General features: G+C 38.8%; 1 protein-coding gene and 1 long non-coding RNA gene across 2 annotated transcripts; one reads left to right on the forward strand and one right to left on the reverse strand.

The window, feature by feature from the left end:
- Positions 1 to 25,362: 25,362 nt before the first annotated feature.
- On the reverse strand, positions 25,363 to 34,165 carry LOC128542808 (uncharacterized). The gene is made up of 4 exons (XR_008365679.1): positions 34,124 to 34,165; positions 32,044 to 32,106; positions 31,088 to 31,161; positions 25,363 to 26,481 (listed from the first exon to the last, which is right to left on the reverse strand). It is a non-coding gene; the product is annotated as an uncharacterized LOC128542808 (long non-coding RNA).
- hnf4b (hepatic nuclear factor 4, beta) lies at positions 32,976 to 50,640 on the forward strand. The gene is made up of 10 exons (XM_053512852.1): positions 32,976 to 33,318; positions 37,336 to 37,513; positions 37,951 to 38,045; positions 43,724 to 43,827; positions 44,309 to 44,461; positions 45,898 to 45,985; positions 46,073 to 46,225; positions 47,052 to 47,288; positions 48,176 to 48,295; positions 49,523 to 50,640. The coding sequence occupies exons 1-10, from the start codon at positions 33,204 to 33,206 to the stop codon at positions 49,648 to 49,650; spliced, it is 1,371 nt and encodes a 456-aa protein (XP_053368827.1). The 5' UTR covers positions 32,976 to 33,203; the 3' UTR covers positions 49,651 to 50,640.
- The last annotated feature ends 21,449 nt before the right edge of the window (positions 50,641 to 72,089 follow it).

Genomic DNA, 72,089 nt, shown 5'->3' on the forward strand with positions numbered 1-72,089 from the left:
TAATGTAAACACAACAATGGGGAGTGGTGGCTCAGTCCGCTAAGGCTCTCGGTTGTTGGTTTGAGAATCTGATGATAAAGGTTCGAGCCCCACTGTTGGTAGGTTGCCAAACCCTGTACTATCCACCCACAGGGTCCCAAGCCTAGATAAAATAGGAGGTTTTAGACTTAAGTGTCAAAATTTATGTTGTGTTTAAGGGGCTTTTGCTTGGTTGGAATAAACACCTGCATCGCATCATGCCTTGACACCCAATTTGAGGCCATCACAGATATTCATCACTACAGATGGCGTAACATGAATATCCAGGGTTACTGATATGGCTTCTCATTTCAAGCTGACCCGAGCTTGAGAAGTAGTAAAAGATCTTTCCAAGCCTCACTCTGTTACACGGAGCTCTTAAAGGTGAGACACCATCAGGAGTGAGTGTGTGTGGTAATGGCTCTGAAGTTAATAAAAAGGGGGCCAGGTAATAGAGTTTTAAATCACTGGCCAAGTTCGTCTCCTCAGACTGGAAGACAAGTTCAGCTAATGAAGCCTGACAGCCCCATTCCGGAGCGAGTGCACGCTTAGAGCAGCTTCGAGCCCGGTCTGCGCCGCCGGCTCGTCCCCTCCACCGCAGCGGGCCGCGGCAAACAGGGAAAGTTTAGAGAGACTAACTACCGCCCATTTCCTGCTTATTTAACACCCAATCTCACTTCAAAGCCTGTAATGGCAACAGGATTCGCTCAACATCAAACGTGCCAGCTCTGCTGTTCTGCTCTCTCTCTCTCTGACATGCACACTTCCTTGCACTTTCTCTCTTCCCATCTCATTCTCTGGTGGCACAATTAACTCCTACCAGCTTCATCCATGTGCTAAAAAGTTCACAGCTTAAAAAGAAACTTTCAGTGGTGACTTTGTAGCCGAGGTAAAGCTGTAAGTTTTCTGACATCTTCAATACAGAGAAGTTACCGTGAAGATGGAGAGGAACAGAGGAACAGAGACACTGGTGATGAAACAACAGATTGCAGTTGCTAAAGTGAGAACAGGAACTCATTTGTTTCAGAATATTAAATTGATGAAATAGCATAATTTGCTAAATAAATAAATAAATAAAAACAGGATGAACAACTCAGGTTGCATCAAACCATCCCGTTGTTGATTATTTTTTCATCAGAAGCACACCCTAATAAAAAGCACCCACTAGCATCATCTCCTAGTCCTTACGTAACACTTATCCATCCTAATGATCCATATCATTTATCTCCTGTCGGGTCAGAGGGGCTTGGATCCTGTCCCAGAGTACTCAGGGCAGAAGACAGGGTAGATAGACTAGATAGGGTGCCAACTCTTCAAAGAACACAAGCACACACACACACACACACAGTCATACACTCATACATTACAGGCAATTTGGAAACGCCAGTCAGCCTACACCAAGCATGAGGAGAATATGCACACACACACACACACACAGATACACACATCAGAAGCAAGATGTGAACCTTCTCTGGAGGTGCGAGAAGAAAGTGCTAACATCTAAACCACTATACCACCTACAAAAACAAATAATTTAACTATTTATAAATACATTGTGCACGGAGGAAATTTTGCTTAAGCTTCCTTCATAATAAACTTTTTTTTTTTTTTTCTACCTGAACAAGAATGCCACATTAATAAGGGAAAGAAAGAGTTAAGTCTTAAATCCATGAGTGGCTTTGATTCTAATAAGTGATTTATTGCACACACTTGAGTTGCTTCACATCATCCCAAATGTTTTTCATGTAGCGAAGGCAAAATATTTGTGCGAACCTGGCTCTTCGACATATTTCACTTTAAAATGAAGAGAGAAAGTTTTGGGCTGGGGGTTTAGAACATGAGGTGCTGTTAATTTGCAACACATGGCCAAAGCCGAGGAGCTAAGATGGATGAAGAGAGAAAGAGAGTGAGAGAACGGATAGAGAATGATGAGTCCCTGCTCTCTAATATTCCTCAGGCTTCCTCCACCGAGACTGGATTTTCCCCGAAACCTCTCCGCTGGTCTCGTCCGCTTTATACGCTTCCAAGATGACCTGGAACTAATTCGCTGCTTATTTCCCCCCGAAGATCGCACATGGGCCGCACAGCTCACGCAACCTGTCTTCATCCACACACAGGTGGAGAAGCGATGGCGTGGGGGGGGGGAGTGAGCGGTGAAGGATGGAGGGATAATTCCTTTTTTCTTTTTTCCATTTTCTTTTAATGGCTCACTCAAGGTCGTTTGAAGCCACATTGTACAAAATGTTTTGTTAACAGATTTGTATTAAAATAATTTAATCTTGTATAGCGCAGTGCTGTTAAATCCTTAAATCAGTTAGAAGAAGAATCAAAAGAATTAATCTTCAATTCTAGCAGTTTTGACAACAGCATAGCTACAAAGTTACCAATGTCAACTATTTTAATTTCTATTAAAGTCAGTAATGCAATGTTGTGATATTTGGTTATTTAAGGGATATCACCCCTTCTTCTGGTAAACTAAAATTTGCCATCAATTGGACCTGATCACATCAATTCCTGCCTTCCAGCACTTTACATTGTTAGTGAGACTCATCCGGGGAAAAAAACGTCCTCACTTGACTATAGGGGGCATATTGGGGACAGTGGTAGCACAGGGGGGTTAAGGCACTGAGTTACTGATCGGAAGGTTTGCAGTTCGGGGCCCCATGTCCACCAGGATGCCATTGTTGGGCCCTTGAGCAAGGCCCTAAAACCTGTCTGCTCCAGAAGCGTTGTATCATGGCTGACCCAGCGCTATGCCCCCAGCATGGGATATGCGGAGAAAGAAATTAATGTAATGTATATGTGGGAAATAAAGGCTTAACTTAGAGCCTAGCCTGATGAGTCCAGATTGAGCCTATTCCAGACCATCAGGGTAAGAAGGGGAAGCGAATGAAGCGATGCATAGTGTCGACTGTACAAGCCTCTGGAGACTGCTTCAGTTGCTCAGGTCTAGGCTCTGCAACGTTATATGGCAATAAAATGAAGTCAGCTAACCGCTTTTATGTACTGAATGACCAAGTTATCATATCTAAGAAGTTCCTCCTGATTGTATGACCATAGTACAGGACTCAAATTGTGAAAGTTGTTCTGGGATCATGAGGAATCCTTTTCACACCTGCCCTGGCCACCACAACATGCGCTGTAATCAAAGCTAAAGGCTGTTGAATGAGTGTGTGACTTTGTTGTTGTTGTTGTTGGTCAGGTAGTGTGATACTGTAGCATGCATTAATTTGAGTTTTCTCTCCTCACTTATTGTTGGTGGAAAGCAAAGACAAGGCAAGATGATTTCCAACAGACTGGCCGAGCCAGTTCCAATAAAGACTGACAGCATCTGTCAAACTGTCTTACTCATGCTCTTTCAACAGTCCACCAGCGATCACCTCGGATTGTGTTCTATGATAAAAGTTCCCGCTGCACACTCTGTAGGAACACAGGGGGACCTTTGATGTGGAGACACCAAGGCTGCAGCCTTTCCTACTACCATGGGTGTCTGCGAAGGAAGAAAAAAAGAAACCTGGTCCTGTCTTACTCTCCTCCTGAAGATCTGTAAATAAAATATCAAGGCTTCGAGACAATCCTGAGACGATCCCTTCCTCGAAGTGTAGCCCGAGAGAGAGAGAGAGAGAGAGAGAGAGCGAAAGTAGGGTGCCGTACCTGTTTTAACACCAGTGCTTCTTGGGCAAGGGCATTAATGAGATTGTGCAAAAGCTTTTTTTTTTTTTTTCATCATTCAAACTTGCCCCTCATCAGACCCCCCTCATGTCCCTTCAAAAGGTGCTCAGTGTAATCTGACTTCATTTTCTGCCTCTTTAACCGGGACCAATGTATTTAAACGCTTGTGCCTTTGACAGATGCTCGGTTCAAATTATTCCTAACTGGAAATTTGCTGAAGCGATATTAAATATCCTTGAGGCCCATGGTGCCCAAAGAGAACGGGCAACATCAAAAGACCTAACACTTCAAAAAAAAAACTAAAAATAATGACCTCTGTGTACCTCCAGGGGGGAAAGAAGAGGAGAAGCGGTAACACAGTTCTTCTGTCTTCAGATCCTGGTGCACCAACATTCCTGTCCTTTAAATGTAGATTACAAGCGCTCCCTCGACTCTGGTCTTTAGCGCAGAATTCAGAATGAGATGTGCTTCGCAATCAAGTGTCTGAGCCCTAATGTATTCACGAGTCATTTTCACCTTGTCAGTCTCTACATTATCTCTTCCCTGTGTGCCACAGTGTCCGCGGTGTGTAGCTGTATTCCCGAGGTATTGACCCGAGAGTGCCCTGTGGGTTTCTGCTCTCACCCATCACCCCCTTTCCTATTCAACACTTGCTAACCATCTGAGCACTCAGGAAACTCTTCGGGCGTTTAAAAATGAGGCTCCATCCCCACCACGAGGCCACTTCAAGAGTCGCACCCTGGCTTCGCATACGAAGAAGTAAACTCACAGCTGGCAACATTCAGTCCGACTCCCTGATCAGAGCCGACAGGAGTCATTAAGTCATAAAACCGCACACACTCCCACACTCCAGATGAGCGAGGGTTGGCGTGGCAGCACAGCCGCTCAGGAAGAAAAGGGTTACCTTCTGGCCTCGGGAGAGTGACGGATTGCTTAAAGCTGGACAACGCAGCGCTGGCTTTAAACTGAGTAAATGAGGACCATATACATCAGGATTGTTCTTAGATCCACACACATAAAACATCACAAGTACTATTTGTATCTGTCCATTACAGAGAAATCAAAGTTCCTTATCAGGTATCATATGGAAAACATGTGACGTGGGTCAGAAATTACAGTTCATGTTCTCACAACTCTATTATGTGCAGAGACCATCTCAAAACATGCCTTGTGGAAAACGCTTATGTGGCTTAGAACAAACAGATATAAAGCAGCGGTCGAGCATTCCTTCTAGCCTCACTTTAAAAAGTATATAAACCTGCCGTAAAAATCCAAACCAGAAACATCAGGCTGTACTTTAAAGGACAGCCTCCACACATTAGTGACACTTTTGAAATATTAAGAGTGAAATTAATGGGCACTGTACGGTACGACGTGCCATATTCCCCTGTTCTCTTTTCTCGGCGAGGCGGCTCGGGCTCCGCTGCGTTGTTTTTTTAAGCCAGAGGGGTTAAACAAAAAGCAAATGTCAAGCCTGGTTCCTCTGAACTTGTGCCGGCCTTTGAAAACCAAAACCTGAGTTTTCTCGCTCAGGCTCATTTCCACCATTTTGCAAGTCAAATTTAAATGTCTTTTCATATCAAAGCGTGCAAGTCATGACTGGAGTTTTTGATCCAGAAGTTGGTGCACGTTTGGTTTTCGAGACAACACAAAAGTACTAGAAAGACTAGGAAAAACTAGAAAGCAGTATTCTGGAGTATCTGCAAATGTCCAGCCGTTTATCTGGAAGGATTTTGCAAAAGAGTCTGAGCCCTACTGTAGACAAATAATGGCTCTAATGCTCTGGGTTTTAACACACATGGGCAAACATAAGCACTGACAATAAGGTGGAACCACTTATCATATACTATGAGTACAAATCCAAAATCTGCAGTTTGTAGAGAGATTTATGGAATTTCGAGAAGTATCACATCTTTGCAATTCCTTGTAATTTTTTACATATTTTATAATTTATTTTTCGTGGATGGGGCTCCAAAGAAAAAAATCCTCTTATAATCCATACAGTGTGGAACACATTTCATACCAGGCTGTACACCATACCCAGCTTGACCCAGACTGTACAATGATAAAGGATAAGGTGTTAATTACGGGAGGAGGCTGAGCAGCTGAGCACCCTGCAGTACATCTCTCTCTGCCGCTCTATTTTTAAGGAAGCTGAAAAACGATGGGTTCTGGGCTGAAATATTACAACGCCACTAATTACAGGGAACAAGTTAGACTCGGAAATTAATGTTCTTTCTACTTGATATATTTCTCTTAAACACCATCACTAGAGCTTCCTTGGTCCCAAACTCCATTTTGCATTGTACATATACGTAGAGAACACTCGAACAGGCTCACCAGGGAGCAGGGACGATATAAAGTTGTTCAGTTATAAAATTAATAAATTAATTAACAATCCTTTAAAATAGATGGATAATTATTTTTTTTACTTTCTGTTCCTGCCTATAGTCTATAATGTTTTCCTTAAAGTTTTAAACTTCTAAAAACAGTTGGTCATGGCTTGGTGCATGCCAGGCGCATACTGTGTAAATGTAAAACCAACCAACCAAAGAAAAAAAGATTTCTACATTATAAGGACACAAAAATTTGCACTTTGTTTTTGTTGTTGTTGTTGATTTGTTTGTTTGTTTGTTTGTGTTAGTAACATGACAATTGTCGTACTGTATAAAGGCACATTTTTGATATTCCTTGTTCAATAAACTATATTTTTGTACCTAGTTTATGTGTAAATGTAAAGGAAAAAAAACATTTGGATTCTATTTTAGAATATTTACAGTAAATGATGATTTTGTGACGTAGTAAGAAATAGCATGGTTTTTGTAGTAAGAAAAATACATTTTTTTTTTTTTTTTTTTTCACAACTTGTGTAACCAGCTTGGATTGTCTTCATTATAGCAAAACTTTCTTAATTGTGGTGAAGGATTAGGAAGATACAGTATTTATCAACCAATTTTTGCAGAAATGTAAGATTTTATACATTTTATCTGCTGCACTCTGTTACAAAACTAACATCAATACCTGCCTTGATATAATAAGTTACAATTACTGTACTGTAAGTGACATTAAGACCTAACTTGTTAACTCAATGTAATAACTAAAAATTTTTTAAAAAAGGCATCAGGATGTGCTGTTACTGGAAAATATTCAACTTTGATTTGATGTGTAAATAATAATAATAATAATAATATGATAATAATGTCTAAACAAGCCTTAAGAATAAACAGAATAATTCTGAAATGACTAAAGTCATCAAAATCCCAGTGGCGACTGGAGGGTAAACCTGGTCGTAATGTCCAGCACCTAATTATGAACAAGATTAAACACCTAATTCAAGATTCAAAGTACTTTATTAATCTCAGGGTAAACTTAATTGCTTAACTCTCGCGGGTGGTCTGGAGAAGAAAAAGCTAATGTTAATGTCACACATTATTGGGTCAGTTCATGAAACAAAAAGAAGACTTTAGAATATATTTGACCGTTTTGTGTTGTTAAAATTCAAATGAACAAAATAGAAAACTTTAAATAATCGTGAAACGTGGATGTGTATTTGAAAGTTTTTAAATGTGATTAAAATAATTTGATAATATGATTGAAATAATTAAAAAGCTGAAATAAAAAAAAGATAAAAAGAAGTGCACGAAAATGCTGCGACTTTAACGACTGAGGGCTTTAACATGGTTTCTATTATACCGCCATGTCTTAAGAAATTAAATCTAGCTTTTAAAACGTACACTTGCCTTGAAGGCTTGGGGAATATGACAGCAGTGCACTGGATAGAAGCATAGACGTAAACCTGTGAGCGCTGACCCTGAACGCTTTTCCCTGTGGCCAGAGCGAACAAACCGACGGTCTCGTTCGCCGCATTTCTGCGACGTCTTTTATTTCCTCCATCTGCTGCCTTCATGCTTGCACGCTTTCCATCCCTTCTGCACATTCTTCACAAATTCAGTAGCTTCCTTCTTCTACATTTGTAAATGCTGTTGACTGTGGAAAGGCTCCATGTTTACTTTGAATCCCTGGCCATCCCGAGGCCTCCTCTAATCACCTACAGCTGTTCGTTCCTCTCGTGCTTTCCTTGGCCCGACTCTTTCGGAACATGCAGGCCTTATTTTCAATGTAAATTATAGATTTGTAACAGACTAAATAGAAAGTCAGATTGTTATTGCAAGCAACATGGCTCGCTGTAATAATGATATTTCAAAGTTTATACTTCGTGATAATTATCTCTCCATCGTTTTTTTTTTTTTTTTGGTTTCAGGATGAGATGCCAGCCCTTTAGAGGATTTCTCCCCCCTCTTTGTCAGTTTGGTGAACTCTGAGGATAAACTGTGCTGCGGCGCTTTAAACGCTTTAAACAGAGTCTAATAAAAGGTTATAAGCTAACACACATAAGCTCGACATGTCAGTGGATTTCTCAACGTTCTTTCTTATCTCCTGCCAGCACGACAGGCCTCGGATTGCACACACCCACTGCACCTGCGATACAAACCACTTCAGGATCATCACCAATGTGGAAATACAAGAACGGGGGGAAAGAAAAGAGAGAAAATATTTATTTTATTGCATTTCTCAAATCTTTTTGGCATTTTCTTTGGAAAATGCTTCGCATCAGTGTCATTATCATTGGGTGTTTCTTGGCCTAAAAAATAGTTTTTATTCCCAAAAGCAACATTTTGGAGGCATTTAAAAAGATTTAGCAGCCAAACCAACCAATAATAGACTAGCACACAAACTTATAACTTTTGTTATTTGTTTTTATTATGTATGCAGTTATCATTTCATCATCAATTCTACTTGTGTTTGAACCTGGAACCTTCTAATCACTAGTCCAACACCTTAACCCCTGATCGAAGAAGAGAAATTAATGACATTATGTTGTGATGAAGTGACATTACTGTAAAATAAGCATAATATTTTTTAATAACAGCACATCCTGAAGAATTTGATTTCTCTTCTATGACAGTGAATTGTTAAAAATTGCACTGCTTTTTTTTTTATTAAAGGGTACACTATAATACTTTTTATACAGTAACATAGATATCACGGCCATGCTGATATTCAGTACAACAGCACGACCTTGAGTGTGATGTTGCTTTTATACAACAATTATACGAATGGATTTTTTAAATTTTATTTATGATTTATTTGTTTATTTAAGCAGGTACTTTAGCGACCAACAGTTAGTAATTAACGGGGTAAAAGTAGTCCTGAGAAACTGATACAAGAAACAAGATTCGCTTTATATTTCCACTTATTCCACTTTAGAATATCAGCTAACTTTCTGGTTCAGGATTTCAATCCCAAATAGCGTTAAATGGGAAACTAGTGCATTATGTAGGGTGCTTAGTCCCTTGTTCCACACAGCACGTACAGTAGTGCCCTTGATCAGGGGTTAGAGAGGGACTCAGCCTTGCGTTAGAAGCTGGTTAGCTGTAAAACGGTTCCGAGGCAATGTGGAATGATTTACTGTACAGTAGAAGTGATTACTGCATAACGTTATCAGATGTGTTGATGTTCTAACTGAAAGTGCTTCTGTGTCTGGTTGTGAATGTGGGTTTTGTTAGGCAGCTGCTCTCTCCTCAGTCTCCTCTCTCGTCTCTCCTCTCCTCGCTGCGACCCACAGTTAGTGTCATTAACCACATAAACACATGCTTAAACATCCCAGTGCTGTTATTATCTGTTGTATACTGTAGTTAATAATGATAATAGTTGTAGATGGTTGGCAGTAACAATACAGATGTTTAAACAATACAGCTGTGATAAAGGGAAGAACAGTTTGTTGTTTTTGGCCCGAGGAGTGTGTCCTCTCACCTGCTCTGTTTGGCAGCCAGCGGAACGACAGATTTTACACGGTCTGCTTCTTGAATTGGCATTCCGACCCACGGTTACTAGCTGAGTGTAATCGAATTGAAGTACACTGCCAGTGGCATGAACGGCGAGAGGAAATCAGTGCCTTTAAAAAGTTCAACACAAGGAGAAGCATGAAAGTGTCTGGAACTCTTTTGAGGCAGTTCAGTCACTAAGATAGAAACCCTTACCAAGAATTACAAACAGTGCTGCTTTTAAAGCACAATCAGGGATAAGTAGAGCAACAGCAAAAAAAAAAAGAATCAGGAGTGTGAATTCAGGCATTGATAAAAAATTCTATACAGCATACAAAGCATTTTTGGCAAACAAGCGAGCGAGCTGAGCCAAACCGACCAAGTTGTCCGGGAGCCTGTTTTTTTTTTTTTTTTCCATTTTGTGCAAGATTTAGCTAAGACACAGCACCATGGGTACCAAGAATGTTATCAAGGACGGCAACAGGAGTAGCAAGAGGTAAAGGGAGCCGCTTTCAGGTTGTTTTTTAAGAGGAATCGTAAATTAAGCTTAAGTGAGGTTTAATGTCCATTTATTTCATATTTTAATTTATTTACAAGTCTACTTTATTTAAACGTTGTAATAGTTGTTTTATGCAAAAATATGAATATAGTTCTGAATATTGATAATATATTTTGGGTGGCTGGAACGGATTATCTGTATTTTCATTGTTTTCAATGGGAAAATGTATTTTGCAATATAAACTTTACTCATCTTTTGAGGCAGTTGAGTCACTAAGATAGAAACGCTTACCAAGAAGTACAAACAGTGCTCTGGATTAAAGCACAATGGGGGGAAAAAGATCAACACCAAAGTCAGAATCAGGAGTATGAATTAGTAAGAATTCCATAAATACTCCAGAGATGACACGATTTCATGTCATGCCCATTATTCCTTTGGGATCATTTAAAGTAAAGACAGGAGACATGTCTGTGACGTACTCTGTGCATGTCTGATTTTGGTTCCTAGCTAATGTTACAGTATGTACGTGATTATTAACATTGAAATAACATTCTGATAACACTTACGACTGTAGCTTAGGTCTATCATCGGCAAGACATTCAACAAATCGTAATCTTCCAAGCTAGACGACGCTAATTAACATCAGCAGCACTGGATCTGGCACATCCTGTCTCTCTGGCCCGAATTAAATCGAGGTTTTAATTGCGGTTCTGCAATAATGCATTTATTTTCGGCAGCACGAAGTCAAGCTTCAGACAGGCTCCATGAAACACGCATCGTACCACCAGCTCTAGCAACCAGGGTGATTAATTACTGGTCTGGAAGATATAAATACACCTTTCAGCCAGAGATGGTCTGAGTAAGCCCTTCAGGGCAGGCTCTTCACGTCACAGCGGGGCGCTTTTCATTTCCACCGCCTGTAAAGTAAATCAAACAAGACCTCACTACGGCGGGCCTGAACTGGAGAGATCCTGAGACATATTGAGAGAAACAGAGAAATGGAAAGAGACAATATTTACTCTACGTTAACCCGTCTGCCCATTTTTAGAACAAGGAGTGACATTTAATTAAGATTTTAGCTAATTCTGTGCAAATTCTTTATTGTACAGGAAAGCTAAGTCGTAAGGCTAAGTCGCTAAGTAAGGCTCAGTCGCACATACGTCCAGGAGCGTTTCCTATAGGAAACACATAGTCTCGTCTTTATTCCGTCAACCGTATTGCATGCTGATTTCATAATTGTTTATTGATATCCGTGATGTCTCGTCATCGTCTCGTCTTAGTCACAGGAAAAAAAGATGGAAAATTAACACAATAAAAAATAAACTACGAGCGTACGACTTTTCATTTGTTTTTTTGAACATATAGTCGCAGACACGGGTACTCAAGCAGGATGTAAATAGTCATGAGTCAGTAACCACACAGTATATTAACGCAGGGTGCAGTGGAAAAGCATTACACCAGTACTGGTACTATACATACCAAGCTTAAAGCCAGAACCTTAGGCTGTCTGTGTGTGGGGGAGGGGGGGTGGTGTTTGGTTATGCCGGGGGGTGCGTGGGTGTGTGAGACATGCTGATTCCATCACTTCTCCTGCCTTTCACCTAAAGTATATGGCATGAAGAGCCTGCAGTGTTCTTCTCCGGAGAGAGCATTTGTGGTCAGGACATAAGTGCTTCACGTCCACTCTGAAAACCGCAGGGCCTCACGGATTGTATGTAATGCCTTTACACACGTATCGGTTTCATCTCTGGGCACGGAGTTAACTATAAATGGCAAGCGTCCAGCTCCGTATGGGAATGGGGAGGGTTTAAAAGGAATGCCCCTGTAACCATGTGGTCCACTAGAGACTTCCTTAAGGTCTTAGAATAACACAAAGTGTCTCCACAAACCAGCACAATCACAGCATGTCAGTGTTCCAGTGACGGGGCTCAACAAAAACTAAAACATCAGGCCAATAAAAAGTGACTGCTGAAAGAAAACCCCTATCATGAGTCTGGATGTGCTGGCATTTATGGAGAAGAAAACGTGTCAAGGAATAAAAAAATAAAAAAAGAACAGACAGCAGATCTGACAGGGGTGTAGCTACAAGTCTCTGGATTATTTCAACGCACTTGTTCTGATGTCCTTCCGTGTGTATCGCTGATGTGGGGAAGTTTTCTGTAAGGAGATGTTTATGTAATACAGTATGTTTGGAAGGAGTCTCCAGTGTCAGCACTTTGTAACAGTTAGAGGGAAAGATCTGACTTTCAAGCGTTGAAAAGTGAAAGTGAATTTTAGTCAATTGCAGTTAATCATTATTTTAACTATCATTGATATAACTTTCATAAGTTGTTTGTTTGTTTGAGATGTCAGTGTAGTAATAACTGTTTCTAGCTGCTATGACTTAAATAAACTCAGGAACTAATGTGTTGTGCTTTAATCCCACAGCATTATGTAACTATAAACAGACAAGAAGCAAATTTACAATTCGAATTGCCGGTGAATTTCTGAATCTACTGCACAGGGTTATGATGTTAACAGAACTGAAAAAATAATCAACTTTAAGGATGTGACAGCAACTGTCATTCATATCACAACCCTGTTAAAGATTCTTTTATTTTATAATTGTATAGTCGGTCCATGGTGGTTAGCACTGTGGGCTCGCATCTCCAGGGTCAGGGTTCGATTCGATTCCCACCTCGGGTCTACAGGTGTGTGTTCACGTATTCTCACCGTGCTTGGTGGTTTTCCTCCAGGTACCCCGGTTTCCTCCCAGAGTCCAGTGACATGCAGATCAGGCTAAGTGTTGTTTCCACTATACTGTGTATAGGTTTATATAATTTTTCAAACAAATAATATATAGAAAGCAAAGACAATAAATTATGAAAAAATTTTACTCTTACAAAACCAAAAAAAAAACATGTGATGGTTGAACGATATATGTTAAAAGAACAAGCAATGTCTGCCATTTACCACTTGTCTCTATCATTGTTGCTCGGCGCTTCTTAGCAGTACCAGCTTGAGCTTCACCGGCGCTGCTTTTACGCTTGCTTCCGGACCTCGTGGGCTTGTAATGTTCTACTGTACTGTACACTATCCAACAAGCATTTTCAAAAGATGCACGCTGCATGAACGTGGCAATGTACACCGGCCATGTGATCTACTGTAACTTCCACAACTGAGCATGTTCAAATGCATGTTCGTATCTTTGAAAATTCGCAACTCGAACGTTCATATGTAGAGGACTTACTGTATTATACATTACATAATGTTATGAATAATATAATAGTGGCATCAAAGCGAGAAGAAATTGACATAAAATGCTACATGCTTGTTAACATCCGGATCATCTTCTGATCCAAATCCATCCCAAACAATGCAACACTCACCCAACTTCTAATGCATCTCCTTCCTGTTTTCTTTTCAATCACACTGTCTGTCTTTAAGCTCCTCGTTCACACCCACACACGTTTTTTTTTCTTTCTTTGTGTAACATTGTGCAGTATTTTCACTTATAGTATATTTCCTTTTGCTCCGAGTTTTAGATCCTGTGTTTTCCTACACTGTTTTATTCATCTGATTATTTCATATTCTAGTGTTGTTTAAGCCTCAATTTTGCCTGATTTGGATTTTTAATAAAGATCGAACTCGCACTTACATCGCCCTGCCTCCAATTTATGACAGTATTTTTTCTCCGCCAACACAAATTCCATGAATAATGGATAATGCATTTTTTTTTTTTCAATTCTCTTTTATAAATTTAAGACCTTCACAGTTTCAGGCCTTTCCACCTCCTGCAAAGTTGTGATTTCAACTTTAATATAATCATCCGAAAGTATATTCCGCCTTCATTACTTCACGTCGCACTTTTGATCATAAAAGATCTTCCGTAAGTGACAGAGAAGTCCCTCACTTCATTTAATCCTTCATCCCTCCTTACTTCACCGCAGCATTCCCAAGGAACCAGATGAGCTGGAATCTGGGCAGAGACATGGCCGCCGGCTTCCCCTCCTGCCCATTCTTCTCACTCTGCGACGGCTTTTTATTAATTTTATTTAATTATCCTGAGAAGCTCTTTTCACACCGTGCCACCGCTGCCGGTGCCCGACTCCCTAAGTGTGCGCTGTGTAATTTAATAAAACCCAATTTAAGAGGGAATTTGATTAAAAAATTAAGCTTCCATGATTACCCCCTACTCCTCAGGACGAGATCTAATATTTCACATTATGAACATGTCGGGCAGAAATTATCACCGCAGGACAAATTAATACCTCCTATAGAAATGCTGGGATGACAGGAGTCATGTGACGGCGAGGAGCGAGAATGTGATGTTCAACCCGCTCTTTCTTCACGGAAGCTGTTTTTACACACGTGTATGTTAGTGCCTATTTTTTATTAAATTTAAGCCGTTTTAAACAGTTGTATTGACTGTGATTGTAAATAATCGTACCTTTAAACGTAGTATTTACATGAGCGCACAAACGTATCATGTTGTAACACATAAGATATAATAGCGAAGGATCAATAATGCTAATCTGAACTATTTTAATATTCTTATTTTTATTTCTGACTTTATCTAATTTACACTTAAATAAATTGACTATTTGTTAAGAGTAGTTGGGATCGCATTCAGATAAAATAAAAAAAATTAAAAAAATCTAAGTGGCATGATGTAGCTTTGAACAGGACTCAGTTCAAATGGAAAAGGAAACATTAAAATAAAGTTATAGAAATAAGAAAATGGAAATAATTGAAACAAACACTTAATATATGCATCTGTACTACAGTGTATTACAGTACCAATATATCGCTGCACAAATAGTCCTAGCTGTAACGATCACATTAACCGCTGGTGTAATTTAGCAGCATGGCTTCCACACTAGTTATTCAGGAGCACATACTGTACATTACAAGTTGTGCAGAATATCCGAACACAGTTCTGAGCATAAAAACTCCCTTTGTTTCTCTATATAAACCCCTCCTACACTAATGCACGTATCAAAGAATTTCACTAGTGCTTGAACACCATCAAGGTAGAAAGTTTTCCCATAATCAGACTGCCTGCTTCACATCTAAAACACTGGCCTCCCAGGAACTCCTTTAATGTTTGCCCAAACATGTGGAAATGGCTTGGAGCAAGGTCAACTCCTAGCCACCTTGTCCGGGAGTCTCATCACCGTACTGTGTACCAAGTCTCTGTAAATGTAAAATGGCTTTTACACCTTTATTTACCAGAAATTTCATCACAAGTCCCGGTTTGACTTAATGACCTTCATAGGATAGCACTTGATCCAGAACTTTCACACTGCAAAAAATTACCTACAGTACAGTATTAGCCAAGCGTAATGTTTTGGATCCAGAACATTTTTTTGTAGAACCATACATTTTTTTAGAACCATACATTTAAAAATACTGGATAGGTTTAATTTTGCTATTATGTCTTTTTTATTGTTTATTTATCATCATGCTCGGGCATTTAATGATGTGAAATGTTTCATTAAGCCCAACTTAATGATGCTGTGGAATACTAAACTGGTGTTATAAAACTGAAAGGTATGTGTTTTATCACATTTGGGGTAAAAAAAAAAAAAAATAGACAAAGTTAATCAAATTATAAATTTTTTTCATTAATTTGATGCACTCTCTTGTAATGGAAACATCCCACTGGTTTAAAGGGTAAGCTCATTAAACTTTTGTTTATGATTTTATTTATTAGGAAACAAATTATTGAGAACAGCAATGTCTCTGATTGGTTCCCTCAGACATCCTTGGCGTGAAAAAGACTTAGACATGATGGACAATGCTATTATTGATTTAATAATGTCATCTTCACTGTATGTATTTGGTATTAGTGTCTGTATTGTATTGCACTTCAGCATGACACTTAATACTGCTCCATGTTCCAGATGATATCATGCAAAAAAGCAAAAGAATAAAGAAAAAATAAATCTTAAGGGTTAAGGTCAGAACTAAACAGAGCCTCTAAAGGCACATGGGAAGAGGAAAAAATGCATAGAAGGAATAAAAATGTCATTTTTTCAGAGATCTCAGAAAAACCCAAAGGACTCATACTGTAGACTTCCAGATCATTCTTCAGAAACTCTTAGACAAAGAGTTACACTAGCAAAATAATCCTCATCTTTGACCTCAGTGTTATTTTTAAAAATAACTTTTAGAAAATGATTCATAAACATGTTTTAAACTGAAATACACTGTCACTGAGGTTTAATAATGAATAAATATTCATGGTTAGGTCAGGTTGTGCTAAACTGTGTTTAAAACACTACAGTTTACAGTAAGTCCCATCTACGTGATTTAGGATCATCTCATGTTTCATGCTCTGTTTAAATTTCACCAATCATAGAGGAGCCCAAATTTTTGTAGCCAATCATGACACAGAAGGGAAGATTTGGTGAAAAAAAAAAAGAACCTCAGTTAAATGAGTTTGTATTTGTATTTATTTTGAAATCAAAACTAACCTTTCTAAAAGATTTATGACAGTCATTTGCTTTGTATTTAAGTAACAGCGGTAACTCAGCATAAAAATTAAATCCGTTTCAGGAGACGAGTTCTTGAGGTGAAATTTCGTGTTGTGAAACGCATTTTTCCATTGAAAATAATGTAAATGCAGACAATCCGTTCCAGCCCCTCAAAAAAATAGCACCAATATTACCAATCTCCAACACATATTATATTATATTATATTATATTATATTATATTATATTATATTATATTATATTATATTATATTATACTGTAAATAAAGTAAAATGTGTAATAAATAGACATTAAACCTCACTTATCCTTAATTTATGATTCCTCTCGGCACCGGCTGCTTTAAAAACCCAAACTGAAAGTTTCTCCCTTTTATTTTTGTTATCCTAACGATAACAATTTTCAGTTTTTGAGGCAAATTTTCAGTTCTTAAGGCAAAAATGATCATATGCCGAGATACCATTAATAAAAATTAAGAGCACGTCTGTAAACAATTATTTAATTAATGTGACTTTTGAAATTGTCTGGAAACGATGCCCCATACACTGACCTGGATATACTCACACTCATCTACATTTTTTTAAATGTTTTTTTTTTCCTCGCATATCTCTTTGGGACTCAGTAGAACCGCACATAACTGAGCTATGCCTCACACCTCAGTCAGAGGTCTGAATATGGATGCACGCTATTTCTGTCCACATGACATCCATAATTCTCCATCAAATTCAAATAATTTTCCACTTCCTGCTCTTACAAAAAAAATCAATCAAATCAAATAAAAGTCTGCTACTTCATTCTATTTATTGTGCATGATGACACTGTAGTGCAATTTTACACAGATTCACAGCAATTCAGCAGGTTTGCCATTAAAATAAAATAAATAAATACAGTTTTAAAGGGACCCAACTGGTTTAATTATACTTGGTCGAAACGCTGTCCTGCGTGTTCCGTCCTGCCAGCATGAACAGACAGTGGATCAGCAAGCTGAGACTTCACCTCATGCATCTGAGCTGGAGAGAGAGGGAATAAAATAAACACGGAGAGAATCAAAGCTAAATGGAATATGTACGGCTTAGAAAACGTAAATGGCTTTTTTGGCATCATGATGTTGCAGGAGAAACGTAATCCGCACAATTAATGCCTGAAAATTATAGCCTGGATCTAGCGCAAGGGTTTCAAGGCATAAGTTATTGATTTGGAAATGAAAACCTGTACGCTTCAAGGTTAAATCCAGTCCAGCCTCATTACCGCTCTGTCCTTGAGAGGCCCCACATTAGGGGCCGCAGCGAGCAGGAGACACGGGGCTGCTTTAATGAAGGTGAATTTAATGGGATTTAATGTAGCTGGGGGCAACGGAGCAGCAGAGATAGGGTTTTAACAAAGAGCCAGGGAGCAAAGGTATAGAGGTATAGCCCGGAGAGCAGCCATTTTCCATTCTTTTTATTTATTTCGCCATTCAGACAGGATGAAAGCACACCGTGTATTAGTTGTAAGTGGGTCCCGCGAGTCAGCACTTATGTTCTGGACTGGAGTTGAGATGAAAAAAGGAAAGAAAGACCCAGGTTTTCCACCCCTGCCATCCACACCGGCTATTGTGCAGTCCAACATAACACGATATGATTTAGAGGAAAAAGGATTTTAAAGAATCTTCCCCACATTTCTTCAACTTTTCAACTTCTGAGAACAATAGAACCTCAAACTTTTTAGAGAACAGCTATTTAGTTTTAGGTTTTACATCAACATAGTGAAAAATCATAAAGTTTTGCCTAAAAAAAGTTTTTTTTGTTGTTGTTTTATTAAAATTTATATCAACCAAATAATAAGTTAACGCATCAGGAAAATATATATCATCATGTTACTAAAAACTGCTTATTATTGAGTCTATATACTGTAAATATTGGAACATACTGTATGCCACTTAACAACTATGACAAAGGATAATACTTGCATTTTGATACCAAACCATCTTATTACCATTAACTTAATACCAAGTACTGGGATATGGAATAAAAACTGATACCAAATGTAAATATTTCATAAATAATGATGATTAATTTAACAGCAGTGGATCTCAAAGTGGGATCTGCATGATTATTTAAAAAAGGGAAATTACAATTCAGTGTCTTTCATCCAAACCTTGTTAAAATATTGTGACTCATTAAAAAAATGTCTGACGAATGAAGCTGTAAAAGCGCCGCTCGAACACAGTACAGTGATGAGACTTTTTGAACGGTGCAAGCGTTTTAAAGAAGGCCATACATACTGTAAGCCAACTTGTGGAAGAAACGCATCTGTCTGTGTTCACAGAATCATTCACCAACACCACTTGCACATTACAGGACCTCGGCTGGGAGTTATCGCCACATCCCCCCTACAGTCCTGACCTCGCTCCAATATTTCCAACTCATGTGTTTCTGCTTATGGCCTGAGATGGATGAGAATCCCTAAGGTCTCTGGGAGAGACTCCCGGCCCACTACTTTCCACCAGATAGGTGCTACAGACAGAAGATGGATGCATGGATGGACGAATTTAATGTTTCATTTTGTTTAATTAATTAATTAATTAATAATTTATAATGAATGCAGCAAAAATGGGGCTTTTACAAAAAATCGCGCTGATGTTTAAAATATTTGTTTTCTAAATGCTTTAATTTATTAATTTGATCATTTTGATTCATACGTATTTTTCTCACACATTTTATACAATGTTTCCATGATATTCTTTTGATTCTGTAAAGCTGCTTTGCCACAATGAAAGCACGTATTATACAAATAAAATTGAATTGAATTAATTAATTCACTAGATAAATCTGTCTGCAGACTAATCTGTCTATAGACTACAAACATCTGGAATCAAACTCATGCATAAAGTGAGTATAAATAGTTTATTACCAACATCCCCATCCAATTACACATCTGCTGTAATTATTTTTCTCGTTTTCTTGATGTAACACGTGAATACAGTGAGGTAAATGTCTTCTGACTGAAGTGGTAGTAAACGAGTCGTATATATGATAGCACATCTTTCACTCTCTGATATATAACGGAGAGATGTAGCTCAGCCTCTGATCTTTCTCTCTCTCACACACACACACACAGCTGTGCCCTCGATTTCTCGTGCACTTGATGTGAACAATGTGTGCTTTCTGCAAATAACATTAAATAGCCCACTGCTTCAGTAATGCCCCATAAATATGCCTAAACCTCGAAGAGCAAAAATAATTACTTTCATACCTTTTTCCAAGCCCAAAGCACAGAATCATTTTTCTCTTCTTCTTCCTCCTCCTTCTCCTCCTCCTCCTCCTTCTCCTCCTCATTCGATTTACTCAATCCCTGCCCCTTTGCTTTTGCTCTTCCACCTTTTTTCCTATCTATCTTTTCTCTTCCTCTTCACAAATTGTGAGTTGTTTTGCCGCAGAAACACAACCAGTCAAATAGTTTTTTTTAAAAAGTCAATGCGATTTTAAACCTTCTAATAATTAGATATCTGTAAAATGACTTTTTTGATAATCACATGCACTGAAATCATTGACAACTCATAATTTTCTATTGTCACAAGAAAGACAAAATATGCATATACATTTTTCTTAATGTAAAAATATGTAAATTATCTCTTTCGTTCTTTTTTTTGTTGCATTTTTGTGTTTGTTTTATTTATTATATGATTTAATTATGTACCTGTATAGGATAAAATTTGCAAAAAATATGCTATATTTTTTATGCAAAAATAATTTTTTATATATATGCTTGTTTATTCACTTGATTTTTTTTCTTTTTTTCTTTCATATCATTTTTTAAAGCAACAGAAAAATAATAGTTAAATATTTATATACCTTCATTTTCTTTTTAATTGTTTGTTTATTGTATCTAATAACACAACACTGATTTATAAACACATTTTATATAGTAATTAGTCTAATGTATAATTTTTTTTACTTTTTTGTTTTGTATTTCTTGCATTATTGAATCATTAAGCTACACAACATCCATTTTGTTCCATGTGAGCATTATGGCAGAAAAACACTCATTTTTAATTAATGTCACACTTTTACGTTTTCATTTTCTTCATTTTCATCTCTCTCTCCCTCTTATTCTCTCTCTCTCTCTCTCTCTCTCTATATATATATATATATATATATATATATATATATATATATTTCATACACTTTAGTGGATAGAGTGAAAGTTAACACAAAGTGCTCGTAAGGCTGCAGGAGATGTGTAGTGTAGTTACACGCATACGGGATCACGGAGGTTTCATTTAATCCGCGTTGAATCCAAACCAGTAACCCTCTTTAACCCTGTACCTGTATCTACACCTACACACACTGCTGCATCTTCTCATGTGGATCTTTATGGATCTCTCAGGGATACCTCTAAAGGAAAGTAAAACCGCAAAGGCGAGGTCAAAGTCCGGGTACGTAATTAAAGACAGCGGTGCGTGTACACACACGAGCGGCCTAATTAATGTCGAGCCATGCTCCTTCAGCTCACTGATCTTCTGCCAAGTTCACCATGTGTGGACGCGGAGCTCCAGCTGCGGGCAATCGCAAGTGAAGGAGGGCCAGAAAAGTGCCCGTGAAGCCTCACCTCTGCTTTAAGATATCTGGGCAAAGGTCAAAGGTCAACTAAACTCTCGAATAGACTGAACCGGATGCTCAAGTCATAATCATGTCATTCATAAGCTTAAAGTAGGTGCCACTTTATTTTTAATTACTTCAGCACTTTCTTTGTGATCTAATCTCAAATTCACAAAAACGTATTTTTTCAGAAAATAACTTGCTAATCATACGTGTAGCATGATAGCATGAAGGGGAGGCATGTCCCCTTGAGTTGAAAGACGCCGAAATGGGGTTTGAAAAACTGTAATTTTCATAAATTACACATATAATGAGAGCGAAGTGGGAAGAAAAAACATTTTCCTGATACAAAGGCAGAACTTTTGAACTCTCTCATGCAGGCTCTGGGTAAATCCACAAGCCGAGGTGGCTCGGGGGTGTCGCCTTTAATTGCGGAAGGATTTAGGAAAACCTTGTCCGATGCGGTAAATTTTTCATAATTACTAATCGAGCTTGATGGCAATAAAACAAGGCGCATTGTTCGCACATCTGCGTTTTCCATTCAGTCCTCAGACTTTCATTCGAGCTGTCTGTAATCCCTCAAACATGACTAATGGGAAACATTAAGTACAAGTACAGGAACAAGTGGTTTTAATTAAAACGCTGCTTCACAGAGGTCCTTAAATCCAAAGAGCTCGTCTTTCTTTCTTTCTTTCTTTCTTTCTTTCTCTTTTTTGATTGCTTGCTTCAAGAGACGTCTGGATATGTTTTTCCTTTTATTAGCAGTTATGGACGTATTCAGTCCTCCGCTCGAAGAGGGAAAAAAACACAATGTCATACTTTTTCTGCTGAATTTGGAAAGCTGAACACTAGAACCTGAACGACATTTGTTTTAATGTAAATATCGCAAAAACACTACCGTCAGTGCACACCAGGTTTTTGTCAGATGAATAAAATCAGATCTCGATGCAAAATTCAACATAATTTGACATGACCTGTGTGTGTGTGTGTGTGTGTGTGTGTGTGTGTTTTCTTATCCTCAGATACCTAAGTGTGTCCATAAAGATTGTATAATATTTCTGTGGATAGTTTAAAGGTATTAGCTCCATTAAAAATAATAATAATTAATTAAAAAAAATTAATAAAAGAAAGAAACCCCCGCCATTGCAGAGTTCTACTGAAGAAGGGTTTGCACCAGAGCAACAAGTCTTTTAATGAGATTGTTATGAGATGCATCTCTTTATGAGGTGAATAAAAGAAAAAAAGAACGAAAGAAAAACTAACAAACCAAATAAATTAACATTAAAAGAAAGAAAGAAAGAAAGAGAAAGAACTTAAGGAAAACATTTTTTAATGAAGTAATGGAGAAATAATAAATGAATACACTAAAAGTTAAAAAGAATGAAGTATTGAAAAAAAATTAAAAAATAAATAAAAAAGAAAATTAATAAATAAATTATCAACATTTGTAAAATACTTTTTTTTAAAAGCACCCACTGAAGACATAAATACTGTAAATAATGCAATAAATCAAGAAAGAAATAAGGAAAGAAAGAAAGAAAAAGGATTTACTGATTAACACATTAAAATGTATGCTGTTTTTTTTAATTGGAGACAAATGAAAAGATTTCATTCCTTAAAAAAAACTACTTTCAATTCTGTTAGACAAAACAACCCTTTGCTGTAATGTTCTAGACAGCATCTTTAAGGGTTCTCATAGAGGAACAAGCCTGACCACCTATTTTAGATGATTTTACAGTACACTGGAGATGAGAGTCTGAATCACATGTGTCGAGTCACAATGGAGCGTTTCCACCATACGTACTGTATAGAGCACTTCCTGTGGACATAAGAGGAGACATGGTTTATCCATGCTGAGCGGCGTGTAAATGCATCCTGTGAGGACCCAAAGAGGAAACGGTGGAGGAACTCGGCTGGATTCTTCATGGGAAACGTTCATGACCTGAGCTCTGTTGCTCCCTCACGTAGTGAACTGAGGTTTATAAGAGTTAATGAACAGTACACGCACCAGCGTTAAGCGCCAGGCTGTGACACCGTGACCTTTCAACTTTAAAAGAGAGGTTGGTATTACATATGGGTGCAATCAAACGATCCGCTCAGACTCTCCGGCCCGGTTACGCCGCTCCTAAAGATCACACGGATCCCCGAGAGCATGTGGCTGGAACTTTCACTTCCAATCAACCTTCTCAGGGAGGGTTTTTTTCCCCTCCGTGTGTTGATGCTCCTGTACACAACAGAACCCTCAGTCTGCTTTTGCTGAATAGGCAGAGAGGCGAGTTCAAATGAAATACACGTGTTACATGCCACATGTAGACAATGGAACTCGATGAAGCATTCACAAGCAGTATCTGATTTTTGCCACTTTAGTATTTAATCACACTATTATGACAATAATGATTAAATATAAAAATAGCACATATTTAAAAATAGTTCTTTCTTAAAAAATGGAACTGTAGTTATCTACTGTAAATGCATTTACTGTATCTTTACTTATCAAATAACTGAAGATAAATGTTCTAGAGGAGTTTCTAACTGAACCTAACTGGGTTTTACAGAAGAACAAGTCAAAACACCTGTCAGGGTTATGGGTTTAATTTTTCTTTTAAACTGTAAGAAATTCTAAAATTGTATGATTGATAGATAGATAGATAGATAGATAGATAGATAGATAGATAGATAGATAGATAGATAGATAGATAGATAGATAGATAGATAGATAGAAAGTATTCAGACCCCTCACTTTTTGTTATATTGCAGCCATTTGCTAAAATCATTTAAGTAAATTTTTGACATTTTTGCAAATTTATATTAAAAAGAAAAACGCTCATATATTTAACTCAAGTGCTGTCCGTTTTTTTCTGATCATCCTTGAGATGGTTCTACACCTTCATTCGAGTCCAGTTGTGTTTGATCATACTGATTGGACTTGATTAGGAAAGCCACACACAGGTTCCTAAGAGCCCTGTAGCCTCCATAATCCTTAAATGGAAGACGTTTAGGACGACCAGAACCCTTCCCAGAACTGGCCGTCCGGCCAAACTGAGCTATCAGGGGAGCAGAGCCTTGGTGAGAGAGGTAAAAAAAAGAACCCAAAGATCACTGTGGCTGAGCTCCAGAGATGCAGTCAGGAGTTTGGAGAAAGTTGTAGAAAGTCAACCATCACTGCAGCCCTCCACCAGTCAGGCCTTTATGGCAGAGTGGCTCGACAGAAGCCTCTCCTAAGTGCAAGACACATTAAAAAACACCCGAAGGACTTCAAGATGGTGAGAAAAAAAAAAGATTCTCTAGTCTAATGAGACCAAGATAGAACTTTTTGGCTTAAATTCTAAGCGATATATGTGGAGAAAACCGGGCCCTGCTCAACACCTGTCCAATACAGTCCCAACAGTGAAGCATGGTGGTGGCAGCATCATGTTGTGGGGGTGTTTTTCAGCTGCAGGGATAGGACGACTGGTTGCAATCGAGGGAAAGATGAATGCGGCCAAGTACAGGGATATCCTGGACAAAAACCTTCTCCAGAGTGCTCAGGACCTCAGAATGAGCCGAAGGTTTGTCGTCCAACAAGACAATGACATTAAGGACACGGCTAAAATAACAAATGAATGGCCTCACAGCAACTCTGTGACTGTTCTTGAATGGCCCAGCCAGAGCCCTGACTTAAACCCAATTGAGCATCTAAAAATGGCTGTCCACCAATGTTTACCATCCAACCTGACAGAACTTGAGCGAGTGATTTCTGAGGCTGGTGACTCTAAATGAACTTCTCCTCTGCAGCAGAGCTCAGTTTTGGTCTTGTTTTCCTGGGGAGGTCTTCATGAGAGACAGTTTCATCATGGAGCTCGATGGGTTTTGCAAATGCACTCGACACAATACTGTTCTTGTAAGACCTGATCCAGAACACAAGCTGACTTTCATGTCTTAACATAACAACTGACGGTTGGTGTTTTTGTTGTTACTTAATTACCTCATTTGTAGTCATGGTATCAGCATCGTCCTACAGGAGATTTCAGCATTGTAGAAGATTTGTTTTGGTGGACTTTTGACTGGTACTGTAGGCAGGTAGGTAGGTGGATGGGTGGCCAGGTAGGTAGGTAGGTTTTTTTTTTACAGGGCAACTTTTTGTACACAAACATAATGAATGAATTAATAAACATAATATTTTTTATAATATATTTTTTGAATGATACAATAATTTAAATGATTTATTTTAAAAGATATAAATCAATGTAAATAAAATATTAAATAAATAGCAGATTAAGAATTTTCTTATTAATAAAGACAACTTTATTTTTTTTATATTCTTTTCCATGATTGATCTGTGATTCTGTAATTATCTCTGATCTAGATTTTACTTTTCTTCACCTGCTCACATAGTTTTATAAATTTCATTCCTGTGTAATGCTGTATGCATCAGGATCCGTTCATGTCGAATTAAAGTTTAAATCAGACAACGAAGAATGTCTTGCAATCACCGAAATCAATACCGATGGACGACTATAAAGGTCTTACCAAAAAGGCCGCAGTATGTCAAGTTTTTAAAAAATTCTATAAATCTGGCAGTTCATTCAGGACAGATCAGATGCCGTGTATCGGAGCCGAGCTCCCAGGATGCACCACTTCATCCATCTGCGGGTGTGTATGAAAAAAGGCTTTGGTCCGAGTTAGTTTTAGGGGTTAATATTTTCGTGTGTGTGTGTGTGTGTGTGTGTGTGACAGACTCCTCTCCTGGTGAGCTCGCTTCCATGATGAATGGCCACCTTTCCATTCTTTATTGCGCCACTAAATCATAAGGCTGCCATGCTTTTATAACCATTCTTTGCTGCTTTTTTAATCCCTCTCCTCTTTTGGAATAAACCTACAAAGTCAGTTTTTTTTTCTTGTTGTTTTTTCTTCTAATGGAGGGCAGTCTTTTTTTTGGCAAATGCTTTTCATCTAAAAGAAGAAAAAAAAAAGGAACACATGCACACACAAAAAAAACCCAACAGCTCAATCAGACAGTGATCCTGTGGTCATCCAAACCTCATAAAAAGGTTTTAAAGTCATAGCCCTTAGTGATAAAAATCCACAGAATTGCATTGTAAGAAGGAAAAAAAGATTTGCGTCCTTGAATGCTACGAAGCGATTTTCGTCCTCCGTTTTTCCCCGCCCTGCGTTTTCAAGCCCAGATTTATCCATTAGGCCACTACAGGAGGAGTGATACAGGACGATACAGAGTGTAGAGTGAGGCTGTAATACTTTCATCCCTCATATCCTTTTGATATAATGATACTATCTACCACCTTATTACCTATAACTATAGCCAGCCTTGCTGCGGGTGAAATGAGCAAATGAGTTTTCTTCTCCTCATCTCCTTTGATTCATGCCGGCTCTCCGTCTGAGTCTCATCCGCGGGAGGAGTGCCTGCCGAGCGATCCTGCACAGAAGAGAACGAGGATCATAATGTAGGAGTGTTTACAATTATTGCAGTGTTATGGAACATCACCATATTGCAAAAATCACCTTGTTTTGGACCTAAGCTTCACCTTCATGCTAAGAAATTCAAGCTTTTTTTTCCCCTGGAGGTTCTTTTAAAGTATTAAAGGTTATGCTGAGACAATCTGAGACAAAATCCTTTAAACATCTAAAAGGAATGTTTCACTTTGAAATGGCATTTAGCATTTTCCAGTCTGCATTTACATGAGTGTATATATATTAAGAGTCAGATGTTGAGATAGTATACTGAGGTTAAAATAAAAAAAGATTTTCAAGCCATTATAATATATATATATATATATATATATATATATATATATATATATATATATATATATATATATATGGACGCAGTAAGATAATATATTGAAACCATGAGGTGATCTATCGAGACCAAAAGTTAATATAATGAGGCCTTGAGACAATATTCTAAGGCTAAAAATAAATATCTTGAGGATAAGAGATACACCATTGATGCCATCATGTAATGAATCAGCTCCATAGAATGATATATTAAAACCATCAGATTACTGAATATATTGAGGACCGTGACATTTATAACACTCTGATAGGGTACGTTATACCCAGCAGTATGCAGACACCTGATCATCTCATCTTTATGTGTTTTTTTCCCAGATTGTTGCCACAAAGTCATAAGTACACAATTATCTAGAATGTTTATTTTCCCTTTCACCGAAACTAAGACGCCAAAAATTAATCCAGCTCCATGAAGACATGCTTTGTTAAGGTTTGAAGGACTTGTTCTGGAACTTGGGCGTCCTGCACAGAGCCCTGACTTTATTCAACTCTACTGAGCATCCTTGGTATGACCTGGAATTGAAACTAGAGCCTCCTCCTCCCAATGCTCTTGTAGCTGAATGAACACAAATCCACACATTCATAAACCAACATCTAGTGGAAAGCCTTCCAAGAGAGTGGAGCACATTACAGCAGCAAGTACTGTAGGCAACGTGATGTTCCACAAGCACATGTGGCTTTGATGGTCAGGTGAACACAAATCTTTGGCCATATGGTCTATCTTGAGGCCATGAGATAATATGTCAAGAATATGTGATAAAATGATATTAAAACATTGACAATACCCTGCCTAGACAAAAAAAAAACTAATTTTTAAACTAAATCTTATACTTACTATAACATTTAAAATTTAGCTCTGATTACACACACTTATTCCTCATGCTCCCAGAACCACTCTTTCGCCTGAGTCTTATGCCTGTGCCATCAGAGAAGAAAATGTTACTCAAGGTAACATACAGTCAGTACCTTCAGGTCGTCAGCTGACTTTATTTTTTGCCACATAACTTTGATAAGTCTAAACCTGACCACCTGAAGAAACTGAAGGGTTGGGGGTAGTTCAGTGGGTAAGGCATTGGACAACGGTTCGGAAGGTCCTAGGTTCAATTCCCACAATCACGATAAAAGGGCCATGTTGGGCCCTTGAGCAAAGGCCTTTCCTTGACTCTCAACTGTTTAGATGTAGAATAAGAAAAAAAAAATGTTAGTCCCTCTGGATAAGGGTTCCTCCAGGTTTCCACTGGGTAATATGGTTTATTATGGCAGATTAGGGTAACTGGCATTTAAAAATTGCCCATAGTGTTTATGTGCTTGTGTCCTATAATGGATTGGCACCCCATCCTGGGTGTACCCCACCTACAGTAGTGCCCTGAATCACCTGGAATAGGCTGCAGGTCCCTCATGACCCTGTACAGGATAGGTGCTATAGAGAATACGTTGCCACAAATTAAGTTTTTCATGACCACTAAATTAAAAACTTAACTCAACAACCAGTGACTGAAGGGGGGAAAAGTGCAGCAGATTGTATAACAGTCTCGATTATATTGTTTGACTTCATAGCCGACCCAGTCAGCTTGAACAGGAGAGCAACCACCACATCATGGATGTACAAAGCAGAGAACTAAGTTTAGACCACAGATGCTTGGGATCCCTTGAGTCCTCCCAAAACGAGGGCACTGCATAGCAGGAAGTGAGTCAAAGAAGCAAAGCAGAGCAATTGTCACTGCCAATAGTGAAATCAGCAAAGAAGATGAAAATAATTATGGCTGACTGTTTCTGTTTCCAGTTTAAAGTTTGTCATAGTCTCTGTTTTGCATCTATGCTTCTGGTTGTGATGGAACCCCAGACCTGAGCTAGATCCACGGATTCTCTCTTGTGTTGATCTGATGGTTTTACTGGCTGAGGACTGACTGCACCTTCTGATGACTTCGGTGTCATTTCTTCTCATTTACAGCATGGTGGTTATCGCTTCTCTTTCCATTCCTTTTCCTTCTCTTCTTTATCACCTCCTGTAGGTCCGTGGTCCAGCATGCGGAGCTTTGGTGGTGTCCGCCATCATCAGCCATCAGTAGCAATGAGATTAGATACAGCACTTAAAAATCAACCATGGCTTCACACTGGCAAAAATAAGCCTGTCTGAAATACAAATTTATTATATTTATTTACAATTAACCAGATATAAGACTATTATCCTACAAAATGTTCTCTTTATACATAGAAAGTAATGCATTCAGTTCATTACTGCTCAATAGAATATGACGTAGGAAGAATTACTAGCCAAGAACATACGTGCAGTGTATACGTTCCATATATAAACATATATACAGTATTAGAATTCTCTGATAAACTACATATTGGATTATAATTCTGTATATTTTAGTGTTAATCTGCCAAATTTAAGCTTGACATAAATAATGTCTATAAACAGGTTTAATGGTCCAATATTTGCGATGCAATAACCTTATAGTGAAATTTTTTTTTTTATGGATTAACCTTGAAATATGACCCTGACCAACGTCCAAAGAATAAGTAAAAGCATTCTTTCAAAACAACAACTTTATTTATGTATGTTTGTCGAACGCCGAGACTGTCCTGAACTTTGCTTTTCCGAACGCGAGCTCTGAAAATTCGCTCGTCCGTCAGCCATCGATCAACACATCAGACAGACGGACAGGTACCTTCACCTCCGTTGCACCTGTAATGAGTAAATTCAGCTTCGCTGACAGACTCTTTGACCTCACAGAAGCCTTTTATTCTCACCCACCCAGCTTTGAGCCAGATGTTACAGGTGTTTTATTAGAAAAACCCACACTGAAACACTCTTGCACAGTCCTGACTTCTTGAACCTTCATGTCCATCATGTTTTACCATGTCCTTTTTTAGGACATGTCCTTTGATACAGTGTTCAGTTTGGAAAGTGGGGAAGGGATCGTTGTGTATATGCTGTATTCTGTCTCCCCCTAGTGGTCACCTGAAAGAACTAGATAATGGCATTTAAAGTAAAATAAAGTTTGTATTTACAGATTTAATATATATGATATATATATATATATATATATATATATATATATATAATTACCCACATAAAAACAGGTAACCTGTCCTAATATAATGCACTATAATAAATTTATTAATCCAAAATAAATAAATAAATTATGATTTTTGTGTCTTTTTTAAACTTTCAGAAATACTTAAAAATTTTCTTACTTTCCTTTTGCAATTTAATATAATTCATAATTAAATAGTTTGCTTTTAGAAGACTATATATTATGTAAAAAAAAATTATGTGTGGATTGAATAACTTTTTTGCATATTTTTAAAAGGAATATTATAATTCAGAAATTATTCTGATATCAGCAGAGAAATATTTCAGCATGTTGTATTTGGCCTTAACTATCAAAACAGTGTACAGTATGTTTTATATGTTAACTCTCTTTTTGTCCTGATACATTACCTAGTTGTTGTTGTTGTTGTTGTTGTTGTTTTTGTTTGTTTGTTTTTTTGCTTTATGTGACAGTTTTGCTAGTAATATTATGTTTTTTATGTGAATGGAGAAGGAATAGTTTAAAATAATAGTACTAAACTGAAAACTTTAAACTTTGATTTAAAAAAAGTGAATTTTTAAAAGCTTTTTCTCCTAGATATATTGGATTATTTTGTCCTTATATCACATTTTATGTGACAAATGTGAAATTATTTGTTTTAATTGTTTTAATCCATTAACAAATAATTAGGTTTTTCTAGTCCCTTATAAAAAAAAATAACATCTTATTACAGATTAGTGTATATTTATAGATTTGCAAAGCTAAACGCTAAAATAAAATTATTTTTCTGATATGTGCATGTGTTGTTGTTTTTCTCATAGCTATAAAAAAATAAAAGCTTTTTAATCTCTTTCAGCCTTGTGTAAAACATAAGCATAAAATCCTCCAAATGACATTTTGTAATGTACAAGTTAGTGAATAGTAAAGTGATTTTAAACACAAAATAAAAAAGAAATGTAAGACATGGCTATCAGTAATTTGATGAGAGACTCCGGAGCATGGCGCACTCTGAGCTGTAACGGACAGATTTTTATGAACCATCAATCAAAAAAAGTGGAGCGCATGCACTGAGGGTGTGGGGTGGGGAGTAAAGCGGGTTTAGTAAAGGGGTCGGGGTGTGTGTTATAGGGTGGGGTCTTGACCTGTGGCCTGATGTGTCATTCACATAGGGAGGTACCACTCACTCACCCAGACGAGTCCATTACACCAAAGCATGATGGATATTCCCTGTAAAATTGCTTGCATATGGCCTGACATGTAATCTGTAAAAAAAAAAAAAAAATCCAAAAAATCATATGGTGACTTCCAGTTTGTTTTGTTGCACTCTGCCGTTCAAAAGTTTGGGGTCACTTTCTAACTCCATGATGGTTCTTGATTTTTATTTCATTTAAAAAATGCATTTATCTCCTTTGAACAGTTAATGGTGAGATGTTTCTGCTACTTCTGCTCTGTAAAGATTTTATAACGTCTCTAATCTGAGGTGCTGTTAATTGGTCATTTTTCAGGCTGATGACTCTAAATTAACTTCTCGTGTGCGGCAGAGGTAGGTTTTGGTCTTGCATTTTGCAAATGCACTTGACAATACTGTTCTTGCAAGAACTATTACAGAAAGGCCGACCTCTGTGTCTTAAAATAACAACTAACTGTTGTTTTTGTTGTTGTTACGTAATTACCTAATTCCATATGTGTTATTTTATAGTTTTGAAATCCCCAGTATTGTTGTAGAATGTAGAAAATAAATCACTAAACAAAAACAAAGAAATTTGCAAGCGACCCCAAACTTTTAAATGGTAGTGTGTGTATATATATATAAAGTGTGAAGAGAAGAATTGAGTGATATCTTTTATCCACAAAAAGAGGGATTTGACCTACTGTAAGTATACAGATGTGGGAATTTATACTATTTTTTTTATTTACTTTAATTAATCATGTTAATTACAGATCTCACCCATATTTGGAATTAAAACTTACATAATGTTTAATATCTGTGTCAAAGCCATGTATAAAGTTTATTATCACTTAAATGCATGACATACTCTTTTTTTTTTTTTTAAAGTAAGCCTCAGAGCTAAAACCCTGCACTGCTTTGTGTTGTTTAATCAAAAAGGACGCCATGCACCATCTCCTTATCATTTTTTTTTTACCTTTAATCAATATTGCTGATAGCAAACACAGACCAAAGGTGAACAGAAAGCCCCTGCTTCTTCCTAGAAATGGAGAGAAAAAAATAAGGGTTGCCAGGTCTGTATTTTAATGGCTTACTACCAAACCCAAAAGTTTGCTTATTGTATTATTATTATTATTATTATTATTATTATTATCATTATTATCATTATTATTATTATATAAGTTAAGTTTAAAAAAAAGATTTTAAAATAAATGTGTAAAAATAATCAAACTAATAAGAGCTGGTAAAAATGCAGGTTGTTAGTGTTATATAAAGTTAAAGAGTTTTTCTCTAAGCCCCTTAAATAGTCTTCTGTTATTACAGATATTGTCATACGTAAAGATTATCTATTAGAAATGCAACAATAACCGTAACACAACTTTTTGCCACAATTCAAGGAAGATATCTAATATTTTAATATAGGCCTAGCTAAGTAAAAGAGACCACTTCACAAAGTTACTGGTGCATGCTGGGAAGTTACAGGTGTGCTTTAAGTGTTTTCATTGCATTTAAAAATACATAATTTTTCCTAAAATAATAACATCTCCAAGCTCTTAAAATGTTTTGTTCTCTACAGGAAAACAACAGACCTGGCAACCCTGTATTGTAGCTAACGTGTGATCTGCCTAAGGCTATGACCTCTAGTGGCCATAACAGGAACTACACGTTTGTTTGTTTTTGACAAACCTCAAAAGTGGCATGTAGGTCTGACTCCAGTGACTTTAGATGTTACAGCATGACACCGAATCCAGTGTATGTGTACAGATAAGTCCAAAAGAGGTTAAATATGTGGTTATATCCTGAAACATGGTTGTTCATGTGACAGTTGGATTTCCTGATTGAGCCATGTTTACATGGCCAAACCCTCCCCTTTATGAGTCTGTGTCCACTGATAAGAGCAAACAAGCACAAGCGCAATCTCAGCTTCTTCTTTCCCGACATGGTTCTGGGTGGAACAGGTTCGGTAGGAGTCAGAGAACACTGAAGGTAAACAATCAGAGATCTCCAAAAAAAAAAGAAATGATGATGGGAGTGAAGTGCATGGTGGCTTTCATGGTTTGACCTTCTGAAATCTACTGACTAAAGAAGTGAAGAACTTACACTCATCCGTGAAGTCTGAATTGGAATTATCGCACCATGAAGATCTCAGAAGGAGTGCTGGACTTGGGAACGACGGATTACACGGTGGCACTGGACCCGAGCTACACCATCCTGGAGTTTGACAGCCTCAAAGTTCTCCCAGTGGACACAGGTTTGTGTGACATGACCACAAGCACTCTTCAATGTGGGTTAAAGTGCAACAGGATTGCCCTAAAGCAAACTGGAATAAACTACATTCTGATTTATAATATAAATAATCCTGATCAAGCAGAGTTACTGTTAGCTGATTATTATCTCTATAACAGAACTGTACAGTATCTTTCTTTTATACCTTTAATATGTTTCTTTATTACATAATCTCATACTGTTTGTCCATTTATAGTTAGACTACCATAAGTAAAAAGTTAAAATGTTAAAGATAAAAATAATCTGCTGATCTTTAATGTAATCAGTGATATTATTATTATTATTATTATTATTATTATTATTATTAGAGGTTGAAGCCCACGTACATGTCTGTGTGTCTGTCTGTACAGCAGAACTCTCTGTCTAACTTATTAATACAAAGAAATCCCATTCTGTAAGGTTGAGTATCTTACGCCTTGTTTACACTAAGTTGTCCTTCTTTGGTGCTCAGACAAATACACTCCCTGTTCGGTAATCGGAGAGTGAATCACAGATGAGAAATGGAAAAAGTAGATAAAAGGATAAAGATGAAGTTTTGTCTTAAAACCACTCCAGCGTGTTAAAATTCACTTATACCACTTCAGCGCTGTTATTTCAGCCAAAGTGAAAATATAAACTAATCCCAGTAAAAATATTCACTTTATCTTTTCTAATTAATATCTATTGGTGCAGGTGTTTGTTTACATTGAGACAGTAATTTATTAGTATCTTATTTTAAAAAAGATTATTAAATCCGATACACAACTGTTTACAATATCGCTTTAACTCACCATTCTGATTTCACTTATGGTGCAGGTTAAACTTCAGGCAGAGATCTAATACCCCCTCGGTGAGACAAAACCCTTCTGTTATTTACATAGCGTTCGTGTTGTGAAGCGCTTTGAGAAAAAAAGATTTTAGGAACAATCTCTGCTTCATTTATTTCACAGCAGCTATAAAAACAATCGTTGCCTCATCATCTTATCTTGTGGTTAATACGGAGGGGAAAATTGGGGTTATCATGTTACCAAACCATAAATATCTCCATTAAATGACCTGATCGTACTTAAGCATGAACACTTTTTAGCAGTTTTTACTCATAAACAAAACATGATCATGACACGATGTTCATATTTTCATATATAGTATAATTTTCTATACTATTTCCTGCTCTGGTTCTTATAGTACCTCCAACAGTTTATGGTTTTACCACAGCTCACAGTCACGCTTGGCTCCCTGTAGTTTCTTATATACAGTAATCTTATCTTCTGCAACCTTTAGAAGATGCTGGAATTTACTGTAGGGAGGTATGTTCCAGGTAATTGCTTGATTGCAGTAATACAGCGATGATACGCACAGCTGCAGGGTCTCTGGTTGAACTTGAGTTCTTGTCTGTGTGGAGTTTTTGTAAGTTCTCCAGGTGTCTAGGTTCTCCAGGTTTCTCCCATCACCCAAAAACCTGCGTGAGTGTAAATTATGATGGACTAATGTTTCATCCATGGTATCACATTTACGTAGTGTTCCCTGGTCTGTCAGTCTGTCTGTCTGTCTGTCTGTGAACCTTTGTAGTCCATCTATTTTCATTCCTACCCTGATATTTTCCAGAATCCTCTCCTTTCCCTAGCCACTTTATTGCTGTCCACTCTCCTACTCCAAGCTATTCTTTGATGTCATCAATCCATCTTCTTGCTAGTCTTCCTACTCGCTGTTTCCAATTTCTGTTTCTCTCTATCATCAATCTGATTAAACTTTCTTCTCCCATCAGGGATACATGCCCAAACAAACCCAATTTTCTCTCCTTGATAACTTCACCATTAGTTTTTTCTTGCCTTAGATCTTTTAGGATTCTTTCATTTGTCACCTTTTGTTTCCACCCAATTTTTAGAATCTTTGTATAACATTCAATTTTAAAAGCGTTTAACTTCGCAAAGTCCTTCTTTCTCAGGGTCCATGCAAAACAGGACACTAAAGGGCATATAGTAGTGTGGATAATACACAATATCAATATCTTGATTTTGACTTTTACTGATATATTTCCACTTTTTCATTTAATTTAGTGGTGAAATAGTAATTCTTCTGAATAATTTCTTTTGAACAGGCGTTACATATATATATATATATATATATATATATATATATATATATATATATATATATATATATATAAATTATAATTATTATAATTGTAATTAATTAACCACTTTATAATACAACACTTATTTACTGAATATATATATATATATATATATATATATATATATATATATATATATATATATATATAATTTATATTTACTGAATTAAAATGCAAAATTAAGCACTAAATTCCTATGATTCATCATCCTCCATTAACATGTAATGGTTTAATTTTATTACGGAATATTCCACCACCACAAGTGGAACATCTGTATTAGAAACAATAGAGAACCTGTTAAATCCCTTTATTACATATTTAACTTCAAAGACTCTATGAGATCATTTTAGTCTTCAGCTGTTAGTTTCAGCTTTCAACACTGTCATCATAAGTAATTTCAATCACTAATTTTTGTCATAACCCTACACCATAGGAGCCTATTTAATAACTTTGTTTTTTACAGAACCACAATGTCTTCCGTCTGAAAAATGTTGTTTAGATTATACAGATGTAGAGTTTAATTTGCAAATTAAACAAATTTAAAGAATTTGTGAAAGCAAAAAATAGATAGATAAATAAATAAATAAATAAATAAACGTAGAACTTCATCCCATAGACTCACCCAAGTCAGCGTAGGCCAAAAGCCAGTCCGTCTGCTCCGATTCCACAGAAAAGCAGCACAATGCAGCACAAACTGCTAAAAAAGGCAATTCTGGCACCAGAAAACCCAGTGGATCACAGCCAGCTGCATATGGGGCTTGGCAGGCAAAGAGCCCAAGCCCATCAACCTAATCTCCGAACTCCACAGATCCCAATCCGATCAAGCACCCATGGGAAGTCCGATTCACAGAGGCTCCACCCCGCAACCCACCTGTAGGATCCCTAAAATAACATATACCTACATGAGACCAAACATATCTAAAAAGAAATTATACTAAAATACTCTAAACTACACAAATTGCATGAGTTCAAACATGCAATATTGTAAACAAGACAATGTGCAAGACAAAACACTGAGTTCAAATGTGAGTAAAAGTGCTAAACAAGATATTGTAATATATTAAGAATCTGTGCGATGAGTGTAAACATGACATGCTGCTTGGAAGCCATAATGCAGATCAATAAAGTTTCTAGTGCAGTATTTTATTAGTCAGTTTAAGAACGTGCAAAAAGAAATTGCAAGAAGAGTGAAATGTCCCTGAACGTTGAGAAGCCTGATGGCTTGTGGTGGAAATTCTTACACAGTCTGGTTGTGTGGTACAATAGTTGTGTTTCCACAATGCGGGTGGCTTAGTGGATGCAGTGTGGTGTAATGTGGTATATGTTAGGGAGGAAAGAGAGACCCCTCAGTAGCCGAGAAAGTGCAGTTTTCAAACCAAGCATTGAAGCACCTACTCATGATCCTCTCTATAGTCTCTCTGTAGGACATAGTGAGGATGGGAGGAGGGCGATGGGCTCTTCTCAAGCTCAGTAGAAGGTAGAGATGCTACTGGGCTTTCTTTGGTATAGTGTTGGTGTAAATGGACCAGACCGGATTGTTCTCCAGGAGAAAACCATTTAATGATGAGCTGTTTGGTCAGTATAGACAGTGTTCAATGTGACATGAAGTCAAGTACCATCTCTTTAGTGTTGTTCATGTTCAGAGACAGGATGTTGGTTCCTCACCAGTATTTGGGGCCAGCAGCACTTCTCCCGAAGAGCTTTATGATGGTGGGTGTGAGTGCAATGCGATGGTAGTCACAGAGGCAGGACACAGGAGACTTCATGCGTATGGGATCGATAATGGAAGTACATCAGAAGGACAGTGCAGATGGTGAAAATGTCCATCCAAATGTCCAAAAAAACTTTAAAAAATTTTTCATGTCGCAGAATTGCTCAGGCCCGAGCCGTCCCCCGTAGCCACGGCTGGGCTGCCCCAAGCCTCTGCGCCTTTGTGCTCCATCTGCGCAGATAAGGCCACTGGGAAACACTATGGGGCATCCAGCTGCGACGGCTGCAAGGGCTTCTTCAGACGGAGTGTGCGCAAGAACCACGCCTACACATGCAGGTAAGATATCACACTTTTGAGTTAACAGTTGGTGTCATGCAGTTACAGGAAAATAAACAACTACAAGGTGGTGTGATGGAGCAGAGTTACTGTTTTCACAAGGTTCTTGATTACAGTCCTGTAACAACTCATCCTGAAGTGTGGAATTTCCCCTCTAACTATAGAAACATGACAATTGATTCCTTTTTAATATGTGTTAAAGAACCTTTCTATCTATTCATGTTGATAAGACAAAAAAAAGGGACGGCACGTTATCATGATTTGCTGCATTAATTCTGCTTCTGTTTGAGCTGCTGTTACAGAAAATTAATCAACACCTTCTGACCAGTCAGAATCCAGGAGGATGTGGGAAGATTTGAGATTTGAAAGATCACTTGAAATTGGACTGGTTAAGTTACAGTAAATGTGTGTGTGTGTGTGTGTGTGTGTGCGTGCAGGTTCAGCAGGCAGTGTGTGGTGGATAAGGACAAGAGGAATCAGTGTCGATACTGCAGACTAAGGAAATGCTTTAGGGCTGGCATGAGGAAAGAAGGTGAGACGGCAAGCAATCACATGTTTCGATGCAAAAGTTTATGATGTGGCGATAACTCCCAGCCAAGCTGCTGCAATGTGCAGGTGAACGATTGTGTGCACAATTCCTACATTTAGGCATTTGGCAGACGCTCCTATCCAGAGCGACTTACAATTATTTTTTTTTTATCTTATTACACATCTAAACAGTTGAGGGTTAAGGGCCTTGCTCAAGGGCCCAAGAGTGGCAACTTGGTGGTTGTGGGGTTTGAACCTGGGATCTTCCGAACCGTAGTCCAATGCCTTAACCACTGAGCTACCCCTGGCCCATTCCTACAAACAGATGCGTCTCTCACTGAAGTTATCAGCCATTTATCTGTAGATTTTAGCCGATCAGGTGTTCAACTCGCTTCTACATTAATGTTCATGCGAATGACTGCAGTGGGTTCTGAGTCACCTCAGTAGAGATCATCATTCATGGACGTATGGCCTTCTTTACCATTTAAAACCTTAACTGTGGCTAAGAGTCTCTTCACTGTACAGCGCTTGAAGCCTTCTGTAAATGACGATCGCCTTTACGCTTTTATTCGCCAGAAATTGAAGCCAGTTTAACTTGAACGCCCCATAAAAATTTTTCCCTTTTTTTCCTAGACAGCTCTTTACACGCATTTATTTATACATGATTGTTCAGATCAAAGCCTGATGATCTCAATCCAGCAATAAAACCACTAAATTACAAATCATACTGACATGTGCCTGTCCTGGCAGAGGGATGTGTCTCAATGTTGTAATTTTATAAATAATTTGTGGAATTTTTTTTTTGTTTATTTGTTTCTTCTTGAAAAAATACACTACCAGTCAAAAGTTTGGACACAACTCCTAATTCCATGGTCTTTCCTGATTTTTTTTTCTCTCTAGACTATAAAACAATTGAAGCGTTTATCCAAAATATACAATAATCTCCTTTAGAACAGTTGATATTGAGTATCTGCTTCATAACAGCTCCAATCTGAGGTGCTGTTTGAGGTTAATTGGTGATTTCTGAGGCTGGTTACCCTAAATGAACTTCTCCTCTGCAGCAAAGCTCAATTCTGGTCTTGTTTTCCTGGGAAGGTCTTCATGAGAGACAGTTTCATCATGGAGCTTGATGGGTTTTTTTTTTTGCAAATGCATTCGACACAATACTGTTCTTGTAAGAACAAGTAAATTTCCTAGTTAAAATTTAATTTAATTTAATTTAATTTAATTTAATTTAATTTAATTTAATTTAATTTAATTTATTTTTATTTATTTTTTTTATTAAAGTTTTTATCGTATTTCTTTTATTCATATTTATTACTTATTACAAGCTTTAAATTCTCTTTTTAAGGTCACTGGCGGTCGTGTAAGCATTTCACTACATTTCGTACTGTGTATGACTGTGTATGTGACAAATAAAATTTGAATTTGAATTTGAACTGCTCCAGAACAGCTCACCTTCATGTCTTAACATAACAACTGACTGTTACTGTTGTTGTTCTTGTTGTTGCTTAATTGCCTAAAGCAATATGTGTTATTTCATAGTTATCACAAAACCAAAAAACATTGCATTAGAAGGTGTGTCTAAACTTTTGACTGGTACTGTATATTTTTAGTCTAGCATTTTGTGGTTTTCCTTTAAATATTAAATAATAATCTGACAGCGTAGGTGGGTTTAATATCTATTTTTATCTCTCTTCACTCTTTCGCAATGCGCACTCTGCTTTACACTACCTGCCAGGTTTCAAATAAATATTTGGCCGAATGATGCAACTGATCCAAGCCAGGGTTTATAGGGTTATGGGGTTATAACTTAACCCACATTAAACGTATAACACACAAATTAGTAATTAAATAAATGAATAAATAACCATCCATGCAGTATCTATGGTATTTAGTGCAATTTAAGGTTGACGGAAACTAATTTCACCACCTGTGTTCAAAATCACGTTCTTTCAGTCATTTGCCAAAGTTCATGACGATAGGTGAGGGTACTGTAGGTGAGGGCCTTATTACTCAGCTCTCTTTTCACCACGAAGGTTCAGTACAGTGACCACATCAGTGTAGAAGCTGCACCTATCATACGATCAGTCTCACAATTCCCACTCCCATCACTCATGAATGAAACGAGACCACTTGGTTTTCCCCCTTATTTGAAGGGAGCATGCTGTCCTTTTCCAAGGCCTCGGATTTAAAATGTGCTGATCCACATCCAAACTACCTCACAGTCACAGGTCAGCTGTTAACCATTCAAGTGCACACTAAAGGGTCTTCTGAGATGGTGCCAGAAGGGGAACGTGACCAGATGTGACCTCTCGACCTCCATACCAAACTCCTTCTTCACCTTGAAATCCTGTCCCTGAAATAATGGACAGAAGAGGAGATAAGATGTAGCCTTGGTGAAGCCGAACCCCCACACTGAACACGCTTGACTTAACATCAAGTATGCGAACACAGCTTTATCTCCAGGTATACAGGGACCTGATGGCTCACAAAATTGGCCCGATACCCCATACTCATGTGCATTGTTCCTCCTGAATCCATGGCTCATGTGATACCATAGTAATTGGTTTTCCCCCTCCAGTCCCCTTTTTTAAAGATGGGGGCCACTATCCCAGTTTAAAGGCACTGTAGCAGAAGTCCATGTGATGTTGTATAGCGGTGTCAACCACGACATTCCAACAACATTAAGAGCCTTCAGTATTTCTGACAAAGTCAGAACTTTAGAACTCTTGCTGAGCACAGCTTGATCAGTGTCTCTTCTCCCCCTGCCGAGCTGCTTAAGCGGTTTTCCAGAAACTCTTTGAGGCTTGTCGAAAGGTTTCTCCAAACCTTTCCAACACAAGTGCAACTTCTGCTTCCAAGGCTTTTTTTTCACCTGCAGTACACCTCTGCCATCTGATTCAACTCATCTCCAGTGTGTGATCAGTTGACAGCTCTGCTAATCTCTTCACCCGAGTGTCCAAGACATTTTGACTCAGATTAGGTGAAACATCTATGACTATAACAAGTTGATCCAAGGTGTTCTGGTACACTTACGAACTGCCTTACGTTAGAACATGGTGTTTGTTATGGACAAACTATGACTAGTGCAGAAGTCCAACAACAACTCACCATAGAGGTTTTGATTAGGCAGGCCATCCATCACAATCATTCCCTTCTGGGTTTCCCAGCCTTCGCCAAGATCAAGGCTTCAACATTTCCCAGCAGAACAATGGAGTCTGTGGGCCTGGACCCTTTCAAAGAGGACAGTGATAGTTTTCCTCTCTGGAAACTCGCAGGTTGTGTGACGACCCTCTCACCTACTGGGACAAACTCCAACTGTTCTGCAGCCAGTAACCCCACACCCACCCACCAAGCACTGCACACCCTGGAAAGCTTCTGAGTAGGAGAGAGAGAGAGACCAACTTTTATTGAGAAGTTTGGTTCCAGGACCAATTCTATGAGTATCCAATCTATGTCTAGCTGGTATTTTTCAATCTCTGTTCCAGCTCGGACCCCAGTGAAGTTATGTTCCACATGCTAAGAATCAGTTCCATTACCAAGAACAGAGATGCCCATAGTGGCCATCAGTATGTCTGAAGTATGTCTGTTTTTTTTTTTTAGCACATCTCTGATCTTATAGAAGAGAACCTGTGCTGCGTTTTTAATCTACTTTCAAAGTTCCTGATAATCAAAATGGATAAACTAATCAGGGCAAGAAGGAGTACCATAAATGTTTTTTTTTTTTTTTTTTCATGTCAATAATTAACACATCTGAGAATGGTAAAATATTTGCTAAGAATTATTTGAGGCAAGCACTTAAAACATAAAATAGATCAGACATGCCTTGGAACATGATAATGATTCAGAAGAAGACTTACTGTGGCCGCACAGTGGTGTAGTGGTTAGCACTGTCGCCTTGCACCTCCAGGGTCTGGGTTCGATTCCCGTCTCTGTGTGCATGTTCTCCCCGTTGGTGGGTTTCCTTCGGGTATTCCGATTTCCTCCCACATTCCAAAGACTTAGGCTTTAGACTAGATTAGGCTAATTGCCGTCCCCAAAATTCCCCACAATATGTGAATGAGTGTGTGTACGTGTGTGTGCCCTGCGATGGATTGGCACCTTAATGTGCCTTAAGCCTCCTGGGATAGGTTCCAGGCCCCCCCGCGACCCTGAATACAGGATAAAGCAGTATAGAAGGTGAGTGAGTGAGAAGACTTACTGTATAAAGTAACAGTATAAACCCCCAGCATTATGATTATGATCTATTCCATCTTTGTTTCTGTGCATTGAGTCATTTTAATGTAAGTTTGATTGTAAGACAGGGTGTAAAGTCAGTTCTAAAGTGGAGTTTTGAACTAGCGTAGTGTGTATAATAAAGTAATAAACCAAGAGAGGGCATGCATTACAGTGATTTTATTACATGTAAAGGTGCTCCGAATGCAAAGCTATGTAAAACCCTAGCAGCGGCTCGTGACCATAGACCACTTGGTGTGGCAGGACAACATTAATAATGACATCAAAATAAAACCAAGAGGTTATGGTATAGACTACTATCTAATAATTTGTTTCGGAATAAGCTCAATTCATAGATGAAAGCCAACAACATGCATTCTTCTCAATCTGGCCACCTGGTCAATAAATGTCTGTTCTTCCTCCTCCTCCTCCTTCTCCTTCTCCTCCTACCCTAGTTAAATTTTTTATGGAGTAAGTGTGGGGCAGGAATAATCCTGCCCTGTGGATGTTAATGAGCGTGTATTGCAGTTACCACTTTTGGGCACTTGGTGGAGTAATGAATCAATGGAAGCTAAACAAGGACACAAGCATCCTATTTGCTAATGTTAGGAATGCAGGGTTAAAAAAAAAAAAAAAACAGAACATAAAAATAAATTAAAACCTACTACTCTCCTTCTACTAAAACTCAATCAAGTTTGGCTAAAGTATGATATTCAATAGTCCTCATATGAGGATCTTACAAGAATATGCACACATACAAAGAAATTGTTGAAAAAAGATTTCTTCATATAAAGAAAGTGGTGTCCCTTGAGGTTATGTGATATGAATTTCAAGAATAAAAATGGATAAGAATAATATAATGTCAAAAGATGAAAATTTATTGTTTTACAGAATTATAACAGGCATTATTTTGGGGTTAATGGGGAATATTATTATAATATCATTATTTAAAAAAAACACGTCAATTGTAGACATGCAGATGGGTCTCCAGGTGGCATGTGCAAAAAAAAACAAAAAAACTTTTTGTTCTATTTCCATTTTTGTCCTGGCCTTTGCTTAAACTAATCAATTGGATTATTTATTACATATTCTAATGTAATGTAAACTCATACTGTATAAGCGAAACCCCCAACTTATTGCTCAGCTCTATTGCTGTTCACTTGTCTGGTGTGGAAAATCATTTGCATAGACACAGAAACAGAACGTTTGCAGGAGGAGTGAAACAGATGGAGTTTAAAATGTATAATATATATAGAGGGTTATTGCAGGTGGTGCACTAACAGACACACTTTGGGGCACTGCAGAAGAAGTGTGTTCGAATGTTAAAGATATAGGGGACATATGGCACCTTTAACTACGTCAGCCTAACGATTAAAAAAGTATGAAACAGTGGAGAATAAAGAAATGTATTTGTGCCATGGTTATTTTTATTCATGGTAAAACACAACCCTTTCTTTGCCGCAGCTGTGCAGAATGAACGAGACAGGATCAGCTGCCGTAGAGAAGCTCCGGGAGTTGGGACTCTGACCATCAACGTCCTACTGAAAGCAGAAGAGAGCACACATCAGGTAGGCATCATAACCAGAAAAAAAGGAATCATTGACGAGGCTCGTGAAGTGATCCAGGGAAAGGTTTGAATATTCTGTACAGGATAAGACTGAAGCCACCTTCAATGCAATCCTCAGAGCAAGAAGATCAGCAGTGCAACTATGGACTCGAGTTGATCACAGCCAGGTTAATTAAAGTGCCAGAGCTCTGAACCAGAGGGTGTTTTGTGTGTGTGTGTGTGTGTGTGTGTGTGTGTGTGTGTGTGTGTGTGTGTGTAATAACGATAAGGCTCCTACATGACCACAGACGTGAGCAGACAGAAAAAGCTAATTGGACGATTGAGTAATGAAGCGCAAAATGAGCCTGCAATGTTTTCCATCAGGGTCTGTTTCACATGCTGAATATTTTAAGACAACACAGAACTTTCAGAAGTTCATCGCAAACCGCTCGCTCTTGTGCTTGTCAGTAAAATGTGGTTGCTTCTTTGTGTTCTTCGTGCAGTTCTTGGCTCTGATTCATCCCATGAGAGACGTTATCGCAAAGAAGATCGCTCGCACTGCTGACGTTTGCGAATCCATAAAACAGCAGCTCCTCCTGCTGGTGGAATGGGCGAAACGCATCCCAGAGTTCTGTGAGCTGCCGGTGGACGACAGGGTAGGCCATGTTTATGTGTGACATTAAATGCTTGTTGATTTATAAATCTGGACCATTAAAAAACATCCTTTATATTGTTTATTGACACAAATCTGATAAATAAACCATAAATTAATAAAATGTAAATAGATAGATATAAATTATAATTAGTTAACAATACAGTGGAAACTCGGATTACGAGCATAATTCGTTCCGGAAGCGGGCTCGTATTCCAAAACACTCGTAAATCAAAGCACTTTTCCCATAAGAAATAATGGAAATTAAAATAATTCGTTCCACAGCCCAAAAAAATAAATACATAAAAATAATTAACACAAAATATAAAGTAAAAATAAAACAAATTAACCTCCACGTTACCTTAAAAAAGGGGAAAAATTTATCACGACAAATAAGGGTTTCCATTTATGCGCACAGGCGCTGTGTGTGTGTTTTTCTCTCTCCTGCGCTGCTGAGTGTGTGTTATGTGTGTGCGTGCGTGTAATTTGACACCGTGCCGGTTGTGTGTGAGTGAAGCACATTAAAGGCGACACATTAAAACACATTAAAGGCGAGAGAGAGAGTGAACCGGCACGGTGTCAAATTACGCGCGCGCGCACACATAACACACACACTCTGCAGCGCAAGAGAAAGAAACACACACACACACACACACACACACACACATGTTGATTATACCAGTAAGAGACGAGCACTAAGACCCAGCAGGGGAGATGATTACCCGCAGCGCAGAAGAGAGAAAAATCGTTGGCTCAGTTGTGATGACGTGACACTCTGCATCAAATCAAGAAGCGCATGCGTGATACATGATACTCGGTGCTCGTAAACCAAGACAATGCTCGTTTTCCAAGTTAAAATTTATTAAAAATCTTTGCTCGTCTTGTGGAACACTCGTAAACCGTGTTACTCGTAATCCGAGGTTTCACTGTATATACATTTATTATAAGACAGTTAGTAATCTGATTGAACGAGAGGCATTCCACAAGTGGTAATAATAGAGCATAACAGCACTGGGAAGTTTAACTACAGTAAATGTATCACTTTGTGTCTCAGGTTTTCTAATAACCGTTAATTAGACTAACTGTCGTTCTCCAGCATGGGTGAAAGTAAACCCATGCTGGAGATGGTCTGCAGGTTTATTCTCCTCACCTTTTAGCCACCTGTCGCTAACTGTCGGTTGCCAGCTCTGCCAGTCACAGTTTGTTAGTTCCAGATTAGTGTGAGACATTTCACAACATTAATTTAATCTATTAATGTATCTATACAGGGATTACCAAAAGCAATGCATGCTTTTTTAGTATACTAACAAACTTTAATTTTTGAAATAATTTATGGTATAAGAGGAATAAAACACATGACAGCACTTTGCTTTCATCTCATCCTTAATATGTGTATATAAATAAATTAAATATAAATACGTCTGTGTTGTTTGCTCGCAGGTCAGCTTGTTACGAGCTCACTCAGCCGAGCACCTCATCCTGGGCGTGGCTCGCCGGTCCCTACCCTACAACGATGTAATCCTGCTGGGTAATGTACAGCTGTAGACTTCATCTTAACAGCATTGAGTGTCTCTTTATGTGAGCATGGATCACACTCACAATTCGTCCCTTACAGGAAATGACTTCATCATCCCTGTAAATGGTCCAGAGATCGAGATGTCCAAATTGGCAGCGCGTGTCTTAGAAGAGCTGGTCAGGCCTCTGAGAGAGCTGGACATAACCGACACAGAGTTCGCCTGCCTCAGGGCCATCGTCTTCTTCGCTCCGGGTCAGTCACGGGTCACCCACGTTTGTCCGTTACCTCACCTCTCCTCAACCTCAGTCCTTTTCCAAAAGCATCGTGCTCTGAATGCGGTTTCATGGTGTCTTGGGGAAAACTATTAATAACTTGGAAAGTTCTGGAATTTATGACCCGTTTCCTGTCTGATTATAAAATCAAGGCCAAAATGGCCGAGGAGTGCCGGGTTCCGTCTGAGAGAGCTGCTTACACAAACACTTCGCTCCACTCTCAATACACAAAAATAGTCAGGTTTTCCAGAATTCTCGTCATCCACTAAAAACAGCTTGAAATAAACTTATGATGTTTAGGGTCATAATATGTCTGAAGGTTTATGTAGTAATCGGTTTTAGACCTGTGCTAATATATTTTCTGAATATTGTAGGTTTGTTTTTATGTGAGGTGGCACCGTGGCTTAGTGGTTAGCACTGTGGCCTCGCACCTGTCAAGGGCTCGAGTTCTGCCTTCGCGTCTGTGTGTGTGGAGTTTGCATGTTCTTCTTGTGCTTGGTGGGTTTCCTCCATGTCTCCAGTTTCTTCTCACAGTCCAAAGACATGCACATTAGGCTACTTGGTGTTGATGCTGGACAGGAAAAGAATGTATTGTTTATTGATCATTTAAACATCATATTTGTTGGCGAAAAACAATTGTAATCGGAGTGCCTACCACTTGGCAAACCTAACTGCAGAAAAAGTATGTATAATTAAATTTGTGCATCTTTCATGTGAATGCGTAATATACATAGTTACAATCTCATATTTGAAAGCATGATGCATACTGACTCCCGCAATCATTTTCTTCCCTCTTGTGCTTTCAGACTGCCCGGGGCTGGAGTGTTCTCAGATGGTGCGCAGGCTCCGTTTCCAGGCTCACGTTTTGCTGGACGAGGCGACGTGCGAGCAGCGTGGCCGGTTTGGGGAACTTCTCCTGCTGCTGCCTCCTCTGCAGGGCACCGCCTGGCACATGGTAGAGCAGCTCCAGCTCGCCCGCCTCTTAGGAGAAGCCAGCATGGACAGCCTGCTGCAGGAGATGCTGCTCGGAGAGTCAGCCACAGGTACCCAGTGATACAGTAGTGCACATCTGGAGCAGCTTCCATCTAACAGATAGATATTGCTGACAAAAGATGAGCAAAAGATAAGAGCTATAAGTAAACAAGTAGGTGTAATTAATTATCAAATTGTTTATTAAATTACTGAATGTTTCATTATTATTATTATTATTATTATTATTATTTTGGAAAAGTAACTAAAATGCAAAAAAAAAAACATAAATTCCATTATTACATAAAAATATTAAGTAAAACATTGATGGAATTATTTTATTCTAAAGAATTTAATAAACAAAAAGGGCATTTTTTAAAAATACTAAATAAAGTATTATTACACAATTTTAATAATAATAATAGTAATAATAAAACATGGAATTTCAATGAGAATAAATGCAATAGGATAAAATGTGTATTTAAAATTCGAATAAGGCAGAATAGAATAAAACTATTTTTTTGTATGAGAACTTTAATTAAATTAGATTTGTCACAATATGTGACACATAAGATAAAAATCAAATGGTCATTCAAATCCTACTTATTCATCAAGTAGAATTCTAATTATTTAAAAAAATATATTTTCCATTAAATTCCATTAAACTACATTGAGGTGAAAAGAAAACATTATCTTTTTTGTTATTGTTTGCTTGTTTTTGTTAGAGAAAATTCCCCAGAAGGAATTTCTGCAGGTTTAATCCTTAATATTTTTCCTGGTTTATTCATTAGCTAAATAAAAATATATTTAATTTATATTGTGGTATTAAGCCTTTTTCCCAAAAACCAGAATGTTAAAGCATGCAGAACTGCGATTCCTCTGCTGAGAGCCTGATGGAAATGAAGATGTCCTTTATATATCTGACCCTGAATTAGTGTTTCTCCTCATCAATCTTCTACAGGCTCAAACCCAGAAGAGCTTGTGTTCAGCCCCCCTGTTGATCCGGTTTTGCCACGAAATCTACACCAAGAACACGCAGCACTGCCAAACTTCACCTCCGTCATCCTCCCTGTACCGTCCTGTGAGTCCCTGCTGGAAATAAAACACAGATTTAAATTAAAATCAACAGAATCAGATTCCAGTGATGCACGCAGTTTATACTCGTGGAGTAGGGTTCCTTGAAGGTTATGGTGGTGGTCCAGAAGTTCTTAGCTAATTACAGAAATTTTATTTCTAAATTTGTGTAGAGTTTTTTTTTAAAAAAAGCTTTCCATCTAAAACTCTTTAAGAAGACAAAGAACCCATATCTACCCTAAAGATCCTAAAGGATTTAATTTGTCCTGCTGTCTGATTGCTCAGATAGAATATAAATAGAATAGCATAGAATCTTTAATACAAACCCCAAGCTGGATAACTGAACTTTAGAATGCTAAGTATCTATAACTTTGTTTTTTTGTTTTGTTTTTATATATATATATCTAGAACAACTGGTAAATTTGTGGTCATAAAAAGCTTTGATGAGTTCCTAATATGTGTAGGATTATATCAAAATGCGTTTAAAGCAGAACTATTTTAGGAAACTGAAAACCCATAATTATTGAAATTATACTTTTTTTATAACTACTAAAAATCAGAGATTTAAATAAAATAGTTCCTTGGATTTTTATGTGCTCTTAGCATCCTAAAATGGCTCAAATTGGACTGATTTTTAAAAGGGAGACACTGATGTTGGTTTTTTACTAGAACACGTAACAGTTCCCAGGAAGACGGCTCTACAGTAAATCTGTTTAGGGACTGTTTTGTAGAGTTGTACATACAATTGTAAATGTTCTTCGGGAGGAGCAACTGTGTAAAGTTCTACATGAAGAACCTTACTTCACTTCTTTAACCTAATATACGATGTTAGGCAGTGTTACTGATCCACACTCTCTGGCACAAAAAAACAGGCATCACTCCATGCACTTCCCTTCTTACCCAGCAGACTATATGACTTTTTTTAAATTGCTCCAAAGTCCAATCTTTAAACTTAATAGCAAACTGAAGCATTTTATTCTAATGAGTGATATTAGACTTGATTGTTTTCTTTGCTTGATGCAGCCCAATAATTTGACCCTTCTGAAATGGCGACTTTTTTGGCTAGGCAGTGTCCGTGTAGGGTTCCTCAAGCGTTCTCGGAATTGGTTGTTTTGGGCGTTACAACACACACAGACAGACAGAATGTTGATATTGCCAAAATTCACTGTTTGTTGATGTTGGGGAAACATGAAGAATGTTCCAAGCTCACTGCTGTCTCTCTCCTCTTTGGCAGCTCTAGCTGGAGTTCCTCTGCTTGCCGTACAGCCTGGCACTCAGCTCTACACACACACGCCAGCTGCAGAAATGACACTGGAGATAGACAGCTCTCTCACCAAGCCTTCAGTCCACACATGTCACTGAGCAGACAGACAGACAGACAGACAGACTGACACTCACACTGTTCATGTTTAATAATGTCCATGTCGATATAAAGAATCTTTAGTGCTTCATGTTCCTTTTCAAACCAAGACGACGGGAAATGCCACCGTAAAGATCAACATAAAATATCAATGCAATGTCATTTTTGACCAACACATGTCTTTGTAACTTTGGCTTGTTGTCCATTAAAGGTGCTCAACACAAATAAAAAGGATTTATGTTGATTGACCATATGATATAAACATGGACTGTTTTTTTTTCATAAAGAAAGAAGAAGTAAGAAAATAAGTAAAAATTTACAAAGTAAAAATTAAGTAAATGATTACCAGCAGGGGGCGATGAAATTCCTAACAACATATATAAATCGCAGGTAGATGATTGGATGATGTTGATGCAACGTAATTTTCTATCATTCTTCTTAAAATGTAACTCTTAGATCTATTGGAACATTTATCCGGTCACACGTTTCTTTTTAAATGACGACTCTATCTAAGAATGTAGATACCGTGAGGGAGTTTGCATGAAGGACCTTCAATCTGATTCATCTTCATCATTTGGAGAGGAGTGTGGCGATTAAATACATCACCACCAGCAGGGGGAGCTCATGCTCCTGAGTGGCACAACGAAACTTTTGCCTCCATCTTCTAAAATAGCAAACATGCTAAACTCACCCCGCTCCGCTCACACACTCTGTTCCTTACAGAGCAGACTCCTTCTTTTGGGCCGTCTTTTGTACTATCACATGTTCAATTATGATTTGGACCAGTTGCTTTTTTAACCTTAAGTTTCATTTAAATCCATTAATTCTGTGCATTCTGAGCTCTCTCTGTTCACCATTATATCATCTGGGTTTTTTTTTATTTTATTTTACAATAACAGGACATTTTATTAGGCATTCTACTGTATATAAACACACGTACACATGTACTGTTATTATTACATTTTAGTTATTGAATAAAGTTGAGAAAAATCTGTTTACAGTGTGTATCTGTTTTTAAATGCTCTATTTATTTTACTAATATGGGCAAAATGCCTTTTGTCTTTGTCCCTATCTGTCTATCAGTCTACATTTCTCTGTCTCTGTCTGCCGCTCTGTCTGTTTCTGCCTCACTTTGTCTCCCTCTGTCTCTAGCTGTCTGTCTGCCTGTATCTGCCACTCTTTCTGTCTGTCTGTCTTTTTTTCTGATCTGGCTCTCTTTGGGTCTGTCTGTCTGTATCTGTCTTTGTGGCTCTGTCTGTTTGTCTGTCTATCTCTCTGTCTGTATCCGTCTGTCCCTCTGTCTATATCTGCATATTTCTTTATCATTGTCTCTCTCTCTCTCTCTCTCTCTCTCTCTCTCTCTCTCTCTTTCTAATTCCTGTCTGGAGCGGCTCTGTCTTACTTTTTCTGTCTGTCTGTCTGTCTCTCTGTCTCTCTCTCTCTCGTCAGTATCAGAGCTGACCCCACACAACATTGTTCCACTTGGTGAAATATATGTGTGAATGTAATAAAGCTGGTGAAATATTATCCAGTGATAAACTCACAGCAGTAAACGATGGTGCTGGTTGTCGGTGTTGGTGATGTGGCAGAGCGACAGGTTCATGGTCCACGCTGAGACGGAATCTTTTGTCACATATCGCATCTTTATTAGCTACCTAAGTGCTTTATGGAAGGAAACGTTATCAACCATACGATAGCCTTCATTCCTGTTATCTCACATGCTGATGTTGTGTGGAAAGAAAGCAGTTAATCATCAAACATTCTTTAGCTTTGATCATGAAACATTTAACACACCGGGTTAGCATCTGGAAATTAAACAGATATTAAATGCAAACAGTATAAAAGTGGATAAACTTGGTTTGGTTCATGCTGTCAATCAACTAACACATTTATATATATATATATTGTGGCGTTTTTACGCCCGAAAGGATGGTGGAGAGACGAGTTATTAATTTGCTGCCCAATGCAAATGGCTGGGAGTACTTTATTGACTCACACAAGGTAACCAGCAGCATAACAACACACACACATCACACATATCCTGGCTGAAGCCACTAAACCAAATACCTTTCCCCAACAGGGTGAACACATAACAGCCCCCGCCCGCAAAGCATGATGGTTCCCAAGCGAAACCCCGCCCCCGTCACACTGCCCCCACCCGAGCTGTGACCGTCCCCGGTCACCATGGCTCAGTCCAACAGACGTGACGGTGGTCGGCGCCGGCGTTGGGAACGCCGGAGTCTGGTTGCGGAGGAAGAGGGCCCGTCGCCCTCCTCCTGAGGCGGACTGGCCTCCACAGCATTCGACGATGCCCTGGCGTGGGGCTGATAAGGAGCCAGACGATCCCGGTGGAGCACGACCAGTCGCGACCGCCCCGCCAACCGTACCCGGTAGACCACGTCAGAGAGCTGTGCGACGACCGTGCAGGGGCCCACCCAGTGCGACATAAGCTTAGGTGAGAGCCCCCTTTTCCTTCCGGGGGAATACACCCAAACTTGCTCCCCAGCAGCAAAGTCTCGTCCCCGGCTGTGCGTATCGTACACACGGCGCTGCTTAACCCCGGCGTCCGCCAAGTGTCTACGCGCCAATTCGTGGACACGGAACAGTTTGTCTTTTAATAAACAAAAATACTCCACACCTGGTTTCGTGGGTAAATCCACTTGTGGGGGGGACCCGAACACTAGATCCACAGGCGTGCGCAACTCGCGACCGAACATCAACGCAGCTGGCGTCAGCTGCGAGGACTCCTGCACCGCTGTACGATACGCCCAAAGCACGAGAGGCAAATGCTCGTCCCAATCTTTTTGCCGGTCGCTGGTAAGCACGGCGAGTTGGGTGGTGAGTGTTCGGTTGAACCGTTCCACGAGGCCGTCACTTTGTGGATGCAGGGGCGTGGTGCGGGTCTTTTTTACTCCGAGGCGCTCGCACACCGCCGCAAACACCTCCGCCTCGAAGTTACGCCCCTGATCGCTGTGCAACTGCTCCGGGACGCCGAATCGACTGAACACCTCGTCCACCAGCACTCGAGCCGTGGTGGAAGCGCTCTGATCTGGAACAGCGAACGCCTCCGGCCACTTCGTAAAATAATCCATGGCCACCAGCACATAACGATTCCCGCGATCAGAGACGGGAAACGGCCCCAGAATGTCCACGCCCATACGTTCCATGGGCGCCCCCACCCGAAAGTCTTGCAAGGGTGCTCGTGAGCGCTGGGTAGGGCCCTTCTTTGCCGTGCAGACATCGCATCTGTGAACAAAAAGTTCGCTATCAGTATGACAACCCGGCCAGTAGAACCGAGCACGCAACCGCCGCAGTGTCTTGGTTACCCCAAAGTGTCCCGAACCTGCGTGCCCATGAACCATCCCCAGCACACATGCCCGCAAAGTCCGCGGCACCAGCAGCTGAAAAGATTCGCCAGCGCCACACGGCCGTTCCCACTGGCGGTAGAGTAAGCCCCCCCGCAACGCTAGTCGGGGAAACTGCGAGTGGAGAGCTTTTTCTTCTGGACCCAGGTGGGCAATGGCGGCATAATCCGGTCTCTGGCCCGCGTTAACCCAACCTAATACCCGCTGCAGCGCCGGGTCCTTCTCCTGTTCGACCATTAGCTGCTCGCAGTCCATCTGTGGCACAGGCGAAACGACCACCGGCGATGGTTTAGGTGCCGCAGTGACTCGGCTGCACGCCGGCTCGGACGGCCGATTACCGACGGGGGCTTCGGAAGACTGCGCAGGGAGAATGTTCTGGTTCACGGGGGTCGGGGTGTGTTCGCTGTCGTGACCACCCACACGCTCTTCAGCCCGCTCGCAGTGTCGACAACGCTCCTTGCCCGCGCTGGCCCCGTCAGGGAGGGTCTTCCTCCTCAGCTGCTCCGCCACTCGGCGGCCTCTTTGGATCCTCCGGATTTCCTCCGGGGTGCGCTCTAACTCGCGACTCTCCATCCCACTTCTGACACCAATTGTGGCGTTTTTACGCCCGAAAGGATGGTGGAGAGACGAGTTATTAATTTGCTGCCCAATGCAAATGGCTGGGAGTACTTTATTGACTCACACAAGGTAACCAGCAGCATAACAACACACACACATCACACATATCCTGGCTGAAGCCACTAAACCAAATACCTTTCCCCAACAGGGTGAACACATAACAGCCCCCGCCCGCAAAGCATGATGGTTCCCAAGCGAAACCCCGCCCCCGTCACAATATATATATATATATATATATATATATATATATATATATATCTGTGCATTTTTGGTTTGGCCCAGGAGCTTTGAAGCTAATATAGCTAATAGAAGCTAAGAGCCTAATAAATCATTCATACTTTAAAAAGAAAAAAAAAGGTGTGCTACATCAGGGCTTAAGGTTGAAGTTAAAATGTCTATATTTAAAAAAAAATGTAAAAAAAATAAAAAAAAATAAAAATTATCTAAATATGCAGTTAAGCATCATTTTGTTCTCTTTCAATATTTGATGCCAGATGTGTTGCTAAGTCGGTTACAGCTGTTAAACAGCAGAGGGCGCCAAACACTCACTAAAACACATTCTGGTTTTCTGCTGAAGGAATTTTGTTTCTAACTAGTGTTAGTACCTGTCATTGACAATTAAAGAGTTTGTAGAAATAGTTCAAAGGTTAAGGCTAAAAATAATCAGATCAGCTTTAATGTAATCAATAATTTATTATTTATATGTTGAAGCCAATTTACACGTTTGCCTGCATCAAAGATGAACCCCTTAAGTGTTTTATACTGAATGTCACAAAATTTTTGTTTGTTGTAACATTATATGATATTAGTAGCTAAATAATAGGAAAGAGTAAAAAAAATAATAATAATAAATTGACCTAGTTCAAGGCAAGATTTTGAATCTAGTGACATTTCATCTCATTAAGATCAGTGTAAAAGTTCTAGAATCTAAATCTGATCTAGAAAAATTAATGTTTACGCCTTGTTTACACTAAGTTGTCCTTCTTTGGTGCTCAGACAAATACACTCCCTGTTCGGTAATCGAAGAGTCTCACAGATGAGAAATAGAAAAAGTAGATAAAAGGATAAAGATTAATTTTTGTCTTAAAACCACTCCAGCATGTTAAAATTCACTTATACCACTTCAGCGCTGTCATTTCAGCCAAAGTGAAAATATGAACTAATCCCAGTAAAAATGTTCACTTTATCTTTTCTAATTAATTTCTATTGGTGTTATATATTAATATTATATATATATATATATATATATATATATATATAGGCCTGTTCATAACATCACTTTTACTCAACATTTTAAATTCTGTCCAGCGATTTAAGACGCGCCCACAATTTAACACATGCGCGCAGTTAGCTGTCAAAATGCGCGGTTTATAATCTGGCACAAAATTGCTCATATCTTCACTTCTACTTAATTTTTTTTTTTATGGAGCAAGTTTAACTTCAGGGAAATAACTAAAGACTGGCAAAGTTTCAATAAATTCTGTTCAGCCAGTTTTGCATGATGTTGTGACATAATCTGGCTGGAGAGACAAACGGACAGACAGACAGACAGATTTTTTTTAATGATTTTTTTTTATGAAATGTAATAAAAGGTAAAGAAATCAGCAAGTTCTGACCAATGTACTGACAAAACCATCCTGCTATTTATATAGATTTCCACAAATCAAATGATATTTTTCTTAAACCTGACAGCGCCATGTGTGCAGTAGATTTAAGTCCATACATTTAGTTTAAACTTTACGTCATGTTTTTCTGTGTGAGCTATAATTCTGAATTTATTTTGTGTTTAACCTACAATTTCTCCTGAGTTTGCACACAGTTTCTATCTGACTGTCTGTCTTGCTCTCCTCCATTCTCATGCTGTAAATTTGTCTCTCTGTCTGTCTGCATGTGCGTCAATCTCTTTCCGTCTCTGCATATCTGTGCCTTTCTTGTCTCTGTCTATCTCTTTGTTTTTCTCTTTTTCACAGTCTATTTACCCAAGTCTCTCTCTCTCTCTCTCTCTCTCTCTCTCTCTCTCTCTCTCTTTCGCTCTTCCCATGTTGTATCTTCATCTAGTAACATTATAAACATTATTATACACCATGGAGCACTTTCTTTATAATAACTGTATATATATATAGCAATCTTTAAAACAATCAGACATAGCAATAATACATTAACATTGAAGGCACCTACGTAGGTTTTGGGTTCCCTTTGTGCCGGGTCATGGCTCCACAAGGACTCTGGGGCTGTGCTGTGGATTGTGGGGTGGGATGGCTGTGTGGTGTCTGGCACAAGGACCTTTGCTTTGTGGAACCTTTTCCACAAAAGTGGAACCTTTTGGATGCTTTGACTTGTGGTGTCTGTAGATTGGACTTGTTTGTCCGTCGCATCCTGTTGTGCTCAATCAGACTGAGATCTGGGGAGTTTGGAGGCGGGTTGGCACCCATGAGTTCTTTGGGTGAGGTGCACGGGGTGTTCTGGTGCCTTTCCATTTTGGTGACTTATGCTGTAGTGGCTTTTCTGTGATATCGGACCAGACGAGCCTGTGATCCTCATAGGCATGTAGGCACGAGTCTTGGGTGCCCATGATCCTGTCAGCAGTTTACTATTATATAATTGATAGCCATGTTAAAATATTCATGTTAATGTTATAGCTGATTAGTGTACGCATTCTCAGTGGAATCATGGATTGTTTATAGGATGTATGGAATTGTTGAAAATGTTGCCATGTTTTAAAATTAGGTTATGGATTTATGAATCATACGTGTCTTCTGATTGCATTTACACATGAATGATGAGTTGTGAAAGAAATTTAACACAACAGATACACAAGAGCCATAGATCTGTTGTCAAATTATTGTAAAATGTGTGTGTGTGTGTGTGTGTGTGTGTATGTGTGTGTGTGTGCTTTCAGACAAATTTGAACTTTCAATACAAGCGCCAACAAATGAGTCCAAAACCAATGAATCGTTTCTCTTTTTTTTTCCTACTTGTCCTGCAGAAATAATTTATTTTGTGTATTTCTCAGAATCCTCCCTAGTTTAGTTCCAGGAAAGAGTCATCCATTTCTACAATACTAAACAGAGCTTCCTGAAATGCTGAAAGGCCATTTTTCATCGTTTGACCCGAGCTCAGATCAGAAGATCCACATCTGCCTACCTGTCCCTGGATCTTTGTCTTCCACTGCCCAGGTGCTTTGTGCTTTTCCACGCTCATGCTCTTCAGTGGTTGAGGAAGGCGGGGGGATGTGGGGGGGCGGCGTTGTGGGGGAACCACACGGCCGCAGGTAGCACAGACCAGGTCTTTCAGCCTCGCCTTCGCCCTCACTGACCCAAAGCCATGCCTCGGCACTGGGACATGTAAAGCATTCCTTCTGTTCTTGGATGTCAAAACCTCGAGCTTTGCATTTGGGTCTCGAGTAACATAATTAGTGCTGACTGAGATTTGGCTCTAAACAGACTGATGAGGGGCGACGAGGGGAGGCCTCATGCCACATGCACTTACCGTTTATGTTTCGTGGTTTCTCAATAACATGACAAGCTTAATGAAAAAAGAGTTGGTAGAGGAACAAGTGCTCATAGCTGCTATAACCTGTTATATGGATGTTATACAACATTCATTTAAACTATAAATACAGTGGAACCTCGGATTACGAGCATAATGGGCTCGTATTCCAAAACAATCGTAAACCAAATTTTATTTTCCCATAGGAAATAATGGAAACTTAAATTATTTTAAAAATTCTTAATATAAAATATAAAGTAAAAATAAAACAAATTAACCTGCACTTTACTTTAAAAAAAAGTAAAAATAAATCCTGAAGGATAAGTGTTTTTGTTTATGTGCACAGGCGCTGTGTGTGTGTGTGTGTGTGTGTGTGTGTGTGTGTGTGTGTGTGTGTAATGTGCACACATACACACACACATTAACAGAGAGACTGTTTTATAAGAAAATTTATCAAGGAACATCGCAAATCACACTCGCGTGAGCACATACTAACGGAACTGCTGTAAAGTAAAAAAAAAAAAAAACATGTGGTCACAGTGTTATAGTAAACAGTACATGCATGCACGGATGTTGATTATACCAGTGAGAAGACCCAGCAGGGGAGACGATTACCTACAGTTCCGCAGTGCAAGAGAGAAAAAAAATGTTGGCTCAGTTGTGATCACGTGACGCTCGGCGTCAAAACAAGAAGCACATTTGTGATACATGATACTCTGTACTCGTAAACCAAGACAATGCTCGTTTTTCAAGTCAAAATTTATTCAAAATCGTCTCGTCTTGCGGAACATTCGCAAACCGCGTCACTCATAATCCGAGGTTCCACTGTAATAAAATGTATGTGAAATGTCAAATGTTAATGAATTGATCTGGTTGAAATCTGAACAGAAGCTAATCCATTAGCTCCTAACCTAGATATTTTAGCTACCTCGTGATCAAATATTCCACAAACACTTCGCACATGAACATGTATCATCACGTTAACGCCATGCATTTGTATTACAAAGTTGTGGTCTAGTCACCCCTACGTATCGCATTTACTGTATGACGTTATCGGGAATCTAACCTCAGACCATTATCAGAAGCTCCACATCTGAATCTAACCTCAGACCATTACTCAGTTAAAATGGAAGTTTTGCAGAGTAAAGATGATTGTTTGCTCTGAGAGGCTTTTTTCGCTCTCAGTCGGTTACTCACTCATCTGTTTAACGTTTATTACTGAATCCATTTCACTCCCTGAGGTCTGATAAAAGACAGAATATGGATTAAAACAAGATGTCAAAGACAAGTGTGTTTCCAAGGAGCAACATTTGAATGTTTTATCTGTTTATGTCTTCTCCACTGAGCACATGATCGTTCTGAACAACTTAGATACACAGACTGTTTTTGATCATTTTGCTATAGAAAATGTAAGTTTAACATTGAAACATTGCCAAACTTTGCAGTTCCTTGGTTGTCCACTGGGGGCTCCAAAAGTGTCAATCCCCCTGGACCTCCATGTTAAAATTCCCAACTTTACAAAAGAAATGAACATGTTTGCAGCCTGATACAAAGCTAGATTTCCCATTTATGACAAGTGTATACAGTAGTGGTGAATTTTTATGTCACTTGTTAATTAAAGGAAATGGCTGATTTGAGTGACAGCTGTACTGCTCTAGCTGTCTGTCATGCATGACTTTAGCTAACAAAGTAACTGGTATCATTGTAGGTTAACTCACCAGGAGAAAAATAGGAGTTGACACAGGACAGCATTTATGGTTTGATGTTCACTCAAATGTATTCGCATATAAGTTAATTTTATGCATATAAGCATTTTAGCTAAGATAAAGCTATGCTCAAAAATTTGTGGGTGGTAACTGAGTTAATCCTATTTATGGAATGACCAGGGTTTAGCTTCTGTCAAGATGATGACGAACAGAGCTCTCGCAGTTGAGCTTCAAAACCGAACTTTAGAAAAAACATATGGGAGTGGCCTCCGAGTGGCGCAGTTGTAAAGCGCTCGCCCTATCATCCAGAGATCGATTCCCTGGTCTAGAGAGAGCTGATTGGTTGAGCTCTCATCCCACATTAATCACGGCTCAACACGCATTCGGGAGCGTCTGTGAGCTCCTGCAAGTGGAAGGAGCTGATATCGCTGTAGTACGAGTGTGTTCCGCTCCGTGAGCGAGCAGTCTGAAAAGATGCGATTGGCTGACGTCACGTGGTTTGGAGGAAACACGTGATAGTCTTCGGCCCTCCCAAGTAAGTGGTAGTAGTAGCCTTAATATGGGAGCCCCCTAGTGATGGAGAGGAATTGGACACGACTAAATTAAGGTAACCAAAAAAGCAAACCTGTGTGTGACGTCCAGTTCTAACACAGTCTAGGCTTTTAAACTATCTTAATTTTGTAAGTGAGTAAATAAATAAAAGTTTTTCTGACTTTTTTGTTGATACCTGTGATCATTTATACAAATCAGTGACATCGGCAAGTTAATGAGCCGTAGGAGGAATTTGTTTAAGAGCATTTCAAGTAATATGTGTTTGTTTGTTTGTCTCTTTGTTTCTTCTCACCAGCCACTTCATTAGCTAGACCTACATTAGGTAGAGATAATTTAGGTTTTGTGACATGGAGCATTATCCTGCAGTCATGAAGGGATGGACACGGTCAGCAACAATATTCAGAATCATCAGACCAGGCCATGTTTTTTTTCTTGTCTCATACTGTACAAAGTGTGGCCTTAGTTGAGAGGACAGGAGTGGCACCCGGTGTGGTCCCCTGATGCTGTAGCCCATCTGCTTCAAGGTTTGATGTGTTGTGTGTTCAGAGATGCACTTCGGCATTCCTCGATCATACGTAGCGAGATGCTATTTGAGTTACTGTTGCCATTCTATTAGCTCGAACCAGTCTGGCCATTCTGGCAACAACAAGGCACTTTTACTCTGAGAACAGCCATTACTGGATATTTTCCTGTTTGCAGAGCATTCAGAAAAGAGTTGCGTGTGAAAATCCCAGTAGATCATCAGTTTCAGAAATAATTATTCATATTTCTCATGAACCCATATACCCGTAAGGTGATTCATAGTTATGCTGTAACTAATGACATCAGAGCATGTTGGAGCAATGGAAAGTCATGGATTTGAAAAGATCTTGAACATGGGAGCTAGACTTTATTTGTGCTGACAACTAAGTCTGGAAATCTTAAATGAACACAGATGCCCACTGGTAGCTAGTCGAACAAATTTGACCTAAATACATTTAATAAATCTATTAAATTTTACATTTCTGATTACTAAACAAAGAATGACTTCTTAAACTCTCACTTAAAACTCACCAGAGAATGATTACTCATACCAGGCATTTAAGACCGATTTTCACACAGACGTAGCAATGAGTCTCTGACTGAAGAACACCAGAAACAAATGATTTATGCAGATGCTAAGATCATGGCTTGCCTTTAAAATGTTAACTTTCTCACACTGTACACTTTTTCAATTCAATTTTATTTGTGAAGTGCTTTTAATGGTCATGGTCACAAAGCAGCTTTACAGAATCAAAAGAAAATTGTGGAAATCTGTATGAAATGTCAGAAAAATTGTATGAATCAAAATGATTAGGATGTCCCTGATGAACAAGCTGAGGGTGATGGTGGAAAGGAAAAACGTCCTGAGATGGAAATAGGAAGAAACCTTTAAGGGGAACCAGACTCAACAGGGAACCCATCCTCATTTGGGTGATAACGGATAGCAGGAACCGTTGTGCAGTCCGATGGTGTGTTAGGCAGCTGGAAGTTCAATATAACATTTGATGTCTTAAAGTTAACATGGAGTCCAGTGTGTTAATGGAGGCTCAGGTAGACTGTAGGAAATTCCAGTCCTGAACTACTGAGTGACTGCAGTCACAAGTCCCGGATCTCCAGAGTGGCATGTGTAGCTCAACAGAGAGAGACAGCGGAAGAGACAGAGAGAGAAAAGAAGAGAAGAGATAACAGTTAGGTATGGTCACAATCACACAATGTATAAGGTGAATGTATATTTGGTGCAAAGTGAAAGCACGGATTTTAGCAGAACTAAAAGGGAGAGCCAGAAGGAAACACCGACGTGAGGGGGAACTGAGATGTAAAGCGACCAGTCACTTCACAGCCAACAAACACATAAACACCATACATACCGACTCACCAAAATACTCCATAATACTTTATGCTTGGCTAAATAAAGAGGTTTTTAGCCTAGACTTACAGTAAACACTGAGACTGTGTCTGAGTCTTGACCATCATTCCATAACTTTGGGGATTTGTAAGAAAAAGCTGCGCCACCTGCTGTAGTTTTCATAATACGTGGTACTGATAAGCAGCCTGCATCCTTTGTTTGAAGTAGGCGTGGCGTATTATAAAACACTAGCAGTTCATTCAGATACTGCGGTGTGAGAACATTTAGTGCTTTACACAGTAGATCAAAAGTAGTATTTTAAAATCGATGCGTAATTTTACTGGAAGGGTTGATGTTCTCTTCTGGTTCAAATTCAAAATTCTAATTCTAATCTTATTCGTCACATACACAGTCATACATAGTATGATAAGAAGTGAATTGTGCTTGTATATGACTGTTGATGACCTAAAATAAAAAATAGGGTTTTCTAATAAAGAATATAAAGTATAAACTAAGGGAAAAAATTATACAAATATGGAAATAGAGGGGAAAAAAAAACTTTAAAAAAATTGAACAATATGTACAAATGATAAAAAAAAATAAAATTTATTTGAGGTGGTGTAGTGGTTAGCACTGTCGCCTAAATAGTCCGATTTCTGGCCAGGCCCGATTCCCGTCCCTGTGTGTATGGAGTTTGCATGTTCTTCCCATTCTTGGTTGGTTTCCTCCCACAGTCTAAAGACATGCAGATTAGGCTGATTAACGTTCCCAAACTGGGATAGGCTCCATATAGTTAGTTAGTTAGTTAGTTAGTTAGTTAGTTAGTTAGTTAGTTAGTGAGTGAGTGAGTGAGTGAGTGAGTGAGTGAGTGAGTGAGTGAGTGAGGATTTAATTGAAATGGCATTTGAATATGGAAAAGCATATCCAGTTATGAGCAAGATAATGTGCAGGATAATGTTCAAAGTAGTGCTGTGGTTCTAGTGAGGACTCTCGCCGCTGCATTCTAAACAACTGAAGCTTGTTTATACACCAATGCAATAAAAGTTTTTCTACCAAGAAATATTTTTGCTAAGGATTTCTTGATGTTTGCAGAACAAATGTGCACTAAATTAGTCATTCAAAGCTTTTCAAAATGTAGAAGATACCACACACAAAGATTTTCATGAATATATACAGTAGATCGTGCTATACAAAATAGGTCGACAAATTTTTTTTTACATGTAAATAACTTGATTAATGATTTTTCTGATTAAAGGAGTTCCTGGGAGGCCGGCATTTCAGATGTGAAGCAAACAATCCGATCATGGTTCTGGTGCACTAAGACAACTTTCTACCTTGATGGTGTCCAAGCACGAGTGAAACACTGGGGTAAGTGCATTAGTGTAGCAGGAGATTATATAGAGAAATAACAGTTTTTACTCTCATAAATGTGTCTGTTATTTTGCACAATCAAAAGTCCTGGTTTGACTTGAACACCCATCTGACATTAATTTAAATCCAAGACATGGTTTTAAAAATAAACATGCCTTCAGTTTTTTTTTTTTTTTGTGATGTTATGTGGCCTTACTTACTGTAGCAGCACAGATGAGCAGACATGGTGTTTCTTTAACTAAAGAAAAGTTCATAGTTGCGGGTTTTTCTATAAATAAAGTGCATATTGAAGGCAAGTATTCTGGTAATAAGTGGTATTAAGTGGTGAGTAACCCAATCTGGGAGGAGGCAACAGTTTACCAACCAGGAGACGAGGGAAACTCTGTGGGATTTGGCATCTGTCCTGGTCCATCTCTTGTGCTGAGGACAAGCACACAAAAGAAGCACAAATAACACAGTTTAAAGATTCTGCCACAACACTCATTATCCCTGCTCTAGTCGATCTGTAAAACCCTTATTTAGAGATGCAGTCAGAATGAACATGAATGTCATGTCAATATTGGACTTTTTTATATTTTGAGCTGCTCTTTTTTTTCTAATGCAGAATTATTGTGCATGAAAGCCCAATATTATTTTCTGAATTCAAACACAGGTTCAGAATTATACACACACACAACGAGATTATTCCTTAATTGTTGCTGGAGGCCCAAAAATTCCTTTTAGCCCAAGGAAACACCAGTGTCACTGTCTACAGTCAAGCCAGTAGTACAACATCATCACCATCATCCATGAAAGAAGCCCCTGCTCCAAAATCTGCACCTTCAATCTGGACCTGATGTATGTTCGGAGAAGTACTGTTGAGGCATTCAATCCCAAGAACACTGTAGCAGCTGGCTTCCCCTTCTTTAGACCTCTTCATCCATCTTCGCACATTGCTCTTGTCAACAGTGTCATCTCTGTAAACATTCTACAGCGCAGTGGGAGGCCATCAACTGTGACAAAGGGGATTTTCAAAGAGTTTAAGTTAAGCCTTTATTTGTCATATATACATTACTGCACGGTCGAATTCCTTCTTCACATATTTCAGCTTGGGGGCTGGGGTCAGAGTGCGGCGTCAAATTCAGCCATGAACAGACATAATCCATCAGAAATACAACAAACACACATACATACTCGCTGCCTATTGCAACGCCAAATGTGACATGCTTCATATATAAATATTCATATATATAATATAACATATTTTTGCTGTGTTGCATCTTAATAAATGTTTCAGAAACCATGCTTTATTTTTTGTTTCTCTCCCTGGCCTGAGTGTGAGGAATCTGAATGTATAGGTGTGAACAGCTGAGACGTCAATAGGTCTCATATATTCACGAAAAGTCGTAGATTAATGAGTGAAAAAGAGACTCTGCTCACAAAAGTTAGGCACATCAGTCACTTTACCCCAAATGAAAGACTTTCTGAGTGTTAGAGTTTAGTTGTTTTGCCATGGACGTACACCCAAGACTTACATGACATCAGTTCTGTGTTCAAAACTGTCGGTTGTTCAAATTGCACATGATGATAGAGTTACTCTTCATATATATACTGTACATTTCAAACGATCTGCAAGGTTTTTTTATTCACCATTTTCTCAGTCTTCCTGCTAGAGTTTAAAATTTCGTATATGTGTACTTTGACATAAGTTTTCAAGTTGCACATGAATCGAACATATTTACATCAGTCATATTATTGAAGTCCAGTTTGTGCTCTAAATGAACAGGTCCTCAGAAATGTCTCAGACCTCAGTGGGTTTTATGGAGCTTCGCCCTACAGTGGCAGCTGGGTGGCGCTGCGTCTCGAACCACTGACCATCTGATTGGTAACCCAGGGACTCAACCCTCTGAGCTACCACCGGCCCTGAGAGGTGGAGAATTGGGTTTACTGATGGTGCAAATGCATGGCTTCTAATGAAGACTAAGTCAAGTAATACCTTTGTACTGTATATATGAAGAGTAACTCAATGTGCAATTTGAACAACCTACTGTTTTTCAGCTAATAAAAAAGATATAACCCGCATATAACTATAAATTGGACATTCTACAATATTGATTGTAATTGTAAATGAAGGAAAAGTATTTAATGTCATTATTTAATAAACAGAAACGTACCACTGTTATAAAAGCATTATAAAGCATTTCAGGATGTAACGTTAAAGCAAAATAATCAACTTTCGTGTTGTACAGTGAGAGTGACTCTTGGTCTTACTTGCTAAACAGCTTTCTGATTAATTGCTGTTTTTAAAAAATGAGCTCTGTTGATCGTAGTCATTTATCATTTTAATTAACAATCCTCGGCAAACTGTGAAAGTGATCAACCCGGTGTCCCAGGACCATTTTCAGTTGTTTATTCTGTTCCACTCCAGAGTTTGTTTTATAATCTCAGCTCTCACAGGCAGTGCGGAGCGTGCAGGCCATCAGGTTAAATTCTGTCACATGTTTTTTTTTAAAGAAGTAAAGAGACGTCCTCTTTGTACTCAATCCCGGGATGATGATCGGAATCTGGGTCTCATCCTGCAGCGGGTGTTTGTCCAGAGGATTTTTGGGTCAGGACACACAATAGCTATGGTATAAACAAGGGAGGGGTTATGCAAGGACACAGCAGCAGCTGTGTCTGGTGTGGAAGGAACACACTATTCACTTAATAAATTCATCCTAGTCGTAAATGCATAGATGTAGTAAACCATCACGTCATCTCAAACACTAGACATCAGATGGAGGTGTGCGACATGTTTTAGTCAGCCGACTAACACTTACGTGACTCAGTTTTAAACATCACTTTGACTTTAACCTATTTAAAAAAATTAACTTTTTAGTCATGATTTTTTTTTTTAGACAATGTACGTGTACAAACCAAAAACAAAAAGAAAAATGCATCCCTGGCCTTTTTTTTTTAATTGATCCAAATTTAAGCAATCCAATTAGATTTTTCCCCTAATGTGACCTCATATAAGAAGAGCCTGCTTCCCCAGACTGTTCCTCTGCTCTGTTGTTCTCTGGACGGGCGTGACTCAGCAGTAGCTCATTGACTTACAGTAGACACTGAAACAGCATGTTCAGAGGGGGAGTGAAACTAAACGAAATACACTATCTAAGCTGTATTTCAGCTGGAGCATTAACGAGCACCTGAGTTCACTTTATAAGGAAATAGTAAAATATGGGACCTTTAAGGTATAATTAAGTCCTATATCATCTGCCTAAGTTTGTAATGTTAAGCCAGCAGCAGAGCATAATTAGTTCTTTTCCATATTTAAATGGCATTTCCTGAGTAAGTGTAATTTATCCAACACTCACCAGTAACAAATTATATACTCTTTGTTTTTCTGCATAGTGCATTTTTATAATAAGATTAGTGTCTCAAAATTGCTTATATTTATTGTAAGTTGCTCTTTTATTTGTCTAGTTTAAGCGCATCATAATCACCTAGCTTACTTAATGTTACTGTTTCCTGCTTTTTGTCCTCAGGCATGCCTTGTATTCTCTTGTTTGTTGTCACTGAAGAGTGGCTTTTTTATTTATTTATTATTATTATTATTATTATAGATTAAAAATGCCATGTAATCTATTGTCATTTTGGGGTGTGTTTTTTTTGTTTACATCACTGAGAACTGTAATCTACATCATTTTTAAAAGTTTTCATGGTTCACTTTCAGGCTTCATCAAGGCCTACAGTATGTAAAACAATTTTACATAAGCTTTAAACAAAAACTCCCTTTATTAAGTTAGAAAATTTTCTCAGTTCACCAGAGCCATGATTGGACTGTCTGCTTCATGTCTGAAACACTGGCCTCCCAGGAACTGCTTTGATGGACCAAACATGCGGAAATGGTGAGGTGTGTGCAGAGGATGTGGCGGTAACTCCCAGCCGAGTTCCTGTAATGTGCAGTCAAAACACATCATGTCCATGAAATTAACTGAAAAGATGTGAAGAAGTAAAAAAAACATCAGAATTAAATTTGGTTGAACATCCGCTAACGATCGCTAACGAAAGATTCCATACATTAAGCTCACCAGTGCAAGAATGTTATATGTTATATATTCATCTTAAAAAAACAACTTAAGGAATTTCGTGGGATTATTTATTTATTTCTTAATCTCGCGTAGACTTCTACACTCTGATCTACACTCTGATCTACACCACTCAGCGTCTGCTGCCCGTTTTTCCAGCCGTTTCCAACCTGCGCTTGTGAGGCTTCTTGGATGTTAAAATGTGCCTTTGTAAACACACTCACACACACACACACACACACACACACACACACACACACACACACACACACACACACATGTGCTGGCTCAGGAGGTGAGAGACGGATGGGGGAACCCGGGGGAACAGGGTCTTGGCAGCACTATGACTGTGGAGTGAAAGGGAGGCCTCCTGCACACCTGATCACATACTGAGACCCCTGAGGGGAAAAGCCACAAAAACGCAAGCAGGGCTCGGTACAGGGGAGTACTTTTCCATTTGAATGTCATTTGAAAGGTCTACCTTGCAGAAAAGGCAGAAATGAACTAAAGTAAAGGTGATGTAGAGGGATGGATGATATGACCAGAAAACAAAATCATATCCCGATACATACTGTACATCATGTTATATAATATTTTTTTTAACAAACCACCCACAATATAGTAGTGTTTGCTATAATAGATACAGGTGCATCTCAATTGGAAATTTTTCATTGGAAAGTAGATTTTTTTTTCAGAAATTCAAAAAGTAAAACTCACACATTATATAGACTCATTACACACAGACTGAAATACTTCAAGTGTTTATTGATTTACTTATTTTGATAATTATGGCTTACAGCTAATTTAAACCCAAAAATTCAGAATCTCAGAAAATGTTAATATTCCTTAAGACCAAAGGCTACTGCAGCAATGCAGCGTGGCATGGGGACGATCAGTCTGTGGCACTGCTGAGGTGTTATGCAAGTCCAGGTTGCTCTTATATCCTTCAGCTCTTCTCCATTGTTGGGTGGTCTGGTGTCTCACATCGTCCTCGTCACAATAACCCATAGATTGTTTATGGGGTTTAGTTTGGGCGAGTTTGCTGGCCAGTCCTGCTGGAAAAATAAATTCAGCATCTTATTAAAGCTTATCAGCAGTGGAAGGCATGAAGTGCTATAAAAATGTCCTGGTACACGGCTGCACTGACCTTGGACCTGATGTAACATGGTGGACCAACACCACTGGCTGAGCAAACTTTACACTGGACCTCAAGCAACTTGGATTCTGTGCCTCTCATCTCTTCCTCCAGAATCTGTTACCTTGATTTCCAAATGAAATGCAAAATTCATTTTAATTCCATCTGAAAAGAGGACTTTGGCCCACTGAGCAACAGTCCGGTCCTTTTTGTCCTTAGCCCAGGTAACACGCCTCTGACGTTGTTTCTGGTTCAAGAGTGGCTTAACACAGGGAATGCGACAGTTGTAGCTCATGTCCTGGATACGTCTGTGTGTTTGGTGGCTCTTGAAGCACTGACTCCAGCTGCTGTGCACTAATTCTTGAATGGGCCTCGATTCATAGTCCTCTCAAGGTTGCACTTTTGCTTGTGCACCTTTTTCTATCACATTTTTTCCTTCCATTCCACTTTCTATTAATGTGCTTGCATACAGCACTCTGACGCATTTTGAGCAGTGACTGAACCAGACTGAGAGACCATTTAAAGGCTCAGGAAACCTTTGTAGGTTTTTTTTAGTTAATTAGCCGATTAAAGAGTGATACCAAGAGTCTCCAATATTTAACTTTTTCACAATATTCAAATTTTTCTGAGATACTGAATTTTGTGTTTTCATTAGCTGTAATCCATAATCATCAGCCTGTATATAATGAATCTATATAACATATGAGTTTTACCTTATAATTAATTTTATACAGTATGTGGCCCAAAAATAATGTGGCATTATTGTTTGAACGAGACAGTGTAATCATTTGAAATGCAAATTATTCCTATTCTTTCTATGAGTATTGCTACTAAAATTGTTGTAAGCTTCTAGAAGCAAATGACCTGTAAAAACTCTTGTTTAAATAGTTTTGTAGTAAAAGCTTAAAAAGCAAAAGATAATCTGTAGTGTCTGTAAACATGTCCAATTCATGTTGTAATATCTTAACAATTTGCATTTTCATTTAAGATTTGAATTTAAAAAAAGTTACGGACACTACCGACGTAAAAGGGCATGTTAAGCAAATTGTGTTTAGCAAATATGTTTCTTTTTATTTGATAAAAATATGTGTGTTAAATATTTACCAAAAAAAAACATGGATTGGGAAATAAGAAGCATTAAGTATTATACAAAATGGTGTTACACTTTTTATGCACCAATATCGTGTGTAGTACTTTCTTATGTATATTAATATGGTATTGTTATACTTCCCACCATTAGTAAAAAATATTACACACACTTTAAAACAAAACTTGTGCTCTTTTCCAGTGTTTTCCAACAAAAAAGAGAAAAGAACCCTTCATCTAGGTTTTCCTAAAGACTAAAGTTCCCCTAAAGACAGTGCGTACAATATTAAGTGCCCCTTTACTGCTTTCACAGGATTTTCACAAGGTAAGTTGCAGCCAGGTGATTGATCAATTGATCATTAGCAGGTGTGCAGATCTCTATAAAAGCAGACGTTTTGGCAGTTTTATTGGTCTGCAGCATTCACGTGTCTGTTCACACAGTGTAAAGACGGAAAGGCATAAGCAATGGCCTTGGAGAAGCAATCGTTCCTGCACATCAGTCTAGAAAAGTTTCAAAACCAAACAGTGAACAGTGAGAAAGATCATTCATAAATGGAAAGCATTCAAGATAGCTGCTAGTCTCCCCAGCTACAGGCCTCACTGAGCATGTTACATGTTAAAGCCCATCAGAGCACAATTAGAAGAAGACTGAACAAGTACGCTTTGCTTCAAAAGGGAAAATATCTTGTGTTTGAGTAACACCATGGAAGCATGACTGAGGTCCACAAAACTGCATCTGAACAAACCACAAGGCTTCTAAAACAGTGTCCTATGGACATATGAGTGGTGGTGTTTGGCTAAAACCAAACAGCATTTCAGCAGAAACACCTCATACCCACTTTTAAGCACAGTGGATGTGCGAGGAGTGGACGGGGGAAAATTAAAGAATTAAGGTTTTGGAACGGCCTAGTCAAAGTCCAGACCTCAATGACTAATATCTTCTTTAAAGATATCTTCACCAAAACTCTGTCTTATTTTCCTATTGCTGACATTTTCATGCTTCCCAGATAAATCAACATTAAAGGGATTTTTGAGCTGGTGTTATTTTAGCATGGACTTGACGGTCAACTGAAGGGCAGCAAACTTTAGAAAGGCATTTTATGCTGGCACGAGATTATGCTGCCATCCACACAAGCATATTTATTTTATACAGTCACACCTGACATCCCCATGAGATGCAATTAAAGCAAATATACTGTTATTCCGCCTGATGTCTCAACTTTAGCTGAGGCTAAAAACAGAGTCAGAGGTGTTTGTTGCTCCTTTCAGACACCTCGGTTGTGGTGGACAGAGCTGCAGTTCAGACACAGGGAGTTCTTTAAGGTTTGAAAAGGTTTACAGGTTGTGTGGAGTGTGAACATTAAGCAATGTGGAGGAAATCCAAGTTTTTAAAGGCAAAAAATAAGTAGGAATAAGTCAGGCAAATCATCAGCAGTATGATCCAGCAAGTCTACATGATTTGTACCTCTAATAATCTTTAAAAAATGAATTTCTGATCGTTCCACCTGTGTGACATTTAAAGAGGTTCAAATATGTGTACTTATTTAATAGAGCTCCCAAACAAATGGAAACTTTAAAAAAAACAAACTCCTACGTACTTGGAGCCTTAAAAATGTACAGAGGTGCCAATATTACTAGGCGATCATTAATTTACCAAAAATAGCAACTTTTCCAAGCAGAAAAATGCATGTTTTCCCCCTACTCTGTGTTTTTTTCTCCGGGTGCTCTGGTTTCCTTCCAAAGACATGCAGATTTAGCTAATTGGAAGTTTGCTGATGACACGACCGTGGTGGGTCTCAACAGCAAGAACGACGAGTCAGCATACAGAGAGGAAGTTCAGAGGCTAACGGACTGGTGTAAAGAGCAAAAAAATGTCTCTGAACATTGCTAAAACAAAATAAATGGTTGTTGACTTCAGGAGGACACGGAACAACCGCTCTCCACTGGACATCAACAGCTCCTCTGTGGAGATCGTCAACAGCACCAAATTCCTGGGTGTCCACCTGGAGGAGAACCTCACCTGGTCCCTCAACAACAGCTCCATGCACAAAAAAGCCCAACAGCGTCTGTTCTTCCTTTGAAGGCTAAGGAAGGCCAAGCTTCCACCACCAATCCTCACCACCTTCTATAGAGGGACTATCGAGAGCAGCCTGAGCAGCTCCATCACTGTCTGGTTCGTGAAAATTGTGCCATCTCGGACTGAAAGACCCTACAGTGGATAGTGAGGACAGCTAAGATGATCATTGTGGTCTCTCTTCCCTCTGTCGATGACATCTACACCACACACTGCATCCGCAAAGCCACCAGCATTGTGGCTGGTTGGACAGAACCATCACACACACTCTTCACACTCCTGCCTAGGTAGCAAAGCATTCGGGCCCTCACATCCAGACTGTGCAACAGCATCTACCCACATGCCATCCGTCTGCTCGAGAAGAAAGGTCTGGACTGATACACACACCCACACTCACACACTCACACAGATAAACATTCACCTCTATAAAATGGACCTGGACTGATAAAAACACATGCACATACATACTGATCTACACCCATCCAGCAAATTTTGACACCGACTTGAAATAGTTTTTTTCGCACAATTATTTAAATGATTAGCTTCTATTTGCACAAGGACTCTTCCTCGTCTCTGCTGCTACTTACAAGAAATGTTCACTGTTTTTTTTTATCCATCATGCCATTAACTTGCAATCAACTATCACAGTTTATTGCATGGTCATGTTGTCATGTTGCTGCTCCTGTTTGCACACTTGCACGTGTACTTTATGTTGTCTTGTGTCTCTTGTATTATCTTATGTCTTTTGTATCGTACTTTATAATAGGGTTTGATAATTTATGATGTAAATTTTGTTTGTCTTAGCTAGTTAGTTAGTTGTCTTAGCTAGTTAGTTTCTGTTAATTCATGTTACATGTATGTAGTACCTTGGTCCTGGAGGAACACTGTTTTGTTTCACTGTCTACTGAACTGCGTATGATTGAAATGACAATAAAAACCCTACTTGACTTGACCTGACTTTGACTCGTCCTAATTTTATTTTTATATGGCAAAAATGAGCTTCCAGTACTGACACACATACTGGGACCCCTCAATTGAAAAACCAATGAAACTGTGCTGTTTATATATTTTTCCTGGTTGTGATTTAAAAAAAAAAAAAAAAACAAGGGTTTATCACGTTCAGGACATT

Source organism: Clarias gariepinus, chromosome 15 (assembly GCF_024256425.1).
Source record: "Clarias gariepinus isolate MV-2021 ecotype Netherlands chromosome 15, CGAR_prim_01v2, whole genome shotgun sequence".
Lineage (NCBI taxonomy): Eukaryota > Metazoa > Chordata > Actinopteri > Siluriformes > Clariidae > Clarias > Clarias gariepinus.

Bases quoted from the DNA above. Each gene is read 5' to 3' on its own strand.
- hnf4b (XM_053512852.1), top strand. From the start codon at position 33,204: ATGAAGATCTCAGAAGGAGTGCTGGACTTGGGAACGACGGATTACACG. The intron at 38,046-43,723 runs GTGAGACGGCAA...TCTTTGCCGCAG, and splicing joins GGCTGGCATGAGGAAAGAAG to CTGTGCAGAATGAACGAGAC. The intron at 44,462-45,897 runs GTAGGCCATGTT...GTTTGCTCGCAG, and splicing joins AGCTGCCGGTGGACGACAGG to GTCAGCTTGTTACGAGCTCA.